This window comes from Trachemys scripta, chromosome 22 (assembly GCF_013100865.1).
Source record: "Trachemys scripta elegans isolate TJP31775 chromosome 22, CAS_Tse_1.0, whole genome shotgun sequence".
In the NCBI taxonomy this organism is placed as follows: Eukaryota; Metazoa; Chordata; order Testudines; family Emydidae; genus Trachemys; species Trachemys scripta.
Window position 1 is genome coordinate 6294062 of NC_048319.1, and position 68850 is coordinate 6362911.

Below are 68850 nucleotides of genomic sequence, written 5' to 3' on the forward strand. Positions count from 1 at the left end.
TAAGGAAACAGTCTTTTGGGGGTGTGGGTAAGGAAGGTCTAAGGGAAGTGCCTGTGGGGTGGAGTAGATGCACGGAGGAAGGGATCTTGGCCAGGGATGGTTTACTCTAGGCCTCCCCTCCCTTTTTTTTTTAAATTTAAAAACATTTTTCACTTTCTTGTTGTTGTTAAAAGGAACAAATAGCGAAGGATTTGCTTTCAGGGGAAGAAGAGGAGGAGACGCAGTCTTCAGCCGACGACCTGACTCCGTCCGTCACGTCCCACGATGCGTCGGACCTTTTCCCAAACCAGCCTAGCTGTATGTGTCCCTGATTTCTAACGGACCTTTTGTACTTGGAGGTGGCTCAGGAGGAAAGGCCAATTTTTAAAATAATTTTTAAATTTTTGGTTACTGAAATTCCTGAAGTAGCAACTTTTGAGGTTGGTCCTGGGACCTGGAGATAAACTCAGCCCTCCTGATGTTACTGCAAGGCACAGACAGAATTAGGCTGTAGTGATAAGGGGAGTTGAATTTTATGGTTCAGGGTGTGAACTGATCAGCTGTAGGGTCAGGAAGCAATTCTCTCAAGCTGCAGCTCATAGCCTCAGGGCACTGAGAACTTCTGTTACACGCCCAGCGTGGACTTTTGGGGCAACTACACAACTGGTGAAGTGCATGAGATGTTGAGGTTTTTTGCCTTCCTGAGAAATATCGCTGCCAGATGCTCCCTCCGCAGCATCTGCTCACAGAGTAGCGAGACCATTGGTCTCATCGGGTATGACAGCAGGCAGAATTCCTGAGCAGAAGGACCAGTGGTCTGATCTTGAAGGGGATGTTGCAGATTAGTAGAACCAATGGTCCAGTCTAGTATGGCAACTCCTATGTTCCTCGGACTGTAATAATGGGGGTTTGTAGGGAGCCAAAGCAAGTGTGGAATGATTGATTGGGATTCTACCCCTAATCCTGTAAAATTTGGGAGCCTTGGCTCTGCTGAATGATCACTGCTCATGTGGCAAGAAGAGAATCTGGGTAAGTTGTTCTGAATAAATGGAGCAGGCTCAAAACAACTCCAGGATGGGAAATGAGGGAAGGAGAGAGAATCTAGAGGTACTGAGGCTGGGTGTTAGCCATCTTGTAACTGAACAAGTGACTTCTCTTTCTTCAAAGCAAACTTCCTGGCTGATGAAGACAAAGAGCCCTGCTCTTCTCCATGTGCTTCCTCCTCGGCAGAGGATTCCGAAGAGGACTCCATCCCATCCAACGAGTGCAAGAAGGTAAGTGATCCGAGCCAACCGCACTTCCCTGGGGGGCTAATGCTCAGCATTCAAGGGTGAGAAAGCTGAGCAGCTCAAGGAAACCACGAGACCCAACCCCGGGACGCCTCTTGGGGAACTCAATGTCAGGCACCTGTACTCTGGGTCTTACGTTCTGTGCAAGGCCATGGCAGACGTATCTTAAAACATGCCCTGTGCAGCCTGTATCTGAGATTATGCTCACAGCGAGGGGGATGCTGTACCTCAAAATTCAGAACTGCAACTCGTAGCGTAGGAGAGGTGAGGTCTAGTGTTGCATGCCCAGGATGGGTCTTTGGAGAACGATCTTGTGGAAGAGGAGAGTAGACTCCTCTTTGGACACGCAGCAAGCTGAAGAAGCTTTGCTGCATCTTCTTCTCTGCAGCCTTAGATGATGTAGGGTCTTGGTATAAATATTCAGCATTGAGACCAGGCTTAAAAGCACAGGGTCAGCAAACTGTAATTTGTTTGAAAACCCCTTCATAATTGTTCTAACAAATAGGAGGGATCCCCCTAGAGCGGACATGGACAATGTGGTCCGCCAGTGTGTTTAGTGAGGCAGGTTAAGTTCTGTTCATCACCAGGTCGCTGAGTTGATTCCAGTACAAACACATAACGCAGTCGCCTTGTATTAATTCTCTTCTCTGTGATGGTTTTCAGGAGATCATGGTTGGACCTCAGTACCAGGCTGCTGTTCCTATCCTCCACTTCAACAGGCACAGTGAAAAAGGTGAGAGCCCTTCCTTGCTCTGATTGTAACATTTGTGCTGCATCTTTTCTGGATATGGGGTCCACTGATCTGAGCCGCTGACAGAGTGTTGGCTCTGTCGCTGAGGTTTGTATCTCTAGATATGATGTCTAACAATACTCATTCCTCCAAACAGAAGTGGGGCTTTTAGGAAAAGGGTATTCAGTATTTTACACAGGACTGCGCATGGCCCTAAAAGAGCCAGCAGTCTTAGCTGTTTGCAATGCAAACCCAGGTGCAGTTTGCTTTACATGATCTGGCAGTTTGTAATCACTGCAAGGTTACAATTAAGCTAGCGTACGAAGGCATCTTTAATTTTTGGAGTCTCTGATAATATAGTTTAATTGACTTCAAGGGACCATTGTGGTGATCTAGTCGGATCTTTTGCACAACACAGGCCATAGAACTTCCCTGAATTTATTTCTGCATCAAGTCCAGTAGCTGGGGTGGAACTAGAATGGATGTGTTAGAAAAACATCCAGTTTTGATTTAAAAATTGCCAGTGATGGAGACTCAACCACAGTGGTTAATGACCCTCACTGCTAAAAATTTGCTCCTGACTTCTACTCTGAATTTGTCTATCTTCAACATCCAGCCACTGGTTCTTATAGACATCTGTGTTCTTGGAGGGTCACATTGTCTCTGTGTTTCTGGCATTTCTCAGGGCAGTGAAGTGCAGCAGAATTAAGATTTTTCAGATTATTTTATTTTCCATAATTTTCGGTGTTTGGGTTTTTGTTAAAACCTTGACTTTGCAGGCTTTCTAATTGAGGTAGGTTTCGTTTTTAGAAAACTACAGTGTTCTCTTAATTTTGTTCCTGAACAACTGTGTTAGATTGTTTTCATGCTTAATTCCAAGTGAACAAAGTTTTTAGACTGAGAATTTACTTGCTCCCCCCCCCCGACCCCCGAACGTCTCACAAATAATCATCAACAGGAACTTATTGTGGGTTCAGAAATTGGATGCAGAGATGGATTCTGCTCCTCCCATTCCATTGGTCTTATATTTGAATCTCTGTGTCTGCCAAACTCTTTGTCTTTTTTGCCTCAAAACTTTCTTGAAAAATCCTGATATCAAGCATGTGAAATTTCTGATGGATTGGTCTGAGTTTGGCAAAGTTGGGGATGTGAGTCTCAGACATGGCCAAAGAAAAGTTAATGCCTTGCCGTGATATTTTATTTGTATTTCACAAACTGGCAAGAGATACCATTTATCTCTACATTTTCATACAGAATCCCCAGTGCTGATCACAACTTCCAGTGAGATCGGATCTCTCAGAAGCACAGAAATGTTTTGGTTTTCCAGATTGTGTCCAATCATTTATTAGCTCAAGACTCTGCCCCCGTTCGTTGGAACTGAGATGCAGTCTGCTAGCCGGGCGTCTGCTCTCTAGAAATGACTCACTTCCTCCCTCATTCTCTATGCCAGGCTGACTCTGGGCAAGTTAGTTTAAAGGGTTCACTTCCTACTAGTTTTAAGCTCAAATTTAGGACTCTATCCTACAAGACGCTGCGTGCCCTTAGCTCCTACTGAAGTTAATGGGAGCTGAGAGTGCTCAGCCCATAGATCTTGGGTCACGTTCTCCATTGTCCTGCGCCATATGCTTCATGTGAACACCAGTGCAAAATGCATGTAAAATGCAACCAGATCAGAAGGGGATGGCATTCCACCCCTTCTCTGCACTCACTTTGCCCTGGTGTAAATGAATGTGCCAGGTGAAGGGCCAAGGAGAATCAAGCCCTTTGTCTTGAAAAACAAATAAATAAACAAAAAGTATATTAAGTGCCAGTGGTTACCAAGCCTTATATCTGCATAGAAATGTTGTTTTAGTTCATTGCAAGTTTCTGTTTGCTTTGTTTTCATTTAAACAATTGCCCGCATTGCTGTGAACGTATAACTGGTTAAAAGATCGGAAACAAAGGATAGGAATAAATGGTCAGTTTTCAGAAATGAGAGAGGTAAATAGTGCTGTCCCTTAGGGATCTGTACTGGGCCCAGTCCTATTCAGTATATTCGTAAGTGATCTGGAAAAAGGGGTAAACAGTGAGGTGGCAACATTAGCAGATGATACAAAATTGCTCAAGATAGTTAAGTCCCAGGCAGACTGCAAAGAGCTACAAAAGGATCTCTTAAAACTGGGTGACTGGGCAACAGAATGCCAGATGAAATTCAATGTGGATAAATGCAAAGTAATGCACATTGGAAAAATGTAATCCCAAGTATACATATAAAATGATGGGGTCTAAATTGGTTGTTACCACTCAGGAAAGAGATCTTGGAGTCATTGTGAATAGTTCTCTGAAAACATCCACTCAATGTGCAGCGGCAGTCAAAAAAACAAACAGAATGTTGGGACTCGTTGAGAAAGGGATAGATAATAAGACAGAAAATATCATCTTGCCTCTGTATAAATCCATGATACGCCCACATCTTGAATACTGCATGCAGATGTGGTCGCCCCATCTCAAAAAAGGTATATTGGAATTGGAAAAGGTTCAGAAAAGGGCAACAAAAATGATTAAGGGTATGGAACGGCTGCTATATGAGGAGAGATTAATAAGACTGGGACTTTTCAGCTTGTAAAAAGAAATGACTAATGGGGGATATGATGGAGGTCTATAAAATCATGACTGGTGTGGAGAAAGTAAACAAGGAAGTGTTATTTACACCTTCGCATAACACAAGAACTAGGGATCATCAAATGAAATTAATAGGCAGCAGGTTTAAAACAAACAAAAGGAAGTATTTCTTCTCACAACTCACAGTCAACCTGTGGAACTCCTTGCCAGAGGATATTGTGAAAACCAAGACTATAACAGGGTTCAAAAAAGAACTAGATAAGTTCATGGAGGATAGGTCCATCAATGGCTATTAGCCAGGATGGACAGGGATGGTGTCCCTAGCTTCTGTTTGCCAGAAGCTGGGAATGGGTGACAGGGGATGGATCACTGGATGATTACCTGTTCTGTTCATTCCCTCCAGGGCACCTGGCATTGGCCACTGTCGGAAGACAGGATACTGGGCTGGATGGACCTTTGGTCTGACCCAGTATGGCCGCTCTTATGTTCTTAGAGCACAATACACAGCTGTGTGCTAAAGTGTGAGAGTGGGAGCAGCTAGGAGGATGCCTGGGCCAGAATTTGACAGAAACAGTGGTTGCTTAAATCCACCTTTGCCCTCCCGTTCCTATGCCCAGTGCAGGAAGGGGCACTGCAGAATCTGGCCTTATAAAACCACATGCATCAATTGGCAAGTCCTCTAATAAGCCTAGAGAAGTCTTGAGCATCAAAAAGTCTCCCCAGCCGCCCCTTCAGGAAAGGCCTGAGCAAACAGAGTCCTTCCCTGTGCTCTGACAGCCAGCAGTCTTGGGCTAATCAGACTAAAGGGGGAATCTGGGCTCAGCAGCCCTACACTCTCCAGATTCAGGAGAGAAAACACCCTGGCTCCAGATCTAAGGACTCGCAACTTGAGCTTCCCATCTGACCATAACTGCCAGGCTGGAGCCAGAGACTTCCTCTCTGATCCACCCACAGCCCACCTCTTGAAAGCAAGGGTGCTCCCTGATTGACCAGCTCATTTCAGACATGCCCTGATGTTCCCAATAGCCTACGAGAATGAAGATCAGCTGCTGTGGGACCCAAACATCCTCCCCGAGAGGGAGGTGGAAGAGTTCTTGTACCGAGCAGTTAAGCGGAGGTGGGACGAGGTCTCCAGTGCCAATCTGCCAGAAGGAGAGATGGTGAAGGACAATGAGCAGGTGAGCTTGGGAGCCAGGGCTTTGTGCAGTCACCAAATTCTCTGTGGTCTCAGTGTTGTGGACAGAAGTCAAGTAGCCCTGGCCAAGGGGGCAGGAAGTGTCAGCAGGGAGTTTCAGAATTGATCGCTTGTTTGTTTCAGAGGGGAGGGAGCGGCTCTCACAAAGACCCGGGGTGAATGAGACCTTCTTTCTAGCTGATACATCTCCCTCTGGGGCCCATCACTGCTGCTCCAAGAATCAGACAGAGGGAACCTTTCTGGCCGAGCCTGCTGCTTTCTACTGCATCCCGCTGGGTTGAGGAGCAAAAGGAGCGCTTGGGACTTGACTCAAATACTCCATGTGGGTTGTGTTGCCACCATTTGCTGAGCCGGCCCCTTCAGACTAGTATTTTAATGACAGCTGTTTCGGGACACATGCACACCTACTGTCTCTAGGCTCCTCCCAGGACAGCCCCGTGCTTTATCATTTAGAGCCTCGAACTGTGGAGCAATCCTTCCTGACGGTCGAAGTGGGGCGGTGTAGATAGGTGGCTCCAGAAGAGAACATGCTGTCTGGGCAGATGCAGTGATCTACAGCTGAGTTGGTTAGTGATATACGCGTCCAGCGCATGTAATCAGCAGTTCTTTATTACATTGCATAGGCTCTGTATGAACTGGTTAAATGTAACTTCAATGCAGAAGAGGCACTGCGGAGATTACGATTCAACGTGAAGGTCATCAGAGGTGAGAGACCCAAGTGTTTAGATTCTCTTGCATGCTGTATCCCAAATGTCCAGATTCCTTCTGCAACTCCAGCAGTCCCTGAATGTGTCTGTCTGTCTGTCTCTCAGTAACCCGGGGGTTCTGTGGAACTCCTAACATCCTGTTTCCTTGTGCTGCAGATGAGCTGTGTGCCTGGAGCGAGGAAGAATGCAGAAACTTTGAACACGGGTTTAGAGTCCACGGAAAAAACTTCCATCTTATACAAGCTAACAAGGTAAAGAGGCATGTTCTTGGGTCACAGACTGAGAGGAGCTGCAGGAGTGCATGTTAGTGCTGGGAAAATATACTAAACCGTACTTAATCTGGGGAAATTAGGACTGCTACAAATTCTAATCCCAATTGATTTGCTGTGTGGCCGTTGTCAAGTGCATGGGTCCAGTGCATGTAATCAGCACTGTTCACTACTTGATTTCTCCCGTCTGCACTACAAGGAAAACAATACTGATTTCCATCAGAGATTGCAAGGCTTAATTTATTAATAATTAGCACTGGCTAGCTGAGGATCTCAAAGTGCTTTGCAAACGCTCTTCACCCTTGCAATGTTTCTGGGAGTCAGTGATTGCAGGGTGTGGGTCGTTTGTAGAGTTCAGTGGGATCCTTCGGGATGAAGGTGGAGCCATGTAGCCCAATGAATAGGGCACAAGACAGAGTCAGGAGATTCCAGTCCCTGCCACTGACTCACCGTGCGACTCGGGTCAAGTCACTTGAATGAACTTCATTTTCCCCATCTACAAAGTGGGGTGATGGTACTGACTCTTCGTAAAGCCCTCGGGGCTCTATGGAGGGACTCTGACTAATCGTTCCCTGTAGGTCCGCACCCGGTCGGTGGGAGAGTGCGTGGAGTACTATTACATGTGGAAGAAGTCGGAGCGCTATGACTACTTCACCCAGCAGACTCGCTTCGGAAGGAAGAAGTATGTCCTCCACCCTGGAGCCACGTGCGTGGAATATTCTCAGACTAAGATTAGTAAACGTTACTTCCCAGCGAGGCTCCCTGTGTCGCCCCACTCCCTGCTTCAGGGACCTTGATCTTAAAATGGCGCTCCCGGCCATAAACCTCATGAGATGGAAGATCTTCTAGTTAGGAGGGTCCTGGGGGGTGGCAGGCCAATAGACGCACATACAGAGGGTAGCCCACTGTCCCTCCACAAAGGAAAGCAGCCGTTTGCCAATAGCGCTGGGTGGGCATTTTTTCCAGGAAATGTTTTTTGTTGGAAAACAACTAATCACAACTGAAACTTAGTGGGAAATGGTAGGATTGGGCCAGTGTCTCCGTTCGAAAAATTGGAGGGGGGGGAAGGGGTGTTTCAAAATTGTTGAAACGTCCTGTTTTGGCATTTATTTATTTTTTAACCGAAAAATTCTGGTTTTGTTTGAAATGATTTTTTTTGGCTAGAACTATAAGCTCATTATAATAAAAACCATTTTTTGGAATTAAAAAAGGTAGAAATTGAAACAAAATGTCAAAACAAAACTTTGGACCCAACCCCAAACGTTTCCCGGCTTGTTGGTTAGCAAATGTTTTTGAGATGTTGACCTTTTGTCCCACTTTGGGATAAGAAAAAATTTCAAAATCTTGACAATTTTCCAGGGACCGGAAAGCCATTTCCCACCCAGCTCTGTCTGCCAGCACGCTGACGCCGCACAGGCTGTGACAGCAGTTCTGGGCAGTTGCCGGCTCCCTGGGGAGAGTGTTTGCCCATTGAGTTCACTGTGGGAGGCAGAGAAGTGTAGTTCTTTGGGATTGCAGAGTTCAGCAAGTGTTGGAACCTGAGAGGGCCCAATTCTGATTTCACATGCACTGGTTTAGCTCCACTGGTTTCAGGAGGGGTTGTGCCCATGCAGGAACAGAAGGGGCCCCATAGACCTTGAGGGGAAGGATGTTTTCCGCACAGCAAGCCTGTTGCCGATTGCGCCGTTTGTGGGGTGCTGAGAACATCCACGTTACCTCCTGCGTTGTCCCATGGCAGTGTGTTAGGGAGGGTTGTTGATTTCCCCCACCTGCTTAACCCCACGGAGTGGATGGTCACAGCATCGTCTCTCCCCCTGTAGGGATTACGTGGATAACGACTTGGACGGGGCCGAGGCGGAAAATGCCACCCGCTCTCGGAACTCCCCACCGATTCCCTCTGCCACCAGCTGCCTGGACTCTCACTTCAATCAAGATCACCTGGCAATTGAGAGCGCAGGTAACTCCTTTGCCTTCCTTTAGGCCTCTCCTTCCCACTGCTCTGGGGTACGGAGCTTCTGTTTGTCCTCTCTCATGACTCCCCATGGCATATTTGCAGATTTGCACCTGTTATCACAGCTCCTTAAATTCCCCAGGTTGGAACCAGGTCCTGGGGGAACCATTGAGACACCAGCACAGCAGGAAAGGGCTCAGGGCTAAGGGAGGGGCCTTGTCTTTCGCTAAATCAGCCCATCCCACTGTCAGAGCATGAGGCTGAGAAACCACTTTTGGGAATTTAGCGCTAAGGGGGAGCTTTGGGGAGAATGTAAAGGAGTGGGGAATAATCTGCCTCTCTTACCATCTCCTAACAAACCTGGGGCTTTGCGTATCCACATCCGGGGCAAACACCCTGGTGTGTGTTTGGGGGTGGGGGTTCCCAGCATCAGGCGCATCTTGGAGAGTCACATCGCAGCAGCATCTGAATTTCCATAGAAGCACTGATGTCGTGTCCCTGCCCCCCTCAATGAACTTTCTTCCCCGCCTCCCCACATGCATCCCACACATGGGAACCACATAAGAACGGCCAGACTGGGTCATACCAATGGTCCATCCAGCCCAGTATCCTGTCTGCTGACCGTGGCCAATGCCAGGTGCTTCAGAGGGAATGAACAGAACAGGGAATCATCAAGTGATCCATCCCCCGTTGCCCATTCCCTGCTTCTGGCAAACAGTAGCAATAACAGTGATAAACTGTGATGGATCTCGGCCGATACCATGAAGGAGCGAGTGATCATGGCCACGTACAGTCTAACGAGAGGGTTCTGGTCCGCGGATGTGAATAAGACCCTGTACAGTGTTATCTGCATGTGTGTACAATGGACTCACTCTAGCTTTCTCTCACCTGCTCTCCTCACCCTGTCTCTCTGTTCCTCCTCCGCCCCTTGTGCCGTGCAGAGCCTCTGAGCGTGGAGAGCGCAGCATGCAGTTTGGGCAGCATGAGCGAATCAGGCCAGGGTTACGAGTGCAGCACTCCCTCAGAGACAAACTGTTCCTTTGACCCTGCAGAGGACACGTCCTCGGGCGGCATCTCAGCCACTTGCACGCGGCATCCAGTGAACCCCTCGGAAATGGGGCTTTACCAGCTGCCACCGGCAGGACCGGGCCTGGCAGACAAGCAGGAGACATTGCAGAGCTCCGGCGAGACGATAACTATGGACTTCACTCTCCCTGGAGACATTAACGAGGGGTTGCCTTTAATTTCCGGCCGTGTGGATTTGGACAGGGACCCAGAGGCACTGGTGTCCCCTGCTCAAGTGTCCTTATCGGTCACAGATTTTGGCATCATCGGCATTGGAGATGTAAATAGTTTCCTGGCTGCTCACCAGGCCTGCCCGGGGCCGGTGGCTCGGTCAGAGCCTTTGTCACAGTGAGAATTTCCAGTCTTGACCTTGTCACAGACCGAGCTACGACTTTGACCCGACTGAGTGAATTCCCTGGGCTTCCGTGTTCCACGGGGCCAGTTTGGAGCTGTCGGTCGGAATCTGTCTTTCCATCCTCCTTGATGTTTTGGCGTCTGTCCTTCCAAGGCTGCGGTGAAACCAAACACCTTTCTGCTTTAGTGCTGTCTGACACACCTGCGCAAAGCTGATGGGAGGTTTTAGTCAGGGGATGAGTCCGTGAGCCCAGCCCCCCCAGTGTCACCACAGGCAGCACCATGCAGTTCAGACAGCCTCTGGCCTGAGGACAGTGGAAGTGTCCAGTGACACCAACAGAGGGCGCTTTCTCTAGGGCAGGCTGGTTGCACAGTGGGATGTTATTGAGGATGAGGACGTGTCTTGGGCACTTTGGGGGCTGGGACGGAGGATGTAACCGGAGGTACATGTGCTTAGTTAAAGTGACATGAAGCACAGTCAGTCCAGGCTGGAGGGGCCGTCTGGATGCAGAGATGGGCGTGCTTGTGCCGAAGGAGGGGGTGGACAGGCGCGGCCATTCCCCCTCGCATTTTGTGTTGCAATAGAAGTAATTCTCTCACCTTTTCTTTTCTAACAGCTGTAGCGTGCCTGTTGATTTGTTAATCTGGGGGCAGGCATGTGTGTTGAGACTGTGTTCAGACCTAGAGCGCCATCAGCGTCCGTCTGTCTTCTCCACTGCCAGGTCCAGATGAGAAACAGCCTGTCCCATCCCCTCCCAGACCTCTGGCTACAGCCTCAGCTCTTGGAAAGTAACATTTAGGGAGGGCAGCCTGTCTGCACATTGCCCCGCTCTCCTTCCCTTCCCAACACTTAACCATTGGTTATGCTGCTCCGTGGAGAACCCGAATCCAGGGATGAGGCTGCCCTGGGAGCAGAGGGAGTTTCTAGTCAGGCTGGCAGTGGGCGACGTGATCTGTAAGATCCTTGCTTGCATTGCAGAAGGGTTAAATCCGAATGAGCTGCCTGACTGGTTCCAAACTCATCGATCAGCTGGGGAAAAGGGTAGGTAGTGATCAGTGAGTTGGATCTTGGGACTTGCATTAGAATTCTACAGAAATTGAAACAGAAGCTAGTGGGCTGTCTCTGAGCACATGGTATAGGTACCCAGGAGGTCGGCGCACCAGCCCACCTATCCTGTGCTAAGCACGTGCCCCTCGCCGGTGCATCAAACCTGGGCACATCCCTTGTATCCTGTGCAAGCACAAGGCGCGTAGCTGTGTGCCTGAAAGGAGAGCTTTCAGCCCTAGGAGCCCATCCGAGCATCTGACACTCACCCCTGGCAGGACAGCTTGTCTACCCTGAGCATCTCCTTTGCCAGCCTGGGTGAGCACATGGCACACAGCCCTGGCATGCTCATGCATCAGCCCCCTGGGGCATCAACCCTGGTATTCAAAAATGTAATGTAAAGAAACTCTCTATTTTGTAAGAGACAGGAATGTGTTTACCCTTGCGAGGGACATGCCTGAAGTGACCAAGATGGTGTCCGAGGGCAGCAGGGACGTTAGCCGCTGCGGAGAGTGCCAAACGAGACAGGGCCGTCTGTGGATTGCAGGAGCCCGATACCTCTCAGCTGCTCTGGCGCTATCCGGATTCGGGGGTTGCTGCTGGCTGAATTTCCCCCGCTCCTCCAGGAGCGCACGCACGCCCATGGTGCGTGTACACTGACGGCGGTGTGTAGAGTACACACACTGCACGCCCAGCGAGCGCTGCTACACATGGCAGTGTAGGCAGCGAGGCACCGCTGAGGGAAGTGGTGTAGCGTGCCAGACACGCCTCAGCCCCCATAGTATATTCCCAACGCAGCTGTCTGCCCACCCAGACAGCGCCTCCCCTGTCTACGCTGCTACTCTTACCAGTGTAGCGTCCTGCTGCCAGAGCCATTCCCCACCGCGGGGAAGGGCTCTGGCAGCTCCCACGTACTGGAGCCTTTCACTGCGGCATGTGGCTCCATGTGCAGTGCCTGTACTCTGTGCTGTGGACATGGTCACAGGCACACGTTTCCCTGCCGTTCGGGGACTCCAGTGACAAACACCCTTCATCCAATTGCTTTCCTTTTTTCTTCTTAAATAGCTGCCTTCAGACACCACCCTGAAGCTAGTCCTGCTGCTGATTTGAAATGACATGATCAGCCATTGTGGGCTGGGTCCTCCCCTGAACAAACAGTGTTCACCTGTGCACTGTGAGCGTGAAGAGGGTGGAAAGTGCTACTGTCACAATGTATTTTACACCCCCTTAGCACTGGGATGGTGGGGGGAGTGGCGATGTAGAAGCAGGCCCTGTCTCACATTGCCCAAACCCCGGATTTGTTTCACCCACTCTTGTCAGGGACCCGGCCCCTGGCCGGCTCAGCTGAGGTGGTAAACTCCAAAGTACAGCCGCCTTGATCACACAGTTTGTGAGACAGAGGCGCTAACTCGGGGGAGTTTCCCCACCCACTGCTCCCGCCTGCTGGAGACGGGACACAAATGTGAGCTGTCTGCACCTGGCCCGAGCCCCTCGGGCTGTGATTCCCTTTTTGGGGGCCTTTCCTTTCTGAAAGGAGAAGGAGTGATGGGGGGAAGGTGTGGGGAAGCTCTCAGGCTTTTCCAGGGAGGGGGGAGCTCCCAGCACCCCTCCCAACAGCCCGGTACGTTGGAGGAAAGTGATAAACGTTTTTTCTTTCATTTTGTTTCATTTTTGAGTCCTAATGAGTGGTAGGGGGGAAAATGTCTCTTATTTATATTCTTCAATGTTGTTTACAGATTCGAGCGGGGGCTTAAAGCGAACGTGGCACGTTTTCCTCACGCCCTGGCCGGGGAGGGATGGAAAGGGCCGGGGAGAGGGAGTCCGTCTTTTGGTTTAGTTTTTCTCACGAAGCACATTTACTTTGAGCCACCCCCAATGCCGGACTCTTCCCCTCCCGCCCCGGAGGCCCCGCACTGTGAAGTGATACTGCCTTGAAAACCCCTCGCCGTTATTTATTTAATTAAAAAATCGGATTTGAAAACCAACAGGGAGCTCGTCTTATTTTCGGAGGCGTTGGGCTGTCCTGGCCCTTTGGGTGCTGGTAGCAAAAAGGGGGACGAGCTGTCAGCGAGAGGGGCTGTTGGCTTTTATTCGCTGCTCTGCACTAGTGAGAGTTGCAAAGCATCTCCCCAGGCCAGCGCTCGTGTTACCAGGAGATGAGCCCCGTGCGTGCGGCTGGTGGAGAGAGCGCTCCCCGGAAATATTAGGCAGAGGAGTGGCTTTGTTTGCTAGGGGGATTTAATGCTTTTCAGGGCACATTGACGATTAATCTTAACAGGCTGCAGCTGTGGGTGGGTGCTCTGTTCCCGGGTTGCCACATTGGATTGCAAATTCACTTGTGCTGTATCTGGGGAGTTACTGCGGGGATTAATTCGATGGCCCAGAGACTACCATGACTGGGGCCATCAAAGTAATAATAATAATAATAATCCCTAGATCTCAAAGCACTTTAGAAAGGAGGGTAGTATCATTATCCCCATTGCACATATGGGGAAACTGAGGCACAGAGCAGGACTGTGAGGTCACCCAGGAGCAGAGGCAGGGATAGAACCCACGTCTCCTGAATCCCAGTCCCGTGCTCTGTCTCCGAGGCAATGCTGCCTCCTGTGCGGTGGGCTATTACGATAAGACAGCCAGGTGGCCAGATAAGGTCCTGGAACAGTGAGCCTACCTCCTGCCCCAAAAATGGATGCCTGCCAGCTCTTAACCCTTTCTCTGCCACTCCGTCCCTCAAGAGAAGGTGTCCCCACTTCTGGATTTACAGCTAGGCCCTCCCTCTGCCTGGTGCCTCCTCAGCATACAGCTATGCTGGCTGGCGTGGAGGCCTCCCGGCGAATAAAGAGGAAGCTGAGACGTCTGTCTCCAATCTTCCTGCGCCGTCCCTTGCAGGCTGTAAGGGGCGGTTGAATATCCATGGGAGAGGGGAGTCTGAGAACAATTGTAGCCTGGGGCAGAATTAAACAATGGCTGAAGCGCTCCAGCTCTCCCAGTCAGCAGTGGGTGTGGCTGCCCAGAAACCCAACCCCACGCTTGTAAGCAATGTGTATCGCAACCCACTTGAGGTAGCAATGCGGTCAGTGGGGTGCGTCCCCAAAGCAGGAGAGCTATTGCACAGTCTAGAGGGCCGAGCTCGCAGTTCCTGTCTTGATCCAAAATCCAGCTTCAGGGACTTGGGGCCAGTTTTTAGGCGCCTAATGATGGCGTTAGGCATCTTTAAAACCCCCATTAGGTGCCTAAGTAGCTATCTGCATCTTTAGGTGCCTAAACACCTTTACAAATCTGGCCCTTCAGCCCTAGATAGTGATGTGTGCATTAAAAATAGATCTAACCAGAGAACCTATCGCCTTCTCTCCATCTGGACCAGCCTTGCAAACGTCCACATGTCCAGGACAAGTCACTTTCCCTGGGGGTGTGGGTGAAAATATCATTTGTTCTTTTATTGGTGTCCTGGTAAACAGTGGCCCAGTCTGGTAAATGTTTATGGCAGTTTTTTGCAAGATTAAGTCTGATCCTCTGTTATGAGGCTCCTGCACCTCTGCCCCGTTCCTGGTGTCTCTGAGAACAGTCCCTGAGCTTGACCTCTCTCAGGGTGGAATCCCACAATACTTTCACGCTTAGGCCACGTCCGACCTCCTTACTGGGAGAGGTTGTTGGTAAAAGACGTGGTGCACCCTGGATAGAGATCCCAGGGTTCCATGTGCCATTATCTAGCACGCTGCCGTGTGGGAAATTTTTCCAGTGCGTTGTGTGATATTAGCACTGCACTCAGGGAATTACGGGAGCTCCCGGTCAAGTTCCCACAATCCCCTTTCTTCCACAACAATGTCTCTTGCAGCTCATCATTTTCATGCTGTGTTTGAAATTCCCACTGTTCCTTGCACCGCTTTTCAATCTTTTTGCTATCTCACCATCAGAAACATGGGTCCCGCACCGGGCAGCGGAGACTGGGCGCATGATTCTTCTGAATTTGCAGGGCATGGTGGCACTACCCCATGTGTGCCAATCCCTAATCTCCTTGCAGGACCAGCTGGGTTTCCAGCACTTGTGATTCCTCCCTTCAGGAGCCTGCAACCAACAGTCTCCTTCAAACAGTGTAGCAGTTGGAACAAAGCATTAGCGCCAAAGGGATTTTAAACCAACAGCCTGCATACGCCGAGTCTCTTCTAACCTTATGCCTCACTACGAACTAGGCAGACAGGCGTGCCTCTTACATTACGGGAAGAACAAACTTGCATTCTCCCAGCCAGCTCCGGATCTCTCGCGGCTTGGGTGTACGCTGAAAGTTATAGCAATGTAGCTCCATCAAACAGAGGTGTGCAAGACTCACCCGCCCCAACCAAATCGCAAGGCCGGCAAAAAAACCTGTGTCGACACAGCTGTGTTGATGGAAGATTGCTTATGTCATTTGGGCTGGTGGTGTTCCTTCTGTCGGTGTAGGTTCCTCCCCTTCTGTCGGTGTAGGTTGCATCTACACTAGCTATGTCAGTACAGTCTCTGTAGCATAGACATACCCTGTGAGTTCGAGGGTCTTTCAAATAGCCTCTTCTGTCCATCTGACCCACCCGGTTCCAAGTGGTCTCAGCTGGAGCCATTGAGAAGGCTCCATTCTCTGTCTCATAAAGCCCCATTCAGTTTCAGTGGCTCGTAATCGCTCCTCTCAGGACTATGGTTTTGTCTTCACTGCCCAAAAAGGGGTGCTTTTACTGTCTAGTGTGTGTTAGCTCCTCGGCTGCAAAACCCTAGTGTAGTCAAGGCCCTGGGCAGGGAGGCCCCTCGTGGCAAAAACCACAGGTGCCTTGTCTCCACTAGGGTTTTACAGCTAGAGCGCGAACGCACATGAGTTATACAGTGTAACCCCTCCCCGCATCCACCTCTTATGCAGTGAAGTCCTTGCCCGGCTCTACCTGTAGGATTGGGTGTTGCAACTGTCTGCTCCCCTCTGCTAGTCCAACACGCCGTCTTAGAAGTCAAATCCATTAATCACATGTTGGGGTACAGACAGGGGAGGCTCTAGTTTTTTTGCTGCCCCAAGCGCGGCAGGCAGGCTGCCTTCGGCGGCATGCCTGCGGGAAGTCCTCAGTCCCGCAGCTTCGGCGGCACGCCTGTGGGAGGTCCCCGGTCCCGCAGATTCGGCAGCACGCCTGCGGGAGGTCCCCAGTCCCGTAGATTCGGCAGCACGCCTGCGGGAGGTCCCCAGTCCCGTAGATTCGGCAGCATGCCTGCAGGAGGTCCCCGGTCCACCAGCTTCAGCGTACCCGCCGCCGAACTGCCACTCAATCCGCGGGACCGGCGGACCTCCTGCAGGCATGTTGCCGAAGGCAGCCTCCCTGCTGCCCTCGCAGGGACTGGCAGGCCGCCCCCCGCAGCTTGCCGCCCCAGACACGCGCTTGGAGCGCTGGTACCTGGAACCGCTGGTACCTGGAGCCGCCGCTGGGTACAGATCAATAATCCTCATCAAGCAAGCCCACAGTTGTCCCACCCTCGCTATAGAAACAGCCGTGTCCCCTGTGAAAATATCCAAGATCTTGTCTACACCCACAAATTGCTCCATTTTAGTAGAGTTAAAGCACATCTCCCCTAAGTGTGGGCAGAGTCACAATGGTATAAAAGTGCTTTGAAGCCATCCAGGAAGAGGAATTGGCTACAGTGCAATACCAGTTCACTACATCCACGCTAGGGGTTGTGTTGGTATAAAGTAACTCAGTAGAAACTGGCACTACTAGCGGAACTAGTTGGACTGGTGTTAAATCTGTGTGTAGACCAGGCCCAACTCAGTTACTCCCCCATCTTCCCTGCCACAGACTATGGGAAGCAGCAAGGTGGTTTAAAGCCACTCGCATCCAGCTCCCGCCATGCCCAGGAACAGGGGCGGTGAGAACCAGGCCCCAAGTATCACAAATTACACTGCCTAGATCTACCTGGACCTGAGTGAAATCTCTCCCCAGATCTATCATAATTAGGATAAAAGGTTCAGAAGGGATATTAAACCTCAGGATTCAGGGCTTACGCCAGTCTCTAACTCAGGGGTGGCCCACCTGTGGCTCCGGAGCCGCATACAGCTCTTCAGAAGTTAATATGCGGCTCCTTGTACAGGCACCGACTCCAGGGCTGGAGCTACAGGTACCAACTTTCCAATGTACCGGGGGGAGGGGGGAGGCTCACTGCTCTGCCACAGGCCCTGCCCCCACTCCACCGCTTCCCGCCCCCTCCCCTGAGCCTGCCGTGCCCTCGCTCCTCCCCCTCCAGGCCTCCTGCACGCCACAAAACAGCTGATCGGGAGGGAGGGGGAGGCACGGATCGGTGGGGCTGTGGGTGGGTGGGAGGTGCTGGGAGCGGGGGTGGTTGGGGGCTGCTGACCTATTACCGTGGCTCTTCGGCAATGTACATTGGTAAATTCTGGCTCCTTCTCGGGCTCAGGTTGGCCACCCCTGCTGCAACTATTAGGGGACAGGATGAGATCCAATGAGGGGGGCAGATTATCCCAGATCTGCTACTGTGGGGTTCTTCCACATTCCTCTACAGCAGCGGCTCGCAATCTTTCCAGACGGCTGTGCCCCCTTCAGGAGTCTGATTTGTCTTGCGTACCCCAAGTTTCACCTCACTTCAAAACGACTTGCTGGCCAAATCAGACATCAAAGTACCAAAGTGTCACAGCGCCCCAGTACTGAAAACTTGCTGACTTTCTCATTTTGACCATATAATTATACAATAAGTCAATTGGAATATAAATACTGTACTTATATTTCCGCGTCTAGTGTACAGAGCTGTATAAACAAGTGATTGTCTGAAAGTTTAGTGTGTACTGACTTGGCTAGTGCTTTTTATGTAGCCTGTTGTAAAACTAGGCAAATATCTAGAGTTGCTGTACCCCCTGGAAGACCTCTGCATCTCGCCTGGGGAATGTGTACTCCTGTTGAGAACCATTACTCTGTCGCATCTGGGGCTGGCCACTGTCAGAGACGCGATACGGAACCAGATGGACCTTGGGTCTGATCCAGCCTGGAAATGCCTGTGTGCACACTCCCTCTGTCTGTCTGTCTCTCTGTCCCCTTTGGATCTCCAGGATTTGGTCTGCTGGGAATTCCTCAGCCAGTAAACCCATGCCGAGCTTAGCGATTATTTCCAGAGATAATTCACACCTGATCATTTTCATGCACTGGCTGGAGCCGTTTTTCTCAGCCTTCCATATTTTATGCAGCCAGCCCCCTGACTAATTAGGCTTTAGCTGTGAAGTACGACTCTCAGCTCCCCTTGTTATCTAGCAGTTCAATGGCACCAGCTGTTTTATAGGGATGTTCAAAGTCTACTCTGCATCCCATGCAGCCCCCCTACTGATGTTTGGCTGGCCAAGGTCACTAGCCATGGGTGGTTGGAAATGAGCAGAGTGTCCACTTCCGGGCATGGCACTTTGTGTGGCTGCCTCTGTCCCATGCCAGCCTTTCTTCTGATGTCAGTTCTAGGTAAAACCGGGCAGCAATACACAACAGTTTCCCAAAGCTCGCGCTGGGAGAGCAGCTGTCTGGACAGAACCACGGGCCACTGTTAAGACTCAGGAAACTTGCAGGACTTGACCAAAGTCAAGTCTAGCTGAGCCGTTCCCTTCTGTGGCCCGAGTGCCTACAAAATGTTGGGATCTGTCCATAGATTCTACGTCAGGTGGGAAATGCTTAAGAATCTCTTCTTACTTGTCTGTTTTCTCCGCTCTGCCTTTACAGCCCATGCAGATCTGGTCCCACCCCTCTCGGGATCCAGTCAGAAGAGGTAGATGTGGGACGGGGCTTGTTTCTGCAGTGGGTATCTTCATCCCTGCGGAATACAGTGGAGTCCGAGGGAATTAGCTGTTGTTGAGTTGCCGGTGTGATGGAAGGATGGTGGAGGACGGACCCTAACCCGAGAGGAATTGCCCTACAGGTGGGCTGGAGACCAAGCATGGCTGGGACTTAGGGAGAGCCTGAGTTGTTAGCACCAGGCAGTACAACCCTGGAGCCAGGGAGTGATCCGGGGTCAGTCTGTGTCCAGCAGCCGCTATAAAGAATCCTTTGTCACAGGGCTGGTCCTTTAAGAGGAGATGGGGCTCAACCCCACCTGTGGCACACTACATCTGCCTCTCTGGGTCATGTGACTCAATCAGCCCTCTGGGATAGACAAGGGAGTGGAATAGAGACTTTAGCAGAGAGCAGGCAGGCTCCTGCTGCAAGAGACCCTTTGGGTAAGTTTACACTGCAGTAAACCTGGATCTGTGGGAGCTGGGTTCGTAGAGCTGGTATTTCCAAGCCTGTGCCTGAGCATTCACACTGCATTGTAAACCTGGGCTTACCGCTGCTGGACCCGTCTCTCGCAGCCGCGCTAAGGCATCATCCACTCTGCACTGCGTGGCCCGTCTGACTCAGGTCTGTGGCTTGAGCTGCGTCCACACTGCAAAATGACAGGGCTTGGAGTTGAGTCGCAACGAGACCCGGGCTCTGACCCATGCCCCCAAGCAGGGTCCTGGGACCCAGGTCCTGAGTGCTGGCTGACCCAAGTCAGACTGATGTGTGTGTGGATGGAAGAGGGGGGCTTGGGCTCAAATCTGAGTCGAGCCCGGGCTTAGTGTGCCGTGTAGACACACCTTTTGGCAGCAGGGGAGAAAAGGCTCCAGCCAGGCAGACGGGACTCGCTGAATAGTAGGGAAGGACGAATGGCTGAATGCTGAGGGCTTTGTTTTGACGGGCCTGTGATAACCCCAGGGCTTTATTGGCCAAGCGGGTGGCATTTATGGAGGCGCTCTGAGGAGAGGGAACTGCAGGTGGGGCGCCAGCCGGGCTGCCCCATGCCAGGAGGGAGGTGCTCTGGAAGTGGCTTGGTTACCCCCTGTATAATCACTACAGCTGAGACCCAGTCACCAGGCGCACTCCGTGGACAGAAGGGGCAAAGGCCGTGAGGGTGGAACCAGCTTTGCACACGGCACTGGGACCACTTCCCCCACCTCGGAGGTGGGGGAGCAGCTGTTTAATGCCCTGAACTGAACCCTAGGGGTCGACCGGTCATCCCCCAAACTCAGGTCCAAATCCAACCTTTGCAGCTGAGCCCTTGTCGTCCCGGAACGGGCTGCCCCAAAGCCTGGGACAAAGACAGCGCTGATCTGCACACGGGTGTGGACGTGGAGCCCAATGCCATGTTCGTCCCGAACGGCTTAAGCCAGGAAGGGAAGGAAACGGGCTCAGGAGAGGCCGGGGGAACCGAGGCAGTTGGGCATCTGGCCAGGATGCAACCCTGGCTCCCTGGGGAAGGAGCGGAGGGGTGGGATCAGGGCCTGTAAGAGGGAGCGAACTACCTGCCCTTCTGTGGTGTCCGCAGGACAGATGAGAGGAAAAACCACCTGGCTCTCCCCACACCTGTGCTGTGCCCGGGTAGCGCAAACCCAGGCAGCCTCTGGAAACTGCTCGGCAAAAGAAATTGCACAGCCCTGGTAGTCTCCTCCTCTTGATATTGATTGGTCAGGGCCGAGATTTCCCCCCACCCTCACACCCAGCCCTGCTGCTTTAAACCTATGGGCTGAGAAGCCCCCTCCTCACTGTGCCCTGTGGGCTGCATGCGGGGGTATTTATAGAGGCAGCCCGGCAGCCCCAGCTCAGGGGTTGCAATCTCCTCTGTGGGGGGGGGACACCGGCAACTCTTCCCCAGACAGCAGTAAAGGTAAGTGCTGCCTTTCAACGGTCACTGTCCAGAGAAGAAAGTCTTGGCAGATCCAGGGTGTGAGGGATGCAGAGATCAGAGCTTGGAGCTCTGGACTGCACCTGCCAGGAGAGTGAGCAATGTCTGCTAAAAAACTGAATGAATGTAGCAAAGTGTGTGCATGGGCGAGGAGGAGAAGCCAGGGAGAGAGAGAGAGAGTGTGTGTGTGTCTGTCTGTCTGTCTTAGAGGAGGGTGAGTGTGTATGTGTGTTAGGCACAGACGTCCATTTCTCCTATTAGAAGTGAGGGTCACACTTTAGGTTAAGGCTCCATTCTTAAAATGGTTGTTAAGTGATTCATCGCTCTTATACATGTGTAGCAGACACAAGTCGCGTGCGTTCTAGCTGCTCATTCCCATGTCAATAGAAAGTGTTACAGACGGTTATAAGCCGCGGTCATAAACAGCCGGCTGGACTCCAGAGCAGTTGAATACCCATTTATTAACCCTTCGTGAACTATTTGTAAATGGTACGTCAATATCAGGTGTGACTGGAGGGGGGGGGGTGTATTTTGGGAGTTGTACCTGTGTATTAGGTGTAGTGTGTCTCTCTAGTAGGAGAGGTAGGGGGGTTGGGGGAGTGTTAGAAGAGCAGGAAAGGATCTGAAACTTAGTGGTTTGAAGTTAGAAAGAAAGAAAGAAAGAAAGAAAGAAAGAAAGAAACCCACCCTTGAATCTGGCCACCTCCCTGCCCCTCCCAAGTGCCCATGGCCCTTCAATCTCTGACGTTTGCTAAAATGTGACTTTTGCTGGTTTGTTTCTCTGATTTCCCTCTGGCTGCGATCAGGGCTGCAGGGAGGTTTTCCTAGCACCACATCCCATCCAGGCAAAGAGCATCAGACTCTCCCGAGGAATCTGTGCCCATCAGCCCCCCTCTCCTCCCCAAAGAGCTGCGCCTCGCTTAGAGACGCATCCGAATCAACCCCCTCTGAATCTGCCCAATTCACCCACCCCTGTATACGCCCCACTCCAAGCTAGGTCTTCCCTGGATTGCCATGCCCCCAGGACCCCCATCCTCTGGAGCCTCAAAGCTCATGGCCAGGGTCATTCTGCCATTAAGAATTACATTGGGTGCAGTTTATTGAGTATGCACAGTAAGTCCCACTCTCTGGGGTAGTTATCTGACCCCCACTGCCATAGTACCTGAGTGTCTCATAATATTTATCCTCCCAATGTCCCTGTGAGGTAGGGTAGTGATCTCCCCATCATGGGACAGATGGGGAAACTGAGGCACGGAACGGCTAAGTGACTTGCCCAAGGTCACATAGGGGGAGTCTGTGCTGTTGAAGGACAGGGTTGTGGATGGCTGCTGCCCATCGGTGGCTAGGTTGGGTCTAGCGCAGATTTCTCAGTGGCTGATGGTTGCTGTGAAGCGCGTGATGGTGTATAAGGCTGCACCCCAAGATTGAACTGCAACTCCTCCCACCACAATGGGGTTACCCAGGTATAACTGCGGACAGAATTTGACCCTGGCAATTCATCGATCTTGGGGTCTTACTCTGGTGCCCATCACCGTGGTATCTGAGCGCCTTTCATGTAAAATCAATGGGGGGGGGGTCGGCCTAGTGCAGCAGTTCCCTGCCACCTCTGAATCCCGGGGGGGTGCCTGAAGCGTCTGCTCATCTCAATGGGAATCCCAGGGGCTCGGCTCCTGTACGGATCAGTCCTCGGCTGACACCAACTTCCACACGAGGAATAGCATTAGGACGGAAACATCTCTCCATCCTCCTGCATAATCTCCCTGTAATGTGCCTTCCCGGGCTCTGTAACCCCAGTCCCCGCCACCAGCGCGCCACATCTGCTCCCAACCCACAGAAGTTTTAAACAAGGAGCATCATTGCCCGCCACAATTATCCGTTTGTCACAAAGCTTCCAATCCCAGCAGAGTAACCGAGCCGCCTCGTGCCTCTCCTCGAGCGGCTATCTTTGTAGCTTTATGGCTTCCACCGCCGACTTAATCTTTGATTGGGGACTGGGTAATATCCTGCCCCGATTCTCGGGGGATGTTTAAAATTCGTTCCTAGCGCCGCCTCGTTTTAATTGACGGGGCTTTGTTGTTGCCTGTCGTTCTAATTGTGAGTGATTTATCTCCCCGCTCCCGCGGGACAGAAATATCAGGGTAGTTATTGTTTCCTGGGGTTTGTATTGTTCTTTGTTGTTTGATTTTCTTTCCCCCTCAAAGAGGGAGGTTTGCTTATAAAAATGTAAGAAGCGAAATAAAGGGCAGAAAGTGGAACTGCGTCCATTGGAAGCTGCGTCACTGGGCCACATTCAGAGGGGATGTGAAGTAGCTCTTGCTGTGTTAAAAGGCTGGTCCTCGGGTTCAATTCCAAGCTGTGCTACCGACTATGTGCCAGACCTTGGCCAAGTCCTTTGATCTCCTCTTATCTGCAAAATGGGGACACCGAGCTGTACCTTCTGTTTTGATCATAAACTCTTCGGGGCAGGGGCTACGTGTCTATACGGGTGTCTAGCGCAATGGGGTTCGACACTTGGCCTGGAACCTTGGGACCCTAGTATAATTCAAATAATGATCCGCTATGAGTTATCCTTTGCCCTAGGACTAGCTGGGCCATATTGACACCCTGTCTGCGCATCCCCTCTGAATTCGTCCCTTTGTGACTCCAGTAACACCCGCTTCCATCCAGCGTCAGGCTCGTCTGTGCAGCACCTTTCTTTCCGAAGGATCCCAAAGCACTTTACCGAGCTGGTTCTGAGCAGCCTTTGATTGAGGGCTGGTCTGTTTGCACAGGGGCAAGGGCACACCCCGAGCTGGTAACGTCTGGCGGGTGAGGCCACTCATTTGACATTTAACTTGTCTATGTCTGACTCTGGGGCCCGGCCAAGATGTTATGTGCGTGGATTAGCCAGTTCTCTTGTTACATGGCGTGTGCATCTCATTTCTTTTAATTTCCAGCAGCAAACCAGAGGGGGAAAGTACATTTGGTACCTGATGCTGTAGGATAATGATGGGAAAGCACCGGCTTTAGGAAAAACCTCTCCTCTCACTGATCCCGACGGTTCCTAGCAGGTAACCCCATTGGAATGGGCTGTGGGAGAGATCCCACTCTCAAACATCAACCTTCCCCCAGCGGGAGGTGGTGCAGAGAAAGGTGCAAGAGCATTGGCTGGGTGGAGGGGGGGAGGCAGATATTCTGGTGCCATAAGGAGGGGGCAGTAAGGAATGGCCTGGGAGTGCTAGCTATGGGTGAGCAACCAGCTGCTCCCACCCCAGCATTTCCCACCAGGTGGTGGTGTAGGAGGTGGGGCAGGATGCTGGCTGTGGGAGTGGTTAGAGCTTTTCCAGTCCCAATCCTAGCGAGACTCGCTGGCAGGGAGGGAGCAGGAGCAGCGCTGTGGGGGGGAGGTAACAGCGCTGGCTGCATCAGAAGATGGGAGAGCACAGGGCTGTGCCTGTCCCACCAGCGGTGGAGGAAAAGAAAGATCAGCTGCGTCGCTGCTCCTCTCGGGAGCGGTGAGTGAGCCTGTGGCGGAGCTGGGCTGCTGATGCAGAGGGGACGACAGAGAAAGGGCCTGGTGACCTGCAGCCATCTGGACAAACAGAATGAACCCAGGGCTTTCCCCTCCCTGGGGCTTTGAGCTGGTGGTTGCTCACTTGGGGCCTGATTCAAAACCCACTGAAGCCAGCTGGGGTCTCTCCTGCACTGGAATTTTCCTCATTGAGCCCCAGACAATGGCAGAAACGGTCCGATTTGGGTCCCCCAAGGAAAGCGCCTTGCTCTGCTTTTAAGTAGTCTCCGTTTCCCCTGGGTTGCTAAATCGCATTTAGGAGCCTGACGTGAGGCCGACAAGGCTGAAAAGGCTGGCTAATGTTCTTAAGCATCCTGGAAGGGACACAAGGTGGTCGGGGGCCCTGGAGCAGCTGGGGCTGGGCTCCAGGGACTCTGGGGTTTTATTCCCAACTCTGCCACTGACTCAACAAGCATCCTTGGGCAAGTCACTTCCCCTGCTCTGGGCCTCCGCTTCCTTGTCTAAGAATGGAGTAATAATAGTCCCCTAGTTCACAGGGTGTGTGGGGGTGGGCAGTGAGTCTGTAATTAGCGTCTGAAGTGCTCTCCTTGGCAGAAAGGAGCCGTGCGAGTGCAAACTATTGTCATGACTAAAGCTCCAATAGACATCTGGGCTTGGTTGCTCATAAAACTCTCCTCTGTAACCACTATTAAAATCATTAAAGAGCTAGTAACTCGCTTTGCTAACTGGCGTTTGCCATTCAGTCAAATCTCCCGTCTTGACAGAGCTGCTTTCTAATTAGAATTTAATTCCCGCAAGGAGCCGGAGAGCTCTTGTTTTGCGACTTGGATTTTAATTGTCTTTTTTTCCCCCCCAAAAAAGCTTTTAACACCCAAGGGCCTGTGCATTTCCTCTGCCTCCTGCTGGAGGCTGAAACTGATTTTTATTAGCGGCAGAGGGAAAAGAATAGACACCAAATACATCTCTGGGAAGAGACACGTGAGACCAGAAGCCCAACAGCAAGGCTTTCATCCCGAGTGTAGATCGGTTTTTCTGATGTCCCAGCTCTTGATGGGATCTAGTCTCAGTGCAAGTTGCTGGAAGACCTAAGGAACCGCCCAGGGGCTTGCTAAGCTAAGGATGGCTTCAGTCCAGCTTTTGGTCTGTCAGTGCCAGAAGGAGAGAAGAAGCAGCAGCATTTCCTCTCTTGGTGCAGTGCTTGGAAGAGGCTAATGTGGTTTCCAGCACTCCAGCCACGTTCGGCAGCTGGCTGGTGTTCAGTGAAGGGAGGTTTAAACCCATTGCTGCCTGAGCTGGGGATGTTAGTGACTCATTTAATTACAACAGGGATGCTGAAGGCATGCACATCTCCCAGGGCAGTGCGCAGGGTGTCAGGAGACCGGCCCGGGCTTTGTTAGCCTGAGGGGAGCCATTCTAGCACCATGGAAATGCCTCCTTGGCTGGCATCCAAAACGGGCCCCCAATTCCACGTGGCTGGTGGATCCAGGCAGATGTGAAATCACTGTCCCTGCTTCCCCAAGCCCACCCTGCGAGACAGTGAGGAAGGAGCATCGCATGGGGCTGTGCTCCCCACTGCTGAGGAGTTCTGTATACTCTGTGTGTAGCACCCGGAGGCCCTAGTCCAGATCAGGGCCCCTTTGTACGAACACACAGCGAGAGACAGTCCCTGCCCCTAAGCACTTACAATCGAAAGAGCCCAGAGAGACACAGGGTGTGAGAGAGGGAGGATTAGCCCCATTTTACAGGGGAAGAACTGAGGCACACAGAAAGTGGCTCTTGGATTTATTTAGGCTCTGATACCAAGCCCATCACCATGGTATCTGGGCTCTCCCTACAGGTTCGTGGCATTAAAGCTGCTTCTGTGTGTAACTTTCTAGCCCGGTTTATCCAGAGCTGGGAGGAATTGGGAGGCAATTCTTGCTGAAACCGGTTGTCTTGCTAATGCACCTGCAGCTTTCTGAGGGCCAAGGTCTCCTCTTACGCTGGTGTGAAAGGGGGATAAGTTAACTGGCTTCAGTGGGGTTACTCCTGATTTACACTGGGGTAAGGGAGAGCAGGATCAGACCCCCCCCAGGTCTCCTTTATCCTCTTTCTCTCCCCTACCCCCATTTATTTTTGTAAAGGTTTTCCACCAAAGCTGTAATTCACGAGAATGTGGCTGAATCTGATGTTGTCCTGGATCTTCTCACTTGGCATCTCCAGGTCAGGTAAGAAAGAGAGAAGGGAGGAGGCAATAGTGTGTGTGTGGGGGGGGGGACGGGGACATGGGAAGTAGAGTATAAATTAAAGCAGCCCAGAGGTTGCTCTAACTCACTCCGGCGGCCAAACAACAAGCCCAAGGATACAGTAAGTGCAAAGGTGGCTTAAGGCCGTGGTTCTTGTACCCAGGAGCGGCGCCAGGGTTTTTGCCGCCCTAGGCAGCAGCGCTCCTCCTCTGAGCATTCAGGAGGCTTGGGGTCTTCGGCGGCGGGGGTCCTGCTCCGCGTCTTCGGGGCACTTCGGCGGTGGGTCCCGGAGCGAGTGAAGGACCCGCCGCCGAATTTCCACCGAAGATCTGAAGCGGAAGAACTCCCCGCCGCCGAATTTCCGCTGAGGGCGGCAAAATGCCGCCCCCCCAAATCCTGCCGCCCTAGATTTGCCTAGTTTTACAACAGCCTATATAAAAAGCACTAGCGAAGTCAGCCCAAACTAACATTTCATACAGACAATTATGTGTTTATACAGCTCTTATGTGCTGTACACTGAAATGTAAGTACCGTATTTATATTCCACGTGATTTATTTTACAATTCTATGGTAAAAATGAGAAAGGCAGCAATCTGTCAATAACCGCGTCCTGGAGCACTTTTGTATTTCTGTGTCTGATTTTTGTAAGCACGTAGCTTTTAAGTGAGGTGAAACTTGGGGTACGCCAGACAAATCAGACTCCTGAAAGGGGGACAGTCGTCTGGAAAGGTTGAGAGCCACTGGCTTAAGGCCGCCTTATCTTCTGCACCCCCATCCCTTTCCCACGCGCAGGAGTGGAGTCACTGAGACTTGCACCCAAAGCATGGCTCCGGGAGACTGAGAAATACTCCGAGGAGCACAAATGATCTTGAACAAGAGAGGAAGCTGAACCGGATGGACCAGGTCACCTCTGGCCCCAACACCTACTGACCCCCGCGCAGCTTGTTTATCCCAGCTCAAGATACTTTAGTAATGTGCTGGCTATTCTCCCACGAAGCCCTGCTATTTCCAGGCCCTCCCTTTGCTGCCGATGTGTTGTTCCTCTTGGGCAATTCTGCTGTTTTGTTACATATTTGAAGTCCCCCCTGGTCTTTCTGAACCAGAAAGTACATTGTGTACGTTACTGGCCCAGGGCCAGCCCCGCTCTGCGGCTCTGCAGGGATTTGCGTTTGATTAGCGCTGAAAGGTTTCTTCTTTTGTGGAAAAAAATAGCATGCGGCCCGGCGATGGCATCCCAAGTGCACCAGATTGGCCCTGACGGTGGGCAAATAAAGTCCGTCTCCCCACAGAACTCAGTTCTTCCCCATTAGGCCATTTTGGTCTGTTTCCCGGGGGAAGGAATACCATTCCCACCTACCCAGCAGTGCGTGGGATTTATTTAAGCAATGACAATATTTCAGGAGATTTAAAGACATGGTTCTGTGCTCTATTAGAAGGAGGGGGGCAAATCCTCAGAGGCTGAAAATTGGCCGAGTTTGAATGTACCCAGGCTGAGGATCCATGGGTCACTTGCAGAAGGTGGCCTACACCCTATGCAGATGGCCATCACCAAGCTTCTACCCCTCGTAAGTCCCACAGGAGGGGTGTAGGTGATGCATGGAGCTTATGCCGGCCCTCTGCATGGGATGAATATCGCCCCATAGTGCTATACCTCTTCCAAGGCCAAGCTCACAATGCCCTTGTGAGTTAGACAAGTGGCCTTGTCCTTACTTATATAAAGAAAAATGTGCCTCATTCCAAATCCCAGGAGTGCTGAAGTGTCTGATGCTATCCGTTTTATGTCTTCTTCATAATGTTAGGGCAGGGGATGCTGTTACAGAGTCTTCCGAGTTCCTAGTGTGCGAGCAAGGTTTTAGTCTTGGAAGAAATGTTTGTGCTGTTTGCCAGCAGATCGAGGGACGTGATCATTCCCCTCTATTCGACATTGGTGAGGCCTCATCTGGAGTACTGTGTCCAGTTTTGGGCCCCACACTACAAGAAGGATGTGGAAAAATTGGAAAGAGTCCAGCGGAGGGCAACAAAAATGATTAGGGGGCTGGAGCACATGATTTATGAGGAGAGGCTGAGGGAACTGGGATTGTTTAATCTGCAGAAGAGAAGAATGAGGGGGGATTTGATAGCTGCTTTCAACTACCTGAAAGGGGGTTCCAAAGAGGATGGATCTAGACTGTTCTCAGTGGTACCAGATGACAGAACAAGGAGCAATGGTCTCAAGTTGCAGTGGGGGAGGTTTAGGTTGAATATTAGGAAAAACTTTTTCACTAGGAGGGTGGTGAAGCACTGGAATGGGTTATCAAGGGAGGTGGTGGAATCTCCTTCCTTAGAGGTTTTTAAGGTCAGGCTTGACAAAGCCCTGGCTGGGATGATTTAGTTGGGGATTGGTCCTGCTTTGAGCAGTGGGTGGGACTAGATGACCTCCTGAGGTCCCTTCCATCCCTGATATTCTATGATTCTATGATTACACACAGTCCTGAGTGGAAGGATCTGTGTGGGAGTTTGCTTTCAGCCTTGGTCTCTGGTTAACAGTCAATCCTTGAGGCAGAGGTACTCCTTGGGAACCTGGCCCTGCCGTTGGGCTGAGATGCCTGGAAGAATCTAAGCAGGGCTGGAGATCTCCACGGAAAACATAGGTGGTGCTCTTCTTTGGAGTTGGTCCTGAATCCTGGGAGGATGCCATGGGAGGCGCTGTGCAGCTGGAGAGCTCTTTCAGATGAGAGGTAAAAATAAGGCCTGGACCACTTGTGCTCATTACAGATCCTGCAGGTCTTTTTGCAGCAAAGGGAGAATCTTCCCTTGTCTTGTATCTTGTCCCTGCAGCCTCTTCATGTCAAAGGCAAAGCACATGTCAGAACCTCCTCCTTCCTTGTTCCCTCTCAGTGCTTGGGAAGTTCCCACCTGCACTAGAAATCACTGGCTTCCTCCATCTCTGTAAGAGGCTGTGGTGTGTCCCTGATCCCGCTCTGGAGTCGTGTGGCGCTGTGGGGAACGGGCTCCTGCCCCCATCGCTACCCTTCCCTGGCAGCAGGTTGTCTCCAATCTGCTGCCGTTACCCCTGCTCATGGCTGTTTCCCGTTCCAGTCCTACCCCTGTAGAGCTCACAGGGGACATCCTGCACAGCTGTGAAATTTTCTCATCCAGGTGAGACGATGAGCCTCAAATCCAACCGGCTGTCTGCTCTCAGGGATGTGCACGATAGGACCTGGCATCCTCTCTCCATGCTGAGATCAGCCCCCCTCCCATATGGCCGGCTAATCCTTTCTCCTAGCCACTTGAGAGGCCGGGCAGTTGCTGGGAGCCCCGGGCAGGTGCAGCGAAGATGGCCGGCAGCCTGGCTGTCACGGACACGGATGCCTGCTCTTGTTGGAGACAGGGTAGGGGAGCTGGCTATCTCTGCCCCTTTGTGCCAGCAGGTGCAGAGCAGTCCCTTTGCTTTCTCTTCACATGACGGGGTCGGAGCGGCTACTTTTCTCGATTCCCTAATGAAGGCTGGAGCGGACGGTGCGGAGAGAGGAAAGAACGCCATTGCTGTATCAGGGCCAGGGAACGCATCCAAACCACTCGGGCACTGGGGATGTGTCTGGCTGAGTGTTACATTGTTCTGGCAGGCTGGAGTAATAGTTTATTCATAGGCCCTGAAGGCCAGAAGGGACCATTATGACCATCTAATCGGAGCTCCTCTTCGAGCTAAATTCTTACACCGTCCCCATCACTGCAGTATCTGAGCGCCTTCCAGTCGTGTATTAAGTGATGTCTATAATGGGGTTTGTTGTCTCTCTCATCCGCTCCCCAGGGGTGAATTGTGTGTGTGGGGCAGGGAAGATGTTACACACAATCGATCTCCCTTTGTATTATGACACACTCAAAAACTACAGTCAAGGAGCATTATGAAGGTTGCAAAGCCAAGCACTCGGAAATTCGGAAACCCCAGAATGCAGGCCACCTTAATCCAGCCCCCCTGTGCGTGTGCTTCATTGGCCACACTTGGAAGGCCCGGCCCCGCAACTGGATGACGTTGCTCTGTCGGTTTGGACGTGACCCAATCGCTTTTCCACGACGCATCTGATCAATTCCAAAGCTTCAGAGAATGGGCAGGATTCTGTTTATTTGGGGGGAAATGAGAAAAACCAAGAGCGGGAAGCGGGGGGGACACTCAGAGCCACAGCGTCAAACACCTCTGTAATTCTCTGTAGGCCAAAGCACGGGGTGGTGGCGGAAATGAACGCATTCCAGAATAACAATAGCTCCGACCAGGCCACAGCTGAGCCGTTCTCTGGCCTCTCCCTCACTGCTGCCCACCTTCCAACCTCCTCAACAAATCGGGCGGGCTCCTACAGACAACCGCCTCTTTCACTGCACAGCCCTTTGCCCTGCCTAGAGCAGGTCCATCCTGTGCACTGCATGAGGCCGGGAGCTTGGGGGGGAGGGAAATATGATTGTTTAATTAAAGACTGTATCATATGACACGCCAAGTAAGGTTGCATAGGGTTAATGCTCTATTCTTGTACGACATGCATGGGATCTTTAATAAGGGCACGGTGTCACCCCCTTGGTTCTCCATCTCATCCAAACACTGTTTGCCTGTGAAATAGATGATGGTGCAAAACAGCTGGGTGCCTATCGACTGGGGTGAACAGACTAGCTCCACGGACTTCAATGGAGCTGTGCCATTTACAGCAGCTAGGGATCTGGCCCCGCTGACTTGAGCGGAGCCAGCCGATTGACAACCAGTTTGCCCCCGGAAACTTTTTTCACGTGGTACGCACGTGTATCACATGAGTCGGGGAGACCCCGGGCTTCGCCGCCAACCCCTGTGATCCCATCCCAGCACCTTGCCCTCCACGTCCGCACCTCACTCAGCACTGGCTGGGTTGGAAAATGAGCCCACCCCACGTTCATCACGCTGTGGCACCTCCTGTCCTGCAGGGCTGAGCCTGGCTTCCCGCTCTGGGCACTGCGACTTGGTGCCCTGGGTCACAGAGCCGCTCAGGTTCGGCTCCTCTGCTCCTCTGGACGGGCCAAAGCTGAGTGGCGCTGCGACCCCCATGCGCCAGCTCGCAATGCCACTCGCTTTGGGGGCCCTCTCAAATGGGAAAAAACTGCCCCTCCCCTGCCCCAGGCAGCCCAGCTGCCCAAACTACACAGTGCGCGTATTATACATATGGCTGCAAGTGCCACTGCCTAGGGATCTGGCCCCAATCTTGTTTCGTTTTCCTCAATTCAGTTCACCCCCCTCCTGCCTGTCCCTCTCCCCTGACAGCCTGTGGAACAATCCAGTGTCTTGGCTGGAAAGATGGCACGCATTAGCGGTTTGATATTGGACTTTGCTGAGCACCCTTTTGTGACATGCTCCGAGATAGCCGTGGCAGCGCTGTTATTAAAGGTTTGACCGTGTGTCCTCGGTCCAGCCTTCTGCTCTCTGCCTTCCCCAGGCCAGGCACATGCAAAGTGGGATGCAAATTTGCCTGACTCTTTGCTGTTGCAAATGGGTGGCTGATGCTTTGTGCAGGGGGACTGGAACAATGTGTGTAGCGGGGGTGCTGGGAGCCATTGAACCAAACTGGTAGGGTGACCAGATGTCCCGATTTTATAGGGACAACCCCGATTTTATAGGGACAACCCCGATTTTTGGGTCTTTTTCTTATATAGGCTCCTATTACCCACCCCTGCCCCGTCCCGATTTTTCACATTTGCTGTCTGGTCACCCTACAAACTGTAAACCCTGCATATGATGGAAACCGCTTCAAGACGGGGGGGAGGGGGCTGCAGCACCCCTAGTTCCAGCACCTATGGAATGATCAAAGCAAAACAAGATGTAGCATTTTTGAGCAAGGGTGTGGACATGATTTCACCAGCTTTTAGGTCAGTGGTTCTCAAGCAGGGGTCCGGGGCCCGCTGGGGGGCCGCGAGCAGGTTTCAGGGGGGCTGCCAAACAGGACCAGCGTTAGACTCTCTCGGGCCCAGGGCAGAAAGTCAAAGCCCCACAGCATAGGGCTGAAGCCCGGAGCCCGGAGCCCTGCCACGTGGGGCTGAAGCAGAAGCCTGAGAAACGTAGCTTCTCGGTGCCCGCTGTGGTTTGGGGCCCTGGGCAATCACCCGGCTTGCTACCCCCTTAACACCGGGTCTGGCTTTTATATGCAGAAAACAAGCTGTTGTGGCACAGGTGGGCCGTGGAGTTTTTATAGCGTGTCGGGAGGGCCTCAGAAAGAGAGAGGTTGAGAACCCCTGTTACAGGCCATAAGCTGCCTCCACCTGGACAAATGCCATCTTGAAAGTGGTGGGTTCTCAAAGCAGGTCCTTGTACTTTGGTTGGAGTAAGCAGCTGCTCGGATTTAACGAGAGCCGTAATGAAGCACATTCACAAAAACAGCTCATTGAGGGCCTCTCTGGATTCTTTCCCCCGGCTCTACCTAGTGCCCACAAGCGGGTACTGCATCTCCTAACTTCTCTGTCCCCACTGTTTAATAAAAACTTTTCGGTGAAGCGGTTTTCACTCGGAAATGCCATTTTATCAAAATGTTTTGCAAAAATGGGATTTCAAGGAAGCTTTCCAAGAGCAAGGTGAAAAAAAAACACGGATTGGAAACAAGCTTTTGACACTCGCAGACCGTCCGCTTCTGAGTGGTGAACAGAGGGTTTCAGATCAGCGGGGAGGAGGGTTTCCGTGGGCATACCTCGAGATGAGTGTTTTATAATGTGGACTTTACAGAGGGGGAAACCTGTGGCAAAGACCGTTCCCCTATCCTGGAAACCTGTTGCAGGGAGCAGAATGTACCCCGTCAGTTTCACCTCCTATCCCAGTACAGTTGTGGTCCTAGCTTAAATCAACAATGGTAATCGGGAAACTTACCGGCTTATCTGGTTCTAGGTTTAATAAGGGCTGGTGATTGCATTGGTCAGGGCAAGCAGTGAGCGTATCCTCACTGATTTGGGGCTCCAGGCAGCCTGTCACTGCAAGTTCAGCATCCTAGAAACAGGGATGGAAGCTAAACTTAGCCAAGAACAAAGCCCAAGATGGGCACATTCTGGCTCCTCGGGGTCAGAGGACCCACAGACAAAGTGCGTCTGCTTGAGAGAGACCCCAGCTCCCCCGTTTTGAGCTGTCCTGCATCTCTCCCCAGGAGCGAACAGCCCGAGGCCTGGTCCTGGCAACAGAGTCCCTACTCCGCAGCCCAGCTGTGGCACGCTTAGCCTGCACCCCACAGTAGCCTGTCTCGGCGCTCCATTGACGGCCTCCTGCACCCTCGACCCCGGCTGCCTGCAGATCGGCCATGCCCGCCCGGGCGATATTGTCTGGAGATTGAACGGAGAGACTAGGCAGCTGCCACTGAACCAGAGCATTGCGGGAAACGGCACAGTCACCGTGGTCACCGTTCTCCGGGCAGAGTGGCCCCGTGGGGAGCTGAGTTGTTACCTGCCTCACCGGAGCAGTCTGCACCTGCTGGGTCTGGCTGAGTACCAGGCTGGAGGTGGGTGCAGTTCCCTTAGCTCCCTGGCTAGGGGAGGAGGTGCTCTAGGCTTGACCTTCACGAGGGCTGGATAAGGGCCCATCCTGGAAAGCCCGGAGGGTGCTTGGCTCCCATTGGGGGCAGTTGGGGGGGGGAGGGCGCTGAGCCCCTGCCAAGCCCATTGGCTTGTGCTGCAGTCATGGGCGGGGCTGGTTGGAATTTTTCCAGCCAAATGATTTTTTCCGCCGGAAAACGATGAGTCATCAAAAGCGAAACGTTCTGGGGAAACGTCGATTTCGATGGAATTTCGGGGGCGGGGGAGATCAGTGCTCTGTTCCGGTGCCTTTTCGGGATGCGACGTTTCAATTTGCCATGTCCAAACCATGCTGAGTTTCAAGTTTTCAGTGTCATATTTGTTGTTCTAACACGCGCAAGTTGAGATCAGAGTGAAATGTTTTGATGGACCCCAAACTCGCGTTTTCTGGGATTTCATTAGAGGTGTCAGGTTTTCCTTTGTTTTCGTTCCATTTTGGAATGGTGGGGGGGAAATGGAAGCCACAGAGCTTCCCATGAAACAGAAAATCCAGTTTGCGCCCAGCTCTGAGGGTGCTCTGGGATCAGCACCCTGCAGTCAGCGCTGTCCCCTCCAGCACCTGACCCTGGATCTGCTCTTTCTCGTCTCGTTCTGAAGTCCTGCCAGGAGATCTGCAGGTGGAACATTGCGTCAGCTTCTGGGGGGGGAACATCACCTGCTACTGGGACCCTGGGCCGGAGACCTACCTTCCAACCACATACACCCTCCACATCACTGAGTGAGTTCTCCACCTGGCCGTAAGTGTGAGGGGGCAGGGGAGGGAGTGGGGGAGGACTGACATCCCAACACCTGACGATTAAAAGGGACTGTCCCTGTAAACCAGGGGTTCTCAGACTGGGGGTCGGGACCCCTCCGGGGGTCGCAAGATTATTACATGGGGGGTCACGAGCTGTCAGCCTCCACCCCAAGTAGCTATTGATTTTCTCCCTCCTCCCCCTGACCTCCATTCTTAGAGCTGTCCGATGCTAGCAGGGGCAAGGGTGGGGTTTGGGCTCCCGCCACCCGTGTTCCTGGACCCAGCAGCTGCTAACCTGGGCTCTCTCCCTCTCAGAGAAGCAGGGCGCTGCCTCTGGAAGTTCAGAGACGCCGGGACGTGCGTCTCCAGCCGAGAGAGCCCTTCCTGCACCATCCCTGTGGAGAACCTCTTTGCCTCTTTCCAAGTGAGGCTAACGGCCGTGAATCTGCTGGGCCGGGCCAGCGCCGCAGACAAGTGCGTGCACGGAATGAGCATTGGTAAGACCCGCTTGCGGGGGAGAGGAACAGTGGCACTGACACAAACCGAGCCAGGGCAGGTGTGTCTGCTGGACTAGAATCACAGGTGGGGGGTTTCGATTTGGTTCCGAACTCGTTGGGCCAGCCAAACGGAGCGAGCAAAGCTTAGCACAGGTGGATTTCTGGGCAGAGCTGGAGGTGTCATGAGACTGACCTTTCCTGTGACATGGCCGGGTGGATCGCACTGGGCTCTTCTTCAGAAGATCCGGGAGCTGGTCCCGGCTCTGCCACTGATTCTCCATGTGCCCTTGGGCCTGTTGCCTCCCGCTCTGTGCTTCTGAGAGGGGGCTGAGTGTGGCTGCTTGTCTCTGGGCGTTGGGGGCGGGGTGTGCAGAAATGCTGCTCACGCTTGTGGCTTTCTTTTCCCAGTGAAGCTGAGCCCGCCCGAGGTCAGCGCCACGGCGGACAGGAGCGACTGCTTCCGCGTGGCGTGGCGGCAGCCCAACGAGGAGCTGCTGCGTGTGACGGACGCGCGGTATGAGATCCGGTACCGCGACGTGGACGGGGCATCCTGGACGCAGGTGGGTGGCTGTTGGTGGGAGGAGTTAGTAACAGGACTGACACCTGTTTCATAGATGTGTCCCCCCTTCTGGGGACGGGGGCGGTGTTAGGGATGCTGGTTGGCTTCGCCATCTCTCTCTCCCTCCTAACCATGCAGTTACCCAGCTATGTGTTCGTCCATCTAATTCATGCTCCTGGCCCAGAGCTCTTGGGCACGCGTGTGACACTTCCTGAGAACAAATCCATACGCTTGAAACAGTCTCACAGGCTCAGTATGTCTGGGCTCGGCGAGATCGAGAGAGGGGAGGCGAGTTCCAAGGGCAAGGAGACCCTCGCTGAAATACCCCGGCATTTACCCACCTCCTGTTTAAGCTGCGGGGTGCTTGTGTAACTCACTGGTGCTTGTTTCACAAACCCACCCCCCAGTGGCTGACCCACAGAGGAATGAGCCTGTTACAGGCCTGCTTAGGGAGGCTTGACTCTTTCGCTCAAGCTGTAACAGCTCCTCCATTTCGCTCTGGAGGCCCCTGGTTCAGTCCCCGGTGTGTCAGACAAGATGGCGGCCGTCACATTGGCTCAAGTCCCTCTGCTTCTCTCAAGTGTCCTGTGAGGACAGAGCTGGTTTCTGCTGAACCCGGTTCCTGTGTCACAGGGAAGCTGGTCCCCCGTCATGCCCCTGGGCTGGCTGGGGTTATTGGGGAGGAGAGAGCCCAGCATGAAGAGACGCTAGCTGGTTTGATCTGAGGTGGAGAGCCCCTCCACTGCCCGCTCTGCACAGCAGATCGGTGCTTTAGGGCACAATCAGGGCGAGCTGCAAAGAGAAGTGCTAAAAGGGACCCTGTCCCACCCCCTGTGAAGGTGGATGTCACAGCCGCAGAGAACGCGCCCGCATCGAAGGACGTCTGTGGCGTCTCGCCGTTCACCAGCTACTCTATCCAGGTGCGAGCGCTGTACCGGAGCGACACCTTCCCCTGGAGCGACGGGGGCCCCTCCTGGAGCGCCTGGAGCCACGAGCGATTTGTGAGGACTCTGCCCACGGGTAGGGAGACATGCTCACCTCTCCACCTCCCTCCTGCCTTCACCCCAAGGCTGCTGCCCACCCTGCCATGTCCTCCTCGTCCCTCCTGTCTCCAGTAGACAGGCCATGAGCTGGGACAGCATGGACAGGGAGGGGGATAGAAAAGGCTGGCCGGACCATCCACCCACACCCACCTCAGACCCAAATTTCAGGAGCACCAGCCCCCCTCTGCCCTGAGGCCTCTCCCATGGGTCTCCTCCTCGTGCCCTATGGGTAACCCTGATTGTGCCAGCACTTAGGTAGCATGCCCAAGCCACCTGCCTGCTATCACCCCGATCTCTCTCGGCTTGTATGTTGCACCCCTTCCTGCCACCGTGTGGGTGCCATCTTCGACCATCCACTCCTCAAGGCAGGGAGTGTGTCTCTGTGGGGCTGTGCAGATCCTAGCTGAGTGCTCCTATAATACAAATTATATTCACCACGAAGGGTTAAACAAACTCCCCTGTCACTGATGGTTACGAGGGTGGGGGGTGGGTCCGGTACGGTCTCCCCCAGGTAGCAGCACAGAGCAATCTATACCCTCTGCTCTCAGCTCCCTCCCTGCAGAACTCTCTCTCAATGACTTCATTTCTCTCCTTTGCATCTCCCGCATTGCCCTCGCCTGCCCACGGCCACCGCCTAGCCCCGTCCAGAGGGCCGGCTCTTTGGAGGAAAATAGCCACGCCCGACTCTGACGGGAGGAGTGAGATCATTCTGATGTGGAAGGTAGGGGGCCAAGCAAGGATCCAGGCCAGACGCACCACCTGGGAAGGGGCTGGGATAAAGAATTGGGTTAGTCCTGCATTGCACGTGTCATGGGTGACTCCAGGCCTGACTCCATGTGCTTGCCCCTGCAGCAGTTAGGGATCAAAGAAAAGAACATGAAGTACAATTATAAAACAGGAACCATCTGCCCCAGGGCCCCGGACTGAGAATCCCCAGCTTTTAGGGCTGGGTCTAAGGTTTCATTCTGCTGGCAAAGCCATATTGACATCAATGGGCCTGACTTCTCCTCTCGCTCGTTTCACTCTGATTTTAAGCAGAGCTGCTCCTGATTCATGCCGGCATGAGCAGAGAACTATACCCAAAGGGAGATCCCTTCCCAGACATGAGTAGCCATCAGAACCAGGAACAAGCCCCAAGGGATAGAACTCGGAGACCAAGCTCTGCAAATGCAACCAGGCCAGCCCCAAGAGAGAGAGGACCATCCAGGTCACATTTAGCCTTTACATTCCCAAACCATTACTTGTTTGCCCCGGGGTAGGGTTGGGAAAGGATTTAGGAACTGGGCTGTATGTGGGCTGGTGTCCCAGCTAGGGCTGTGTGGAAAACAAGAATTCTGGGTTTTGTTTAAAAAAAAAAAAATGAGGTTTTGAAATTTGTTTTCATTCCACATCAGAACTAAGCCATGACCTTTTGAAACTTTTCATGAGAGACCCCCACCCACGATAGCCCCTGCTCTGCCTGAGTTGGGATTTGGGTCACACCTCCCAGGTGAGGGCCCTAACCAATTAGCTATTCTGGAGTGGGCACCCAACAACCCCATAGGTGAGGGGGACCAGGCACTTGTTACTTAGAGATGACTCATAGGGCAACTCTCCTGGCCCTAATCATAGAATATTGGGGTTGGAAGGGACCTCAGGAGGTCATCTAGTCCAACCCCCTGCTCAAAGCAGGACCAATCCCCAGATTTTTGCCCCGAATCCCTAAATGGCCCCCTCAAGGATTGAGCTCATAACCCTGGGTTTAGAAGGCCAGTGCTCAAACCACTGAGCTATCCCTCCCCCCGAGGAAGGCAGCCAGTCCATTGGCTAGTCACTCACATTCTCTGGTTTTGACTGAAGGGTTCGTTGAACCTTCCTACTGAAAAGTTTCGGTTTCAACAAATTGACATTTTCTGACCGGAGGAAAAACGTTCAGCCGATATTTCTCCACCAGCAGCAGTCCCCGCCTGGACGTGTGGCTATCTCCTGTCTCTTCAAGCATTATGCAAACAGGCGCATTGGTGACACAGTACTGACGCAGCATGGTGTGGTTACACTGCAGACTAAGCCTGTGTCTCTGTGTCACCCAAGCTTGTGAACGTCAGTGTCCGCGCTGCGTTGTAAACCTGGCTTTACGGTTGCTGGACCCAGGTCTCACAGCCGTGCTTAACCTGTCCACGCTCCACTATGCAGCCCTTCTGACTCAGGTCGGTGGGTTGAGCTGTGTCCACACTGCAAAATGACAGGGCTTGAACCTGAGTCACAGCAGGACTTGTGCTCTCACCCAACCTGTCTCCAGCAGCGTTCTAGGACCCAGATCCTGAGTTGCTTGTGGACTCGAGTCAGACTGATTTTGTGTGTGGATAAAAGAGGAGCTTGGGCTCAAACCTGAGTCAGACTCTGGGCTTCGTGTGCAGTGTAGACGTACTGTGAGGGGCCATTGCCCTGATGCAGACTGTTCCATAGGAACAAGGCCATCAGCATAGCTGATTCTCTCTCTGAGTCCCTCGGACTTTCCATCTCCTCCTCAATCACACTTTCTATTGGTCTGTCTTGGTCCCTTGTTCTCTCCTGAACTTGCTCACGTTCTCTCACTCACACTCTCTGGTTCTCTCTAACACTCACCTGTTCTTTCTCTCCTATGTTTTCTGTGTATTCGATTCTTAGATTCCAAGGCCAGCAGGGATTGTTGTGATCATCTAGTCTGACCTCCTTCATGGCCCAGGCCAGAGAAATGAAATTAATAGACAGCAGGTTTAAAACAAACAAAAGGAAGTATTTTTTTCACACAATGCACAGTCGACCTGTGGAACTCCTTGCCAGAGGATGTTGTGAAGGCCAAGACTATAACAGGGTTCAAAAAAGTATTAGATAAATTCTTGGAGTATAGGTCCATTAATGGCTATTAGCCAGGATGGGCAGGGATGGTGTCCCTAGTCTCTGTTTGCCAGAAGCTAGGAATGGACGACAGGGGATGGATCACTTGATGATTACCTGTTCTGTTCATTCCCTCTGGGGCATTGGCCACTGTCGGAAGACAGGACACTGGGCTAGATGGACCTTTGGTCTGACCCAGTATGGCCGCTCTTATGTTCTTATGAGAACTGCCCCAAAATAATTCCTGTTTGAACTAGACCCCATCTAAAAAAAAAAAATCCTCCCTTGATTTAAAAATTGTCACGGATGGAGAATGCCCCGTGACCCTTGGTAATTGTTCCAGTGGTTAATTAACCTCACCGTTAAACATTTACACCTTATTCAGTCTCAATCTGTCTAGCTTCAACTTGGAGCCATTGAATCTGATTATACTTGTGTCTGCTAGTTGATAATGGGCTCGTCAAATATCTGTTCCCTGTGTAGCTATTTATAGCCTATGATCAAGTCGCCCCTTCTTTGTTAAGCTAACTAGATAGACTCAAGGAGCTCAGTTGCTATCAGGCAGGTTTTCTTATCCTTTAATCATTCTTGTGGTTCTTCGCTGAACCCGTTCGGATTTATCCTTATCCTTCTTCAGTTGTGGAATCCAGAATTGGACACACTGTTCCTGCAGCGGTCGCACCAGTGCCAATACAGAGGTAAAACCGCCTCTCTGCTCCTATTCGAGATTCCCCTGTTTATGCATCCAAGGGTCTCATTAGCTCAGTTCAGCCAGTTATCGTCCATGACTTCAGTCTCTTTCAGAGTCCCTGCTCCCCAGGAGAGAGCCCCCGTGTGGTAAATAGGGCCGACATCCTTTGTTCCTAGGTGTCCATGTTTACGTGCAGCCGTATTAAAACACATATTGTTTGCTTGCGCCCTGCTTACCGACCGATCTAGATTGTTCAGTGTCAGTGATCTGCCCTCTTCATTACTGAATACGCCCCCAGTCCTAGAGTCAGCTGCAAACTTCATCAGTGATGATTTTATGTTCTCGTCCAGGCCATCGACAAACATGTTTAAATAGCGTCAGGCTGTGACGAACTGGGACTGTTCTTGCTGGGGTGTGGGAATGCTGACAGGGGAGTGTGACTAGGATGGTCTGCATCGGGGGATGGGAGTCGGCCCGAGGGAACATACCTGAGCTTGTAACATGAGAACCCAGGAAGGGGTTGGAGGCCAGGTGACTCCGGGGCCCGGGAAACTGAACAAAGGCTGTGGGAGGGGTCGCTGAAGGAGAGTGCTGGAAGCAGGCTGGAGAGATGGCTGGGAGGCAGAGATGGCTCTGACCCCCCAATGGGGGGTGGGCTGGGATGCCCTGGGACCCCAAGCTGGACCTAACTGAGGGGGGGCCCTGTTGTCTGTGCCTGCAAGACCTGTCTTGGACTGTATTCCTGTCATCCAAATAAACCTGCTTTACTGGCTGGCTGAGAGTCATGGTGAATCGCAGGAAGCCGGGGGTGCAGGGCCCTGAGTCCCCCAATACTCCATGACACAGGCCAAGGACTGATCCCTGCAGGACCCCACTAGAAACGCACCCGCTTGATGATTCCCTGTTTGCAATGATGTTGGAGCTGCTGGGCAATGAAATATCATACTGTTTTGTTTGGGATTGGTTGGTTTGTTGTTCCCAGAAAAAAGGGTTTTCCTTGATTAAAATGGGCATTTTTGCAAAATTTTTCCATTTTTGTCCAAAAAAACCTACTACTGCTCCTAGCTTGCAGCTTTTCATCGAGAATCTGAGAATCAAGAGGGTTATTTAATGAAAACATGTTTCGTGGTGGGGGAAAGTCAATTCTCAGTCAGTTCTACTGTGTCCTTCTTTCAGTCCAGTCCTAGCAGGAGAGCTCAGCCATCCCTGTCTCCCCCTGTCTAAGTCCTGCACTGCCGTGAGGCTCGGCATGACGTTGCTTTCTCCCTCACAGCCCCTGCAGCCAAAGGAAGCCAACGGCAGGATCCTGACCTACAGTCTCCGCTGGCAGCGAAGGGGGCAGCCGGCTGTCCTGCTGGCATGCCTCACCCGCTCCCTGCAGTGCGCTCTGGAGCTGCCGGCCTCCGAGGAACACACCTTCTTCCTCACCGCCAGCAATTCTGTGGGCGAGTCCCCCGCTAGCAAGCTGTTGATCCCAGCGGTGCAAGCCCAAGCAGGTTAGGCCCAGCCTGATCTCTGCGCCCCAAGCACGGGTCTCACTCCCAAGGCAGAGCTCAGCAGGGTGGAGTGGTGGCCTGGTGGCCCTTGGTTCTGCAGGGGGACGCCGGAGGAGTTCTGTGCCAGGTGGGGTGAGGGGGATCGGGCACATATCACTATGTGAGGGCGGCTCCCAACCAGACGGGAGCACTGAGGCATTGGGTTCCCATGGGGGGGCGAAGCCCATAATGGGACCCCGGCTGGGGAAGTCTGAGCTGCACCCCCGGCAATGGGGTGATACAATGGGGAGCCCCACTAGTGCCCTGCCCTCTTGGAGCATGTGTGCACAGCACGGCCCCACAGCACAACGGATGCTTGGGAGTCCCCAGGGACCCTGTTGGCTCCATCTCTCCCCGCCCAGGCAGAGGGACCACAAGGGAGGCATTGCGCCACCTGACCCGAGTTCCCCTTCAGCACAGGGTCTGGGGGGAGAGAGGCAAACTGTCCTTCCCCCAGGGCAACGTGGGCACCCAAAGCCCAGCCCTGGGCGTGCCTCCCTCTCCACTATCCCCGGGCTCCTTTCAGTGCCGCCGCTGCTGCCACTCCTGGTCTCTCCGGCGAGCGACCGCAGCCTCCTCCTGCAGTGGGATCCCCCTGGCTTCGCCGCAGCAGCCTATGTCTTCGAGTGGGGCCGGGTGTCTGAGAACCGGGGACAGAACAGCAGCTGGTGCTATGAGCTGGGGAACATCAGCAGGGCGGTCCTGGCAGGTGAGTGATTACAGAAGCGACAGAGCGGGGGTAGGGGAAGGGGGAAACTGAGGCAGGACCCCCTCCATGTTCCTAGTTAGGACTTCACATCAGACCTAGTGTCGTGAACAAGCCCCTGCAGGGCGCTCTCAGTGCACACGGCACTGAGCCAATGAGAGGTGGGTCTTTGTCCTCCTCTAGTAACTGAGGAGGATAAGAACCTACTACTGCTCCTAGCTTGCAGAGTTACTCCTCTAGCTCCGGGGTTATGGGCTCAGGCTTTTAGTACTGCAGGTCCCACGTTCAAACCCTGTCATCAGCCCACATCCCCCAGGCTGAGTGTGAGGTTGGATAGCCAGGCAAGGCGGGAGTATAGGAATTACCAGCAGGGAACAGGCAAGTCCAATGATAGGTGATGCTGAGGGCTTCATAGGCATCGTGCGGGGGGTTGATTCCTTCCTGATCCTGTATGGTGATCAGTGGATACCCTGAAGCATGTGGGTTGAGTCGTCTTGTCAGATGTGCTCCCGCTTAGAGACATGTCCATTTGTTTGTTTGGACCCACCTTGCCCCAACGCTCTCCTGCAGCCTCCCACCCCATAGGGGACTGCAGCGGGAAGCAGGGAGGGTATGCTTTCGGGTGCACGTCCCCTGGGGCTGTGATGCGGAAGAGACGGGAGGTTGCACCATCGCTTGTCCCTGTCATGTCCCCACAGAGGCAATTGAGCCGGGGTATCTCTACAGCCTGACGCTCTTTGCCCTGAGCGACGGAGCCGTCCGGGCTGCAGGCTCTACAAGCGCTTACTCCAAGCAGATCGGTAAGTGCCGAGTGTTTGGGGCAGACGCAGCCAGATCCCTTCCACCCCTAGGAGAAACCTGGCAGCGCTCCAGCCCGCGATGTGGGAAAGGGGCCACTGAAGAGTGCCAGTGGCTTTGCTGGGGAAGCATTAGTCTGGTATGAAGATTAGCATAGACCGTTGTGTCTCCTGGTGAGCTCATATCTTCCCCTCTCTCCCTGAAACCAGAGGGTGGTTCGGGGAGCTCCTAGGAGACTTGGAGTTGAGGACTTCTGGTTTCTGTCGGTGTGGAAGCATTCATTCCTGAAAGGAGGAGGGAGTGGGGTCTAGTGGTTAGGGCAGGACTCCTGGGTTCTATTCCCAGCTCTGCTACTGACCTGCTGCATGGCCTTGGACAGGTCACATTGCTGCTCTAGGCCTCCATTTCCCTACCTGTAAAATGGGCATTAATGGAGTTGTGGGGAGGGATGGAAAGGGTTAATATTTGTGGCAGGCTTTGAAATCCTTCTGATGAACAGCCTAAAATACACAGCTGTGAATGAAGGGAGAGGGGACCTCCGCGTTGGGTGCCTGGGATGGGGCTGGTTAACCCTTTCCTCGCCACCCCCTCTGTGGTTGCAGCTCCATTCCGTGCCCCAACTCTGCATCCCACCCGTGTCTGGCCATCCCAGGTGGAGGTGCAGTGGGAGGAGATCCCATTGGAGGAGCAAGGCGGCTTCATCCGGAACTACACCATCTCCTACGAGGAGCAGGGAAAAGACGCCCAGGGTAAGGCACCAACTGGCTTTGTGCTCCATGCTGGCCGGGCCTGGGCTCACCCCCTGGGTCTGAGCAGCGGCATCTCCTGTCTTACAGCCGTGGTGGTGAACGGCTCCGTCCGTCGCTATCTCATCGCGGGCCTGGCTCCTGACTCCGTGGTGAGGGTGGGCATCTCCATCAGCAACGACGGGGGAAGCACGCAGGGCTCTGTCCTCTCCATCAGAACCAGAAGCCTTGGTGAGGAAAGTAGCGAACCGGGCACTATGCCCTGGCCTGGGGGTGCTGGGGGTTCTGCGGGCACTGAAATGAGATGGCAGAGACCCGCTTGGGCACATCTAGCCTGTCCCTTGGCCAGAGTAGGATGGATTCCTACCAACACCTGCTCCAACCAAGCTACTGGTCCTCTCCCCCTTGGGGTGAGCATCTCCCCATAAGCCAGAGTTTCCAGGCTTCCTAAGGCTTGAGATCGGTCTCTCTGTTTTGCGTCAGATACATTCACAAGGCCTGTGTCTCCGCTGCCTTGCACGGGCGCAAAGGATCATGCGGGGCAGCGGCGAATGGGAGACAGTCCCTGTGGGCTGCTGTAGGTCTTGGGCTGTCCCTGGGCAAACCCCTAGCGCCAGCTGGGGGGCTGCAGCCTAGGCTCCCAAGGGCTCTCGCTCATGGGTCCCCAGTGGCTTTGCACCTAAAACCTTTCCCTGCTTTCTTTCCAGACGATGGGAAGGTCGAACTGTTGCTGTCCTCCCTGTGCGTGGGGCTAGTCGTCCTGCTCATCACGGCCGCTCTGGCCTGCGTCCTCAAGCACCCCCTGTACGTATGTTTGTGAGTCCCATCCCAGCCACTCTTCTGAGTGTCAGTGGGTGAGGGTGATGTGTCGTGTCCCCCCCACCTCCCGTTGGATCCTGTAAGCTAAGGAGGGTCAGGTCTGGTTAGTACTTGGATGGAGGACCACCAAGGAACACCTAAGTTCTATACTGCAAGGAAGTGGGGTTTGAGAAGAGAGCGCCCCTACCACATTGCTGAGTCAGCGTGGGGCTGGGGAGGGTGATGGGTAACTCAGCGAAGGATGCGCGTCATGCTGAGACAGCCCTAAGCCCCGTCCCCCAGCATGGCGGTAGGGAGTGCAACGCAGGATCTGTCCTGTTGATGAGAATTTACACTCAACCCCTGGAGGGCTTTCCGCCGCGAATGGCACTTCCTGCCAAGGAGATTTTAGCCCTGGTGTCCTACGTCCCCTTCCGCCTCCCGATTGTTCCTGCAGCTCTAGCTGGACACAACATTCCTCTCCGCTCCTTGTCCCGAGCGGCAGGATAGGGGCGCCAGGTGCCGTTAAAAACCCGCCTCGTTCCCCTAGAGGGGACTGGCAGCATCCTAGATGTCAGAGCTGGAAGAGACTGACGAGGTCCCACCCTGCCCATCTCCCAGCCAGGGCGGGATTCGTCCCCTCGCGGCAGGTTGCCAAGCCCAGAGATCTGGGTGCAGGAATTCCTGGGCAGAGTTTGCCGAGCCCTCTGGGATGGGAAGTGCTCCGGTAGAAATGTGGACTCCCAGTTCTTTTCCTACCTACAAAACGGCCTTCATCTTTCCCTTTAAAACACGTAGCGTCCCTGGGAGCTTAGCATTCCCTTCAGGACTCCTGCGAGAGCTTTGGGGCAACCAAAGCGAGTCCGTTCCCAGAATCCTTCACCCTGAGCCCGGTGCATCCTGGGACAGGACTTGGGGAGGTTAGTCAATGCCATAGGCATCCCTAGGCCATGCAGACATGATCAGCAAAGCTCAGACTGTTGATTTCAATGAGCGCTGGACCAGCCCCCTAGTCTGGTACCTCCGGATCCAGTGTCAGGGCCTTAGTTAAGGAGCCCCCAGTCCCTGGGGAGACCATGCTAGTCGCAAGAACGTAGAGAGAGGCGTTTCCCTCCTCGACGTGGTCATCTCAGTACCAATGCTGGGTCTCGTCCTCTACAGAATACAGGGCTGCCTGTGGCCGCAAGTCCCCGACCCTGCTAAAAGCCACCTGGCTAGCTGGCTGCCACAGAAAATATGGCTGGTGAGTACACGTTTTTCTGCACAGAGATATGGCGGGTGCTGTGTGTTAGCTGCCTCTGCTCCCGGCAGGAAGTTGCTAATTAACCGAAAGTTGCCAGTAAGACAGAGGAAGGTCCCTGGTGTGGGGCAGTGCTGGGGAAGTCCACAAGGAGCTGGGTGCTGGGGGCCTGCAGGGCTGCACGCTAACAAAAAATAGTGTTAGTAAGTGGCCAGGCAGATGCTAATATCCAGATCCCTTGAACGTGAAAGCCGGGGGGTCAGGCTCTGTCCCCAGCCAAATGTTGCTAATAACTGAAAATTGCCAATATGAGGATTGCTAATAGCTGGCTACACCTGTCCGCTACCCCCCTCCCTGCCCAAGGGTTTCCTGCTCCTTACGCTGGGAATTGGTCGCTGTCTCCGGCAAATATATTGGGAACAGACTGTAAGCTTCTCCCTCCACCCGCCCCATCCAGTGCCGTAAGAGCTGGAGGTCATGTCTCCAAGGAGCACAGAGAGAAGGCGGGAGTGGAATGGAGAGAGACAACCCAGGCTGGGAGATCTCCGGGCCTCTGCCAGGTCCCCAGTCACACCGAGCCACTCTCCCCACCCTTTCCACGGGACAAGAAAACACCCTTCCCCAGTGACTTGACATCTCAGAGTGCTGCACATCCAGGAACGATGCCCATCGTCTAACTGCCCCACCGCTGCTCTCTCACTGCGCTAAGCCTCTTAAACTTAGCAATGTGTCTCCTGCCCCCCCAAGGTCTGAAAGGTGCCTGGGTTTTCTCTGCAGGGATGCACCAAATTCAGCTGTGCTCCCAATCTGCTTGCCAGCCACCCATTCCCTGGGCCCTTCCTTTGTGTGCCATTGGCTGGCACCATCATGTTACTGGGGGGTGGAAGGGGCACATGTAATTTACTCGCCGGCTGCCGCAATCATAGGGCACCAGCTGCTGTGCGCATTACTAGCGCTGGGGGGCATGTTTATGGCAGATAGTAAATTCACAGAAAAAATGTATTTGGGAGACAGCGAAATGACGTGTGAATTTCGGTTGAATTCAGCAGATAGTTTCGGCTGGAAAAACAAAATGAAGGGGGAGGAATTAAACCAGTTTGGCCATTTTGCTTTTTGTTTCCAAACGGCATTTTTCTTTTGAAATTTTGCTAACTTTTTTTTTTAAAAGGCGGGTGAAAAATACCCCAAAATGACCTGCCCCAAAAAACTGGGGGGGGGGACGAAATTGTTCAGAGTCAAACAGAACATTTTAGTTCGACCCAAAATGAATTTGTTTGTTTCAGTGAGAAAAACCCCAAATAATTCAGTTTCGAATCAGACCAAACCATTTCCTTTCTGTGAAGGGGGGGCATCTGCCCCAAACCAAAAAAATGAATGATTCATTCAGCTCTCCATGTAACCTCCTCTCCCTTGCAGGACTTGGGGAACTTCCCAGTGGAGCAGAGCAAGGAGCAGAGAGTGGGGTATCCTGACTTCCCGTTCCGGGGGGTCTCGGGAATCATCTGTGGCCAGCAGGAGGAGATGATGATGTGCAAGTCCTTCCTGGAAAGCACCTGGGCAGCAGAGGTCTCTAGCGCTGGAGATAAATACAGGCAGCCTCTCCAGACCATCTTCCTCCAGGGAGACGTGACCACCCCAGACCATTCCCAGGCAAGACGCCAAAGCAAGGTGGAATATTCCACAGTGATCGTCTGGGCATATCCCGGTGATGCACCACCAAGCTCTACTGCTCCCTGGCCCCAACCTACCCCTCAGAGCCCAGAGAGCTCTGGTCCCAGCCGGGAGCCTGGCTGGAGGATCTGCTTCCAAAGCCCATCCTGTGAGCCCCTGGATGGGTCATGCTGGCGATGCAGCCAACAGCTGGATGGAGGGCCCGCTTCCTTGGGGGCATTTCCGCTCCTGAGGACCCTGGTTGTGGAGGGATCTGGAGACCTCCAGCCTAACGGAGATCACCCTGCGGGCGCGCTCAGCTCAGTGACGCCCTAACGGCCTCTTGGAGAGAGACCTCCTCTCCCGGGGCATGCGTCCGAATGAGGGAGGGCAATAAGGAGTCTCACCCCACCAGGCAGAGGGGTGGGACGTCAAGCAGAGCCCAGTTCCCCTGGGGGTGGGAGTGAGAGCCCTGCTGGTAAAAACACAGCCTTAATGATACCGGGGAAGGAGCCATGTTGGCCTGGATCTCCAGGCAATAGTCACGGGCGCAGGGAGGCGTTCCTCTTCCCCTGCCTCTGCCGGCATTTCCCCGTGCTTAGCCAGCCCGGGCCAATCCTTTCCCGCTAGTGCAGCCTGCTGATCCGTGTGTGTCGTGTCGCTCTCTGTGCCTGAGCCTCGGCCGAGCTGAGCGTCTCCCAGGCCCTGGCTACGGAGCCTGGGTCCTGCTCTGGAGAGTCACGCTCAGTGACGTCAAGCGAGACAGCGACCGTCCAGCTAGCAAGTCCTGCCAGTGTGTTTAGAGGCCTCCCGTCCCTCTTGCTACATGCTACAAGCTCTACAAGTTCGGCAACACAGAACACGGTGAGCGCCCCTGGAGGGCCTACAAACTATTTAAAGGGATACGCCTCTATTTCTATACATTCCCTGTCTTCAATAACCCGCAATCAATTGAACTGCCAGCGCTTTGCTTGGAAGCCCAGCCAACCTCACTGGCGGGGAGCATTTGCTGACCGGCGCAGGATTAAACTGGACTCCTTTATGGAGCTTTTGCGCCGAATTTCTCGTGAGCTTTGCTATTTGTGGGTGCTTACGACTTACTGACTCCCCCCAGCCCCAGGGGTGCAGTCTGCATTTAAAACCGAGTGCGCATCGTGCAGATACGTGCTATGGAACAATTAAGCCGTGCATGTTTGCTGCTCTGTGTTATGTCTGGTTTGGATGGGGATTGGATTGTGTTTTATTGTAACTGTTTGCTCAGCACCAAAATCTTTGGCGGGGGTGGGCACGTGTACTAATTTTACCCCCAGTTATTAAACCTCTAGAGGAAGCCGATCTCTTGCATTTCCCCCCCTCCTGTTTTCTGGGAGTCCATGGGTTTCAAATCCCACTTTAGACCTCCCCTCAGCCAGGCCGGTACTCCTACTTATCCCACTATCCTCTCAGTGCGACCTTGTGCTGTTTATAGACACCTGTTGTGTCTCATCCTCTCCTGCCCTTGTGAGCGCTGCAGGGCAGGGAGCATGTGTTGGTTATGTAAGTACAGCGCCTAGCGCAAAGGGGCTGGGGCCTCTTGGTCTATGCCAATACAAGGAATTACAGTGGGCGGCTGGTCCCAGGGGCGGAGACATCCTCTCCGATTTAAAGCCTCTCTCTGCGGCGTCCTTTGAAACCCAGTGGAGCCTGGAGTTACCCCCTTCCCTTGCAGCTTGTGTCACCACTCACACCCGTGCAAAGACGCTGTAAATTGTGAGTGTGGGTGGAGAACGCTGAGCGTGGGGTGTTCTGCACCCGCCTTGCCCGGGTGGTCGTGACAATACGAGCTGCAGGGGACTGGGAGGTTTGGACTAGTTTGTTCTCACGTGGTGGGTCGGGAAGCTACTCCAGGGGAGATGAGCTGTCAGCTTCGACCCTCTGAAGACTGAATTCATTCAGTTCTGCTTAAGTGACTTGCTCCAGGTCACACAGCAAATCGGGTACGTCTACACTGCAAAGAACACCCCCCGCCCCCGCTCCAGGTCAACTGACTCTGGCTTAGCTACAAAGAGAGGTGTAGACATTCCCGCTTGGGCTGGAGCCTGGGCTCTGAAACCTCAGGAGTCAGGGCGGAGTTTAAGCACCCAGGCCGTGGCCGGAGCGGGAACGTCTACACTACTTCTAGCCCCACTGCACGAGTCAATCAAGCTGGGCTCTGAGCCTTGGTGCCGGGGGGGGGGGGAGGGGTTCTTTGCAGTGTAACCGTCCCCCAGCTGGGACTAAAATTGGAGCATCCCGTCTCCCAGGCCTGCGCGTCAGTGAGGAAGCAGAACGGCCCCGACTGAGAAGAATGAAAATGTGCGTCAGTCCTTGTAAAGGGGAGGTGGGGCTAAGCCAAGCTTATCCCAGGACGATCCTGCCTTTGGGGAATCGGGCAATGCCCTTATACAGAGCCGAGGTGGCTGCGGTTAAAGGGGAACCCCAGGAAACTGCAGGTAGGGCTGCAGCTACTGCAGGGAGCAAGAAGGGTCCTGCGGGGGCATGTGAGGAACTAGGTCTCCAGGCAGGGGGGCCTGGCAGAGATCCTGCCCAAGCAGGGAAGAAACGGGAAAGGCCAGCTGGGCCGAGGACTGACTTTCTGGGTTGATCAAGTGAAACACTGGACTGCGTGGGGGCTAGAGCGCCTGTGTGGCTCACTGGCCTCAATGAGAGGACCCCTTGTGGCAGAGGTGAAAGTAAGCCGGTATGGTCCAGTACGTGCTGGCAAGAGCCGGTACGGCGTGCCGGACCGGACCGGCTTCCCCAGGGGTGATTTAAAGGACCAAGGGCTCCAGCCGCTGCAGGGAGCTCCGGGCCCTTTAAATCCGCGCCGGAGCCCTGCGGCCTGGGGGTAGCGGCGGCAGGGCTCCCGCAGTCATTTAAAGGGTCTGGAGCTCCGCGGCAGCCGGAGCCCTGGGCCCTATAATTCTCCCCTGAGCCCCAGGGCTCCCAGCCATCTCTGCAGCTGGTCACTCCAGGGTGATTTAAAGGTCCTGGGGCTCCAGCTGTGGAGGGGAGCCCCAGGGCCTTTAAATCTTGAAAGGCCCCGCCTCTTCTGGTTTAGGCCACGCCTCTTCTGGTTGCGGCCACGCCCCTGCTCAGGACTCCGGCACCCCTGCCTTGTGGGGAATGTTTGAACCACCCCGGCGCTGTGGATTCTTAAAGGGCCCTAAAGAGGAGGGGAAACAGGAGCAGGGTGCCATAGAGCGACCCCTGCCCGCAAGGGGGTACGTGGGAGGCAGCTGCCCCTGTTACAGTCCCGCCAGTAGCGGAGCAGGGCCTTCTTTAGAGCGAAGGGCTGGTCTTGGGATTACGGTAACGGCTCGGACTGCAGGAGCTCTGGCTTCAGTCCCTGGCTCTGATGCTGACTCTGTGACCTTGGGCAAGTCACTTCAACAGGAGTGAATGAATTCAGTAGCCAGAGGGTCGGACGTGCTGGTCCCTTTAGCCATTAAACATGAGTCAGAAGCAGTCTAAACATACTTAATCCTGCCTCAGGCTGGGAGGATGGACTGCCTGAGTTCCCTTTCAGCCCTACTCCGTTTGTGTGATTCTGTGTGCCAACACACTAGGCCAACGCTCTCTGCCTCAGTTTCCCCATCTGTAAAATGGGGCCAACAAGCCTTCCTTTCCCTTTGTCGGTCTTGTCTATTTTGATTGTCGGCTCTTTGGGGCAGGGACTGTCTCTCGCTCTGTGGCTGTGCAGCCCCGATCTCAGATGGGGGCCTCGTAACGCTGCCGTAACACAACTCACGAACCGCAAAGAATTCCATTAGCTAAACAGAGGAAGGTCAGAGCGTAGTTGATACCAAACAAGAGTCACTTGTTTAAACACAAATCCCCGCCCCCCCCATGCAAATGAATTATTTAGAAAAGACCTAACTATAAACCCCAAAGAAAAGAAAGTCGGGGGGGAAGATGCAACCAAAGGAGTGACTCACTTCCTCCGGGGCCGGGCGTGAGACACTTCCAAGCGCGGGTCGTGCTGCCGTGGAGGGAAAAGGACAGACGGTTGCCTCCAGTTACAACAATCCTTGTGGCTCTGCATTGTGTGACAGCAAAGAATCCAGGCTTTCGAGCCAGGAACCTCAGCTGTGAAGGCCTTTGGCAGGGACAAGGCTGAGCGAACAGGGAAACAATTAAACAGGGGAACAAAACAGCTCTGAAGAGGAGAGCGAAAATTAATTAAAAGGCATTGAGGGGGGAGAGAGCATATAGACTGATGGTTCGATTCAATGGGCTTTATAAGAAGGGTGAAAATCGGTCCCCAACAGCTGTGCTGCAGAAACTCTACGGGACCCAGCGGCCGTGGCTCGGGCACCCTTCCCCTGAGGAACACTAGCATGTAGGAGTTGTTATAGTAGCACTGAAAGGCTCAGGGCCCAGCTGTGCTAGGTGCGGTACGTCTGTATTAAGGGTCTGTCTACGCTTGGAGTGGAGCATGTGACTCCCGGCGCAAGGAAGCAGATTCCCGCTCACTCTCAGCCCGCTAGCTTGCTAAAAGCAGAACCTAGCCGCATGGGCAGCAGGTGGGGCTCACCCTCCCACCCCAGTTCAACTAGCCCATCATGTAGCCGTGCTGCCGCGGCTTTATGCTGTTTTTAGCCAGCATGGCTCCTAGAGCTGGGACTCACGGGTAGACACCCAGTGAGACCGTTCCAGCACCCAGGCGCTTACACGCTAAATAGACCAGACACAGGCCGGGAGAAGCGGGTACGGATCTTCCCTGTTTTGCAGATGGGGGACCGAGGCGGCCATGTAGGGAGAACGTGGCTGATTGTAGGTGTGGCTGCATCCCCTCTGCCCATGCCAATGGGTACACGAAGTAGCGTGGGTGAAGTTGTGGATGTGACACGGAACGGCGCAGGTAACAGCTGCTCAGCAAGGAGGCATCTAGCTAGGAATTTGACAGCTGTTGGGATGCAGCATACCACAGCAGCAGTGGGAACAGAACTGACCCTTCTGGTCCAGAGAGCCCAGGCACTAGTCATTTGAGCTAATGGAGAATCGCCATGAGCTGCTTGCAGTATAGGGCGTATGACACACTCCATTCAGATTACATACAGCAGAGGGCAGTGGTGCAAATGCACACATATTATAATATTTGCACGAAGGTCATTTTTCAGTGGAGCGCTGCAATATAAACCAGTTGGTCTGGGACTCAAACCTTTGCCGTTTCCCTGGTAAAGCAGAGCTGCAAACCGGCTAACGGCAGGAAATGCAAGAAGCGCCCGCTGGGATTTTCCATCCTCGCTTCGCTCCAGCTTATGTTTTCACCCACCTGCCCTTTATTGAGTCACTCTCACCGACCTTGGGAGGCAGGCCAGTCCTCGCTTACAGACAACCCCCCAACCTGAAGCAAATACTCACCAGCAACTACACACCACACCACAGAAACACCAACCCAGGATCCAATCCCTGTAGCAAACCTCGTTGCCTACTCTGTCCCCATATCTACTCTGTCGACACCATCAGAGGACACAACCACATCAGCCACACCATCAAGGGCTCATTCACCTGCACATCCACTAATGTTATATATGCCATCATGTGCCAGCAATGCCCCTCTGCCATGTACATTGGCCAAACCGGACAGTCCCTCCGCAAAAGAATAAATGGGCACAAATCGGACATCAGGAATGGTAACATACATAAGCCAGTAAGTGAACACTTCAATCTCCCTGGTCATTCTATTACAGATTTAAAAGTCACTATCATTGAACAAAAAAACTTCAGAAACAGACTTCAAAGAGAAACAGCAGAACTAAAATTCATTTGCAAATTTAACATCATTAATCTGGGCTTGAATAGGGACGGGGAGTGGCTGGCTCATTACAGAAGCAGCGTTTCCTCTCCTGGAATTGACACCTCCTCATCCATTATTGGGAATGGACTACATCCACCCTGATTGAATTGGCCCTGTCAACACTGGTTCTCCACTTGCGAGGTAACTCCCTGCTCTCCATGGGTCAGTATCTAATGCCTGCGTCTGTAACTTTCACTCTATGCATCCGAAGAAGTGAACTCAAAATCACTAGTCTTGTTTGAAAATCATGGCCCTGCTTTAAGGCCTATCTCATAGAACTGGAAGGGACCCCGAAAAGTCATCAAGTCCAGCCCCCTGCCTTCACTAGCAGGACCAGGTACTGATTTTGCACCCCAGATTCCTAAGTGGCCCCCTCAAGGATTGAACTCACAACCCTGGGTTTGTGCTCAAACCACTGAGCTATCCGGCATAATCCTGTTAAATGCCATCATATGCTTAAACCCCTTGTTGAGTCAGGTCCATAGGCACGTTATGGGAGGAGCTGATTTGCATACCAACTGGATACCTGCTTTGTGCACACAGTTCTCCAATGGGTGCAGGGCGGAGGCCATTTTGCATGTCTTTCAAAAACCCCAGCAGTACTTAGCAACAGCACACTGCCTTTCCTGACCGGATGTTCTCGGATATCGGCTTTGTTGTATTATTTTTAATCCGGCAACCAAAGGGTTCATCGTGTCTGCGCCTGGAGCCTTTCTCGGCGCGGTCCCTAGGAAACAGACAAAACGGCACACGTTGTTCCAGCGAAACAAAGTACGACACATTGTTCCAGCGAATGTTCTAGCCTGCACTTGTGGCTAATTATTCTAGAGAACAGCTTGCGAGCCGCTGCTAGCGGGAAGGGTAGGGATGCGTCAGTCCGCAGCAGCTGTCATGGTGGCTGCGAGGAGAACGTGTTGGAGAAATTCGCAGCCTAGGAAAACAGAGACATTTTTCGGTAGAAAGAAATTGCCTGCAGTTTTTGGTTCTTAACCTTCCCCCGGGTCTGCGGGTCCTGTCTGGGCCTGGTTTACAGCTCTGGATCTAAGGGCCTTTGGCATGACAGCCTGCAGGAAAAGGTTCTAACGTTCCTTGTGTATTTTGACAGTAAGCTCTCTGGGGGCAGGGGCTAGCCCTGTGGGGCCTGAGATTGGTTTGGTCCCATAGAGCAGTGGTTCTCAACCAGGGGTAAGCATACTCCTGGGGGTATGCAGAGGTCTCCCAGGGGGTAGATCAACTCATCTAGATCAGTGTTTCTCCACCTGGGCGTTGTGATCCCCCAGAGGGTGGTGCAACAGGTTTAGGGGGGTCGCAAGTGCAGGGCCGGCATTAGGGGGTGGCAAGCAGGGCCGTTGCTCAGGGCCCCACACCCCACAGAGGCCCCCGGAAGCGAAGTTACATGCTTCAGCCCCGGGCGGCGCAGGCTTCAGCCAAGGCTCACAGGCGGAAGTCTCACGCTGAATTGCGAGCACAATATTTGTATTCCAGTCGATTGATTTTCTACTGATAACGAAGGAAACGAGGAAGTCAGCCGTTGTTCAGTGCCCGGGTGGCTGTGACCCTTTTTATTCTTAAGCCTGATTTTGTCAGCAAGCCGTTTGGAAGGGAGGTGGAACTGGAGCGACGCCAGACAAATCAGACTCCTGGAAGGGGGCCGGGTGTCTGGAAAGGTGGAGAGCCACTGCTCTAGAAGCTCCTCCGCTACACATAATAACAATGAAACTGACCTAGACTACGTTACACACACACATTGTTTGCAACCCTGCATCGGCCATAGGTCAGCCTGGCCTAGATTTCATGCCCGGACGGAGAGGTTTGTAGGGGAAATGCAGCCGCAGCAGCATTAGCTCCCTATGCGCTAGTCACCAGGTCACTTGTTTTATGCCGTTCCGTTCAGTGCCCCAATGAAACCCAGCTTTCTGCAGCCACGGTAGCCGTTCCGACGTTCCTGAGTCTCATTGAAATGGGATTTAGAGTTCAGAGAGCCACAGGGCCCATCGAACGCTGCAAAATCACCACCCGTGGCAGCAAGTCAGAGCTCGGGTCAACAAGGACAAGTGCAGAGTCTTGCACTTAGGACGGAGGAATCCCATGCAGTGCTACAGACTAGGGACCGAATGGCTAGGTAGCAGTTCTGCAGAAAAGGACCTAGGGGTCACTGTGGACGAGAAGCTGGATATGAGTCGACAGTGTGCCCTTGTTGCCAAGAAGGCTAACGGCATTCTGGGCTGTATAAGTAGGGGCATTGCCAGCAGATCGAGGGACGTGATCATTCCCCTCTATTTGACATTGGTGAGGCCTCATCTGGAGTACTATGTCCAGTTTTGGGCCCCACACTACAAGAAGGATGTGGAAAAATTGGACGCACATGACTTATGAGGAGAGGCTGAGGGAACTGGGATTGTTTAGTCTGCAGAAGAGAAGAATGAGGGGGGATTTGATAGCAGGTTTCAACTACCTGAAAGGGGGTTCCAAAGAGGATGGATCTAGATTGTTCTCAGTGGTACCAGATGACAGAACAAGGAGTAATGGTCTCAAGTTGCAGTTGGGGAGGTTTAGGTTGCATATTAGGAAAAACTATTTCACTAGGAGGGTGGTGAAGCACTGGAATGGGTTCCCTAGGGAGGTGGTGGAATCTCCTTCCTTAGAGGTTTTTAAGGTCAGGTTTGACAAAGCCCTGGCTGGGATGATTTAGTTGGGGATTGGTCCTGCTTTGAGCAGGGCGGGGACTAGATGACCTCCTGAGGTCCCTTCCAACCCTGAGATTCTAACCTATGATTCTATGATTTGGGCTTGCGGGGAATGAAAATAGCAGTGTAGAGGTTCGGGCTGGGGCTGGATTCTGGGCGAGGAGACCCTCCACCCTCGCTGGGTTCCAGAAGCCAGGCTCCAGCCGGAGCCCAAACAGCTACACGGTTATTTTTACCCTCCATGGTGTGAGCCGAGTCAGCTGACCTGGGCTCTGAGACTCTTTTTTGGGGGTGTGCTGTGTCGAGGTCCCCGAATGGAACTTAGCCTCCCAAGCCACTGAAGGGCTTTTGCAAATGTTCCCCATAATGCCTTTCATTTGTAGATGCCAAACTGCTCGTCTAACTCGCAACTGGCCAACTGTTTCTGCAATGCAAGGATCCCTGGGCCTGTCAAATCCGGCCACCGCTGGGGCAGAACGGAGCACATAGCCGCGACGCAAGACAGAAAGTGAAGAACGCAAAGGCTATCACGTCCATTTGAAACTGCCGGCCCGCCGTACAGCCCGGTTAGCCTTGGCTACAGCCATCACACACCCGCTAGCCAAAACACACGCCCTCTCCTACTACGATCCTAAGTCAGCAATCCAGCAGAGCGTGTCCTGTAATGCTGTTAGCCGGGAGACCGGTGAGCAGAGGTGACTGGGGAGTAGGGTGACCAGACAGCAAGTGTGAAAAATCTGGATGGGATGGGGGGGTAATAGGCACCTATATAAGACAAAGCCCCAAGTATCGGGACTGTCCCTATAAAACCGGGACAGCTGGTCACCCTACTGGGGGGTGGGCCTCATGCTTTCATTCATAGGGTCTTCATGAAAATGGGAGGGCCAATGGTTTGATGCCAATCCTGGACTGGTTTCTCCTGCTGCAGTTCTGCTGTTCTGACACCGGAGGGCAACAGAGCTTTAGCTTCTCATTGTTCTCAATTCAAAACCCCAAAGTGACCCTACCTAGTCCTGCTCCTTTCCTGGGCCTTTGTGCCAAGCCCTGCCCTGCTCCCTTCGAGCCATTAAAGCCCTGCCTGGGTCCCGCAGGCCATCCCCTTTCGGCCAGTCTTGTTCTAGGACCTGTCTCAAAAAAGCCCGAGTTTCCCCCTGTTAATGGGATTTCACATCATTAAATCATAGGGATTATTTAACAGTCTTGCGCCTCGGAAACCTGCCCCTCCACCCCCGCTTCTGCCAACACTCCCTTTCCAGCCATTAACTGGCACACTACCCCTCTTAGATTGAAGTATTAAGATCAGATGCACCTGACCTTTTTTACCTACTGTTCCAAGAACCACGGAAGACGACGCTATTGGGAAGAAATTAGATTCGAACATAAATAATGATTTCTCGCCCTTTGCTTTGTGCGTCTGAGAGCCCTTTGCATAGCGTCAGTTTTGCTGAATCTCCAGGATAGATACTTAGTTCCCCCGGGTTCCCCTCTGTCCCGGGAAGGGGGGGGGAGGTTCCTGGAGCAACAGAAGGAGCAAAATCTTGATTGAAAATAGGCAAATGTAGCTGTAGAATCACCAGAAATGACAGGCGGCCTCCGGGACAGAAAGGGAGCGTTCCACGCACGTGGAGGTGTAAACCACTGGACAGCGTCCCTCCCCACAGCGGGTGTAAACCTATTCCAGCTGCAGCCGGAGGCTGGATCTTTAGCTTAGCCAGGAGAGACTCACGTTTTCGACAGACCCAGCTTTGTCAGGGACTCCCCCGGGGCAGACCCCTGGGCCACACAGCCCTGTCCGCTTAATTATGAATTGAAATGGACAAGGCGGGAAAGAAAACATCTTGGGGCAAAGCCCTCCCCGGTATAAATCAGAGGCGTAAGTGGCTCGACAGCAGGGATGAATTTGGCTTATTAAGTGCTGCATTTCTGAGCAGCTGCTGCCGCCTTCGACTGGCTGTTGTAGCCAGCTGCCGGGTAATAAGACGTGGCCACTTGGAATGACTAGGATGATGGGGTCTGTTACAGATCCCAGCTCACGGCCCCTCTGTCTGCATCAACAAATAATGGTGAGTACCTGTGGGGCTCCCTTGGATTTTAAATGCCCTGATAGGGCAAATATTTAAGACCCCGCTCCTGCAATGAGCTGTCTGCAAAGTCCCACTGCTTGCAATGGGCTCCAGGTGGGGGCAGTGGGCTGCCAGTGCAGAGCTCATAGCAGGCCTGGGTCTAGGGTTGCTCCAAATGTCGGCTCCGCAGCTCCCATTGGCCGGGATCCGCAACCAATGGGAGCTGCGGGGGCAGTGCCTGCAGGCGCGAGGGCAGCGCAGAGAGCCTCCCTGGCCACCCATGTGTCTAGGGGCTGCAGGGATCTGGCGTCCGCGAACCACAGTAAGTGCCGCTGGGACCCCGCACCCCAACCCACTGCCCCAGGCCAGAGCCCTTTCCTGCGCCCAAACTCCCTCCCAAAGCCCTCACCCCCCTTCCACACCCCAACCCACTGTCCCAGCCTGGAGTCCTCTCCCGGAGCCTGCACCCTCCCCTGCACTCCAACCTCCTACCCCAGCCCAGAGCCCCCTCCTTCACCCCAAACCCCTCATCCCCGGCCCCACCCCAGAACCCACACTGCCAGCTGGAGCCCTCACCCCCCCTCCCCCATATCCCAACCCCCTGCCCCAGCCCAGTGAAGGTGGTGGAGCGCAAATGATGGAGGGAGGGGGGGATGGAGCAAGCAGGGGCGGGGCCTTGGAGAAGGGGTGGGGCAGAGCCTCAGGGAAGGGGCGGGGCAGGGGCGTTTGGTTTTGTGCGATTAGAAAGTTGGCAACCCCTGCTAGGTCCTGAGTCACTAGAATGGAAACACTCCTTGGAAATAAGGCTGGGATTCTCCAAGGACCCATGGGACTCACCCGGCAGCATCCTGATTAGAGGAACAGATTTACAGGCTGGGCCTTGCCTGGCTCGTCCGCTCTTTGCAGCTCTCCACCCATCCCTTCACCGGCCTTGGTTGCAAGCTGTGAGCACCACGTGCGCTGCGGGTTCTCGGCTGCACCACCTCCCTCTAGGCAAATCAGCTGGGTGCTGGGAAGAAAAGAGGCACTATTTTGTTTGTTTAACTGCACCCAGGCTAAGCAAACAAGCCAGGGACATGGCAGGATCCACTTCATTTCCGGTAGAGAACAGGGCTGGCTAGAGAATTTAGCAGGAGCACGTCAGGTTTCTTGCAGGAGATCTTGGTATGTTACAGCCGCGTTTCTGCTCGGCGCAAGGGCCTGTTAGCAATTCTGATGCCAATTAAGGCTGCTCAGTGGCTTAGTAATATTTGATGTCTATACGGAGCCTTTTCTGCCAAAGGACCCTGCCCCGCAAGCCCCTTTGCGGGCAGAGCTCCCGCTGGAGGCTGGCTCATCATGCCCCGCAAAGAGACAGCGCCGCTCAGCTGTAGCCGCTCCGGCCAGAGGCCACCAACTTGCACATTGCACCACACGTGGGTGCGGGGAAAGGTTTGGGCCGAGGAGAGCAGGGGAACCCCCTGTCCTCCTGGAAAGTGATCTTGGATCTTCAATATCTGCACAGAGCAGGCCGAGGGCTCAGCGGCCTAGAAGGCCACCTAGAATAAGGGGCGTGACGCTCACTTTACCAGCCTTGGAGGGATCAGCTGAGTGAGTCTGGTGGGGTTTGATCCTGTCTTTCCAGGGAGTCTATAGAGATTTCAGGGCTGCTCAGATCACAGAGCCACTGTCCAGTCACTTCAAATGTCTCAGGGCACTGGAGGAGCTGGGGGAACCGGTATTAGGGAAGGGGATTCCAGGGTTAATACTACAGCCCGATGGGGACCTAAGGGCTAGCAGAGCTGCTAGAGAGATCTCGGGGAGCTTAGTGCCAGATGAGAGAAAAGGTTAGTTTAAATACCCAGGAAACATTCCCCTGCCCCCCGCGCAAACGCCTCCCTATTGAAACCATGTCTCCTTTTCACCCTCCCTTCCCCTAGGCCATGCATGGCATCTTGCTAGCTGCAGATGTTGCCCCAGCCGGAGCTGGATCAGTGGCTGGACAAAGCACTGACCACGGGGTCACCAGGCCAGTTGAGAAACGGCCCTTTAAAGAAGCGGCGAGGAGAGCGGCCATGCTGGACTCCCTGCCCTTCTCTGGTGGGGGAAGGGGAGAGACTTGGCTGCCCACTGCCAGCACCCAGGGATGTCTACACCGCAGCTGGGAGCGAGCCTCAGCTCCAGCCACCCCGCCACCCGCGCCTAGATGCAGTGTAGACATCCCCACAGGCATCTGGGTAACCACCCCGCCCTGTGCCGTGTGCTGACTTACGCGGCATTCTGAGGGCGGCACGGCTGTCACACGCATGGCAGCACACATTACACCCCACCAAGGAAAGAAACACGGCGTGGTTACCTAACGAACGCCCAGGGCTGGCTGCCAGCTAAGTGGCCCTGCCTCTCCCAGGGGCTCTATGGGCCAGCTCCTCCCACAGAAAGACCTCAAGTGAGGAAAGCAAATGGGCAAGAATCTAAGCTCTTAGCAGCTGGCAAGGGGGTAGTTACATGCCTAGAGAGANCCCCCCCCTTGTCCGGTCCTGGCGCCAGCTGCCCGGTTCGGAGCCAGTTGGAAAACGACCCCCCGTCCGGTCCTGGTACCAGCTGGGCAGCCCCGCCGCGTTCACCAGCGCCAGCTGTGCAGCGTGTCCCCCCCCCTCCTCCCCCCGGCTCCAGCTGTGCATTGCTCGCAGCTTTCCGAGCCAGGGCCCGGCCCGTCCCCAGCGGAGAGAGGAGCGAACTTCTCCTCTCCCGGCCCAGCTCCAGCGGGCTTCGTTCCTGCCTGTGCAGGGCTGGGGGGCGGCGTGGGAGGCTAAGTGGGGGGGCTGGTGTAGAGGGGGGCTGGTTAAGCGAGACTCCCTTAACCCCGACTTGGCTTGTGTCTCTTCTCCTTTCCGACCTCCTGTGGCTGGAGTTGTCCCTAGTTCGCAGAGCAGACCCTCTTCCCTATGATCTCCTTTGACTCCCTGGGGTGCGCTGGGGCTAGTGGGTGAACCTGCATCGCAGGAGGGAGCCCTGCTGCCCTCCGAACCGGGGGGCCCGACCCTAATGGAAGCAGCTGCTCACCTGCAGGGGGGCAGGTGTGCTGGGGGTGGAAGCCCGCTGCGAGCCGTGTTGGAGGATGTGAGTTGGCTCTTTGCTGGGTGAGTGAGCCACCCAGTTACCCTTTGTTCCCAAAGGCCATTCGCCAGCTCATAAGGGCACAGTCCTGAGTTAATGGCACAATAAGGAAGTGGTTTCCCTCTGATCTGCCAGCCTGGAGCCACTGTGCAGGGAAAGGGCGATAAGAATTAACGGCTTTGGCCTTTGCATCCGTGAGGAACATTTGCGCAGATGGGCAGTGCTGGCACCCTGCCACCCAGAGAGCGTTTTTGGTGCTGGGAAAAGCAGGCGGCGTATGTGTATGGATCACCCTCTGTGCACTGGCAGGGGGCTGGGGAGAGATGGCTGTGAATCCTGCTCCAAAGAAATCCCATCTGGAGGGGAAAGTCCAAAGGTAGACCAAAGGCTGGGGGGCTTGATTTAGGCAGATGCCAGCCACGAATTCTGTTTTTAAACGGGCGTTCTTTGGGGGGTTTAGCCAGGGAAGTGGTTTTCTACGGCAAGTTGCTGACTTGCCAGCAAATCTAGGGTTAAATTAGAGCAAAGCTGGGAGCCGTTTTGTCTGTAAACAATGAAGTCGGGCCCATCCAAACTTCTGCTCTGGCCACAGCGGCACCCAGGGGCAGCTCGGCCAATGCAGAGAGACAAAATGGCATCGGCGCCGGGGTCCTGTCTCATCTCCCCAGCCCTGCCAGGGTCGCGAGAATGTGTCGAGAGGTGCGGGGCATGCAGCTGGTGGGTTGCAGAGTAATTGACTTTCCCCTTTGCCCTCACCCTTTCCCGGCATAAAGCTGGCACCGTCAGCCAGTGCATTGGTGAGGGACACTCTCCCCTTTGAACGTAGGCTGCTGCCAGGAGCCGGATTGCCCCGGCTGAACCAGCCCCCTTGCTCTGTGTCCCTATCCCGTTGTGGCTCAGAATGGTGGGCCACTGGCTAGTATCCTTCTCGCTGTGACTTGCACGCTGGCGGATGCAAGAAAGAGCCAGGTCTGGAATAGGGTGGCATCGCTCTGGATTTTGAGGCGTGTATGCATTTCCCCCAGTGCACGCGTCTCCCCCAGGTCCATCACGAGAATCCAGTGCTGATGAAAGGCGCTGGATCATAGACCCCTTATCCTCAGACCTGCTACAGCACTGGCACGCTGCCCTGCCAATGCACCTCAATCGGGCCCTGGAGGGAAAGGGATCAGCTCCCTTCCCGGGCAGCTCCTCTGGTGACCCGGACCCTGTGAAGAACTGAACAGAGACCCCCCAATCTCATGTCACCCAACGGCCATTGGATGGGGGTAACTTCCCTTGGCTACCAACCTGGTCTTTGAACCAGTGTCTTGACGCTGACTTCCCCATTGGGCAATGGGTTAAAAACGTTGAATGTGCACAAGCCGGTTTTAGCTACCTCCCATGCCCTCTTCACTCCCTGAGCAGACAAATGCTGCCCCTAAAATAGCCACCTACGAGTCCATAATTAAAATACCCTTAAAATAAAGGCACAGGTCTTAATTTCAGCTTGGACCGCCTCTGGGATCCGTGTAAACCACAGGTGGAAGGGACCGAGGTTCCGGGTTTTGTTTAGGTCGGTCTCTTGCGTGGCTCTTTTATTTTTAGTGGCTGTGGATGAAATTATCCTGCGAGAACATTGGTGTCTAATTTGAGCTGCAAATGAACGTCTTGGGTATATTTTTAAGACGCCTGCTGTGTTTGCATTTCACCTGGAAGCCTTGTGCAGCTGGGGCGTGTGAAAGGAGCCACAGGCCTGTTGCTATTTCCTCCCCCGCCATTGTTTCCGCCAGAGAAAGTTGCAAGGGAGAATTTTGCATGTTGCTGGAACCAGCAGGGTGAGTTTTTCACCTGGGCAGGAGGCTGCTCCATGCATGCAAGGGGCTGGCCAAAGAAAGGTGGAGGTGACTCTTCCCCACCTCCTGGGTTTTGCCTTTGTGCAGCAGGGAGAAGACAAAGGTGGCCTGTTTACCCACAGAGGCCTATTAAACAATGGACTGGATGGAAATTTTTTTTTAAAGGTGGAACTTGGGAGATGGGTCCCTTTTAAGGCAGCCCAGAGCCTCCGGCCTTGGTTTCTCCCGCAGGCACCTTGGCTTGCTGGCGCTCAAGCGTTGGTGTAGGGCCGTGGCTCTTCGGTTCAGACACGGCACCGGCAGATCGCTGCCGGCTGCCTTGGGCTGGGCTGGAGGCGGGCGCGGTGCACTGGGATTCTCTGCGGGGATTGCTAACCAGGAGGCCAATGAATGTCTGGTGGTGGTTTCAGTGATGGGATTGTCTGCCCTGGTGGGGGCTGGGTAGAGCCCCTCTCCACCAAACCCACACAGCCATGGGATGAGTTGAACTCCAGAGGCCTAGATGGGAAAAGCTACGGAGCCATCCAGTCCCCTGAAGTCCGTTCTCTATCCAGTTGACCCCTTTCCTCTTCCTCCAGCGCTGGCCTTGCTTCTTAACCCTTGAGGGCCCTTGGCCTGGGGCGGATTAGAACTGGCTTTAGGAGAGGCTGCTGATCCGAATGCAACCTCTGCAATGCTTTAAAACAAACCTGCTTAACCTCTTACCTCCTGCGGCTCCCCATCTCTGCCTCGGATGCACCTGGTGCTGGGTCTCATGGCCTGGAAGGTTCCTGCCGCTGAAGAGGAGTGTGGATGATCCTGCAGCCTGTCTACGCTAGGGTAATTTGCACTGGTGTAACTTCCCCAGTGCAAGCCCCTAATGGAGACACTGCCCTGGTGCAAAATGGGGCTTGCACAAGTGCAATGTATGCTGGTAATTTACAGGGTAAATCTCACTAGTGCAAGCCCCATCTTGCACGAGGGCAGCGCATCCACTCTGGGGGGTTGCACTGGTGAAAGCACAAACGAGCCACCCACCCCAGTATAGACCGATCCCTAGTGTTAAACCAGATGGATACTGCTGCCTTGTCTACACTGGGATCTCAGCCACCAGCATAGGTGCATCAGGGCAAACCTCTAGTGAAGATGCTACTCACACCGGAGCCACTTATCCTTGTCTTAAACCAATGTAAGCTCTACTGGTGCAAATTGTGTTTCCACCAGGGGTTTGCACTGGTGCAGCTGCACCATTGACAGAAATCCTAGTGCTGACAAGGCCTAGCTTGCCGCCTCCAGGTGGCCGATGGTTGCTCTGCCATCTGTGCTTGGACAGAGAAATCTCTCTGCTTTCCAAGTGCTTCTAAACCACCCTGCAAAGCCCTGGCTGATTCCAGGGACCAGGCACAACAAGGGGTCGTTAAGAATGCAGCTGTCTGGAAAGTTTCAGTTAATTCCATTTTCAAATTTTGTTTTTGTGTTTTTTCCCCTCCCCCCCTCATCCCCCCCCCATTATCTAACCAGCTCTATTAACTGGGCTCTGTGCATGGCAGTGCCCACTCCAGGCCTAGACAGTCTTTGTGGCCCTATACGGATAGAACCAACCCATTAGCCGCAGCCCCTGTATGACAACGGCCACTGAGCTCCTGGCTGGTTTCACGTAGGAGAGCTGCCGTTCCCAGAGCACCTCTTGGATCGGTTACAGAAGGGGGGGTGCATTCTCAAGGGGTTAAGTTGCCTGTGTGGCTATAGGAGCATGACACCAGGGGGCGCTACTCCCACAAGTGGGACTACACCGGGGTGCCTGGCTCCCAGAACAGCGCTTGGGTCCGCGAAGGTGGCTGTGGGACCCTGTCGTGGTGGAGGGTGGGGTTGGGTGGGCTCCAGCGCGTGCAGGGCCTAGTCGAACGGAAAGTGGCCCTCGGTCCGGTCCTGTCGCTGAATCCTTCCTTTTCTGGTTATCTCCCAGCGCTGCTGGCTTCCTCCTCCACCATGGGGTCACCATTGGGAAAGTGCCGTCCCTCGCTGGGGCAAAGCACGGCGTCCGCAGAGTGCAGGGGGGCGCGGGAGAGCCCCGTCTCCCAGGCATCCCTGCAGGGCTGGAGCTGTTTGGAGAATGAGGTTCGAGCCCCTTGTGGAGTCATGGGCAGGGATCCCCCAGCGTACCGGGCAGGGGGATGTGTGTACCCACGACTGCCTCGCTAGGGCTAGTACTCCTGCGGCCCAGCCAGCCCTGGAGCACGTCTGCTGGGCTCATGTCCTGCCCCACGGGAACGCCCCTGCTGGGAGCCCCTGCCCTGGCTCTCGGGCTCCATCGCACCAGGGCCGTTGTATCTGGGTCTGCGTGCCCTGCTGCAGCCTGGCGAGTTGTTGCACTGCGCTCCAGTGGCAGCAGGCAGGGTTCGGACCAATTGGGTGGGGTGACCGTCTCTTCCTGCCCCACCCCGGCACTGACTGCCAGGCCTCCACTCTGCCCAAACTGGCACAGAATGGGACCTGCCCCGCTGCTGATTCCACCCGGGAGCTGGCACGGGTGGCGTGTGCGGGAAGGTGGGGGAGCTGCGGCCTTGCACCTGTGAGGCGGACTGCGTAAATATCGGCCCGGCGGCGCATGATCTCCGTGGGGAACGGCTCTGCTGCGGGGAGGGGATTTGCGACGATGCAGGGAGCAGCAGGTCGGATCTGCGGGGCTCCAGGGGAGTGGGTAGGATCTTGCGGCCCGGTCTGAGCTGGGGGCTGGCGTGCAGGGGATAGACAGCATGGGACAGGGTTGGGCTGAGTGATGTTACTGGCGCTGCCCCTTGGCCCTAACGCAGAGCACGGCCGAGGCTAGTGAAAACGGCTCCTCCTGAGCACGCATTCCTTCTCCCCCTCCAGATTCCGGCAGCCACAGGTAATTGCTGAGATGTCACGCTAACGACCGCTTGCTCATCCGGTGAACGCAGGCGCCGGAACTGACATTCGAGGCTTACCCGCGCAGAAGCCACGTTTCCCTCTTAATTGACGTGAATGAGCCAGCTGGCGGGGGGGGCGGGGGGGGTGGAGCCTCAGCTTGGGGACAGAGACGCGGGGGGGGAGGGGGGGGCTCGTTACCTTCATCCTGGCCCGGGGGCTGGTCACCGGTGGCATGGCCCCGTTGCAGGCAGAGGGAGTGGTCTGCCTTTGGCTTGGAAGAGCGCAAAGTTAGCTGGGAACCTTCTCTCCCTGTCGGTAGTGAAGGGCTATCGGCTCCTGGGAAGAGCAGCTCTGTAGGAGGGCGACAGGGTCTTCGGGGGCGGCCCCAGGGATGCGCTGTCTGCCCAGGGACTGGGGGGGTCTGGGACCCCATTTCTAAGAGCACTGCGCTGAAGGGAAGCGGGTCGACTGGCCAGGAGAGAGGGTCACCGCCCTGCTCGGCTGGTGGGGGCCAGGAGATGGAGGGACTGGGGCAGCTGGAAGATTGAAGAAGATACGGGCGACCTGCTATGTTGATTAAGAGGGCTTGGGGTGGGGGGATCCCCCAGAGATTTGGCCCTACTTGCGGGAGCCGGAGTCCGGCTGCCTGCATGTCAGAGACCCTAGTACGATTGTCCTCCCTTTTCCTCGCCTCTCGTCAGCCCGGCCTGGGTGGGTCTATACGGTGTAGGAGGAAGGTGCAGATGAAGTCAGCCCCCGGGGGGAGCTGGCTGGGCCAGGATTCTCCGAGGCCTCCTGGGAGCAAGGGGAGCTGGCAGCATGGTGGCCCTGGGGATGGCTGAGTTTTGAAATCACCAGCCCCACCTCCTCAGGCTCTGTGCCCGGCCCGCTGGCATCGGCCTGTCCTTCGTCATCGCCTCGACTCCCCGGCGAGGAGGATGGAGACCCGTGGATGCCTCATCCCGCTGGATGGTGGGATGAGGAAATGCTGCCACCCCTGTAGTATTGTAGGTGGTGGGGCAGTATAGTCTGGTGGTTAGAGCAAGGGGCTGTGACTCCAGAAACGTGCGTTTAATTCCTGGCTCTGCATGACTGTGGGAAGTTACATTCGAGGCTTTCCGGGGCAGAAGCCACGTTTTGCTGTGTGCAGCACCGGGCACATAGAGGCCTCATTCCTGACTGGAGGCGCTAGGCACTGCTGTGAAGCTCCCCCTTTTCCCCTCCCCCTTGCATATCACCCCCTCTCTGCAGATAGGCTGCAGTGGGCCTGTGCAGGACAGCTAGGATGTGGTGGGGGCTGGCATATAAACACAGGGCTGGCCGTCAAAAACTCTTAACCCCACCTCCTGCCACTGACCTGCTGGGTGGCCAGGGGCAAGCCACTTCCCTGTTCCGTGCCTCAGTTTCCCCATCTGTAAAGGGGAGAAATTCACAGGGGGAGCTGTCTGTGGAGCATTTGGAGAATGGCAAGTGTTAGATGTCTTTCTGTCTACTCCAGTAGCACCTAAGCGCGGCACCTAGCCCCAGCGCAGATCAGGGCCGCGTTGTGCGAGGTGGTGTACGTACACCGAGTAGAAGAAAAGCTCCTGCCCCAAAGACCTTGCAGTCTAAGTAGGCAAGACAGGTAAAGACTGGGAGAGACGTATGACCCTGATTTTTACAGGCAGGGAAACTGAGGCAGAACCAAAGTGACTTGCCCAGGGCCACGCAGGGCATCTGTGGCAGGGCTGGGGCCTGAACCCAGATCTCCTGAGTGCCAGTGCGGGGGCCTTAGACACAAACCCACCCTTCCTACGTAAATATGGCTGCTTGAATTTGCTCTGACCCAGGGTTGGTGGCTCTCTCCGGTTTAGACCATTCTGCTGCGGTGGCTGAATGCGGCGCCGCAGGTGAGGGACACGCGGGCCCGTGGGACGGGGGGCTAGTGCCGATCAGCAGATGGGAGAGACGCTCCTTGCAGCTGAGTTGCAATTTCCGCTCTGCAGGTGGTTGTGTTTACAGCAAACCTCGCAGCTGCCAGGGCCTGATAACGGGGCTCTGCTAATCGGCCGCAGCCAGGGAGCGGACGGGAGGGCCCAGGGGTGCCAGCTCCTCCACCAGTGGCCTTGGGCAGAATCAGGGCAGCTGTGACTGAGGTCAAGACCTCCCCGGGGGAAGGTGGGTGCCTGGGAGTGATTGGGCCCATCCGCGCAGTCCTGCCGGTGACCCCGACCCAGGGCTAGAGAGATCCTTTAGAACAGCTGTGCTGGGTCAGACCAATGATCCATCTGGCCTGGGATCCTGTCTCCGAACTTGGCCAGGTGCTGGAGAGTTCGGGATCCTTCCCTGGGATCTGCCCCAGCCTAGGGGCGCGCCTGCGTTGAATTAGACCCCGGCTACCCCCCTCTGTGAGTGACATGCGGGCATGTGGGGGAGGGGGTGTGGGTCAGGGTCGTAAGTGACTCTAGTGCCAGCCGGAGAGGCTGCCTT

General features: G+C 54.1%; 2 protein-coding genes and 1 long non-coding RNA gene across 6 annotated transcripts in view; all 3 read left to right on the plus strand.

Annotated features, from left to right (window-relative positions):
- The window catches only part of MIER2 (MIER family member 2), a 15423-nt gene extending 2253 nt beyond the window's left edge, over positions 1-13170 (plus strand). For 3 of the 4 annotated variants that reach the window (XM_034755339.1, XM_034755341.1, XM_034755342.1), the window contains 9 exons: positions 174-297; positions 1147-1253; positions 1932-2001; positions 5626-5777; positions 6418-6499; positions 6658-6752; positions 7349-7476; positions 8591-8727; positions 9663-13170. In XM_034755339.1, coding sequence (XP_034611230.1) covers positions 174-297; positions 1147-1253; positions 1932-2001; positions 5626-5777; positions 6418-6499; positions 6658-6752; positions 7349-7476; positions 8591-8727; positions 9663-10138 — 1371 coding nt within the window. In that variant the 3' untranslated portion in view covers positions 10139-13170. The remainder of the gene's footprint in view (positions 1-173; positions 298-1146; positions 1254-1931; positions 2002-5625; positions 5778-6417; positions 6500-6657; positions 6753-7348; positions 7477-8590; positions 8728-9662) is intronic. The other variant, XM_034755340.1, reaches the window with a different exon arrangement.
- A 10664-nt stretch (positions 13171-23834) lies between these two features.
- LOC117868762 lies at positions 23835-33954 on the plus strand. Its single transcript, XR_004643713.1, has 3 exons — positions 23835-23928; positions 26513-26596; positions 33733-33954. It is a non-coding gene; the product is annotated as an uncharacterized LOC117868762 (long non-coding RNA).
- A 1637-nt stretch (positions 33955-35591) lies between these two features.
- Positions 35592-49311, plus strand: LOC117869078 (interleukin-6 receptor subunit beta-like). The gene is made up of 12 exons (XM_034755580.1): positions 35592-35640; positions 35795-35946; positions 36785-36965; positions 37627-37709; positions 41809-42031; positions 42597-42779; positions 43475-43576; positions 44177-44323; positions 44411-44551; positions 45028-45124; positions 46280-46361; positions 47775-49311. The coding sequence occupies exons 1-12, from the start codon at positions 35592-35594 to the stop codon at positions 48342-48344; spliced, it is 2010 nt and encodes a 669-aa protein (XP_034611471.1). The 3' UTR covers positions 48345-49311.
- The last annotated feature ends 19539 nt before the right edge of the window (positions 49312-68850 follow it).

What these genes read in the sequence shown, in the direction of transcription:
- LOC117869078 (XM_034755580.1), top strand. Translation starts at nt 35,592, where the DNA reads ATGGCCGGGTGGATCGCACTGGGCTCTTCTTCAGAAGATCCGGGAGCT. An exon ending in AGCGGTGCAAGCCCAAGCAG is followed by an intron (nt 42,032 to 42,596) that starts GTTAGGCCCAGC and finishes GGCTCCTTTCAG; the next exon opens with TGCCGCCGCTGCTGCCACTC. An exon ending in CAGCAGGGCGGTCCTGGCAG is followed by an intron (nt 42,780 to 43,474) that starts GTGAGTGATTAC and finishes ATGTCCCCACAG; the next exon opens with AGGCAATTGAGCCGGGGTAT.